Genomic DNA, 72,089 nt, shown 5'->3' with positions numbered 1-72,089 from the left:
TCCAAACACTCCCCAGCACCCCTAATGTTCACTGAGAAGATGAAGGCCCTAAAGGAGAGGGATACAATCCAGGAACAGAGTGCCCAGCTAGCGGCAGCAGTTGTAGAGGCATACAAGACAGTGCCAGAGTTTCACATACCTGAGGAGGCACCGTTCGAGGCCAAGATCCGAAAGCTAGATGCGAGCATCTGCTAGGCAAAGGCTGAGGTGGAAAGATTTCAATTTGAACTCAACATGAAAATCATGGAATTGGAGCTTAATTCAAAGCCTTCGACTCCACCTGAAGTCAAGGAACATCAAAAAGCTACCGTCAAGGAAGGAATAGCTGTTATGGATGACGCAGTCATTAACTGCACAACTTTATTTGAGCAGGCCATGGAAGTGGTGACGGCCCTGCAGGAAGATCCCACCATGCAAATATTGAATACAGAGATCCACGAGATCTAGAAGCAATATGACGAGGTTAGGGTGATGGTGCATTCCATTGCCACAGCGCAGTGCCTTGCCAAGTTGCAAGAGGCAAAGCAGCTCCTTGCACTAGTGGAAGAACCGCACGAAAAAAGAGGCAGTGCTTAAGGCACGGTTGGACCCTTGGTTAGATGAAGCCTACCAAGTCTTATCCAACATCGAGGAAAAGCTGATGAACTTGCAGCTCACATAGCATAAGATTAAGTGAGCTAGCGAAGGACCAGCTACAGAGAAACTAGTCGAACAAGTGAAGCAGGCAACCACACAGAGCACGACTAAATTAGCAGTTGTGCAAGTGGAGTTAGGGGATTTTCATAGAAATATCATCACACCAGCCAAGTGACTCGAGGGTGAGTCACGACCTTTGTGTTGGGGGTCTATTGGGATGGGGTCCCCTAGGTTAGTTTTGGGGAAAAAGCCCAAATTTTGATGCAAAAATATGTAAAGTCTCCGCAAATTTTGGATGCGGAGCACATAGTTAGTTAGGAGTCAAAAAGGGGTTTTTACCCTCATTCATGTACAATTGAGTCTGTTTTTGAGATCTACCGATGGTCCACGAACCATGGGATTATATAAATAGGTGTTTCTTAGAGAGTCTACAGGAGATCTATGGGTTTTGTCTATGGGTACGAATGAATAAGTCTAGTGTAGAGAAGTAAGTCTTGAAGAGGGAAAAGGCTTTGCAGCTAAGTGCACAGAAGCCTAGAGTAGTGTCCGAACCTAATTTCAAGGACCCTTGCAGCTAAGTGCACAGAAGCCTAGAGTAGTGTCCGAACCTAAGTTCAAGGACCCTTGCAGCTGAGTGCATAGGGAAGTATTGAGTCTGTAAACCTATAGTGGAAATCAATAAAGAAGATTGTTGCAGAAATTCTTGTGTTTTATCTCCTTACTTTTATTATGTATGATTGCGATATATGTTGTGATAGAATGATGTCTTTATAAAATAATGATGTATTGATGCATTAATTTACTTGAACCATCTTATTATCTGAATGCAATTAATGTTAAGTGATTAAATGAAGATCATAACACTTTCTGTTAAAATTATCGAACACTTAGACAGATCTGAGTAAATACTGATCTAAGGGTAATCTATGGTGCATGTAAGTAGCTAATTTTCTTGTTCAAGGTCCGATCGAGGGAAGATATAACGCTAAGCTTTAAGGGATTAGAGATCTATGTGAAGGCGTATCTAGTTCATAAAAAGACATCACACTGATATCTAGATGCCTTATCGACTAAACAGTGCTTCGCAGAGAGGCCTCCGCTGCTCCTTCATTGTCACTTGAAGGAGGTCCAATCAACGGGCTATATTCAAGACCTACCTTTTCTTGGTTTCTAAAGCTTTGTCCACTTCGTGTAGATCCAAACATCAAGGCAATGGCATAACCCGTTTTTCACACAAGAGCATCTTAATCCAGGTATTCAAAGACCTTAAATACTTACCTTGTGGTCCCTTGAAGAAGCATCGCTCTACTTCGCTATAACTAATTGAGGTGTCAACCACAAATTCTGTAACAAATCCTCCTATAACCTGATCAAGACAATGGTCGACATTGCACGCGATCTTATCTTCAGAGGCTTCCAACCTCTGCACTAGCTCCAGATTCCACACTATTGGACCGTCAAGCCTCCACCTTCCTTAGTCGTCTAGCAATTTATCTATCCACTCGTATAGTTCAATCGGGAAGGTGCAAAATAAAATTTCGTGTATTTCTGTGTACAAATATCTATCCATCCACTTTTCTTTTGTCAGATGTGGATTCCTATTTTCCTACGCTGCGAATTCGTGGAAATTTCTATCCAACCACTTCTCAATTTCCTTCTTGGTTGGATTCCAATGATACGACATCACACATCCCTTTATGTAGATCCCGATCTTGATAACGGAACCATTTGTTGGCTTAAAGGGTCATTACCCAGGTTTGAAGTTAGTGCACCAAACAAATCCCTACACTACTGACCCTTTCGGCATCAATCTGCATATCACGGTCTGAAGTCTCACCCGAAGCAGTATGGGGGGATGCTAGAACCAATTTTCCACATCTAGAGACTAGTGTGAAGTATTTTTTTGTCTTAGATCTCCCTTCACACATATCTCTAAGCCCTTAAAGCTTAGCATTGTATCTTCCCTCAATCAACCTCTAGACCTCCATGAAGGTCTATGACTGGCTTTTGCGAACCCTAAACAGGAAAATTAGCTACTTATGCACACCATAGATTACCCTTATATCAGTGTTTACTCAGATCTTCCTAAGTTTTTGATAACTTAACATAAAGTGTTATGATCTTCATGTAATCACTTAACATTAATTTCATTCAAATAATAAGATGGATCAAGTAAATTCACGCATCAATACATCATTATTTTATAAAGACATCATTCTATCACAGCATATATTGCAATCATACATAACAGAAGTAAAGAGATAAAACACATGAATTTCTGCAACAATCTTCTTTATTGATCTTCAGTATAGGTTTACAGACTCAATACTTACCTATACACTTAGTTGTACGGGTCCACACACTCAGCTATGAACACTACTCTAGGCCTCTACGCACTTAGCTGTAGAGCCTTTTTCCTCTCCAAGACTTACTTCTTTGCGCTAGACTTCTTCATTCGTACCCATAGAAAAAACCCATAGATATCCCTTACTATCTAAGATGCCTATTTATATAATCCCATGGTCCGCGGACCATGGGTAGATATCAAAGCCGACTCAAATTTCCATGAATGAGGGTAAAAACCCTTTTGGACTCCTAACTAACTACGCGCTCCGCATCCACAATTTGCAGAGACTTTACATCTTTTTACATCAAAATTTGGGCTTTTGCCCCAAAACTGACCCAAGGGACCCCATCCCAATAGATTGGATGAACAACAACAACCAAACGAGGAAGATTTTCATGTAAAGGGTTTTTAATAATACACATGCCTAATGGCCAATAAAATTATTCTTAAAATAATTTGTTATAATCTCATACCCTACAACTCCCTCACCGACTCTCACTAACAAATGTCACTGGAATTAATATTCTTCTTTCATACCACAAAACCCACCAGTGTATCACTTTTTTCTACCCACCTAGCATATTTTTTCACAATTGTTTCATCTTCGTAAGGCATATAGGAATTGGGCCATCTATACCATGTTTGTCTTTATAAGAAGCATAAACATTTCTAACTGCCTCAAAAATGTGCTCGTGCTCCCTTGGGATATATGCCAATGACTTTCTAACATCCCTTAAAGTCATAGATATTGAAGGACCATCCAGATTCAAGCTAATAAAGCTATGTAATCTAGGACCTCCCCATAATTTGATCATCTCATAAAGGATTTTTTGGATGTACTATACCTTCTTCATATTTTTTTATGCATCAAGTTATGAAAGATATCTTTGACAAATTCCCAAACCGCATATTTCTCTTGTAATTTACCTTGCTTATGGGCCTCACACACATCCTTGCCAAACCTAAATACATCCTTCCTTTCTTCCGATTCAAACAAATTTTCCTTTAAGGATATCATTCTAATAGAGAGTGAAACAACCTTTGTCCTCTTCCACCAAATATCTATGGTTAGAATTTGTAACCCTTGCATCATTCTTAAGTTCGTTTTGAGTCAAATAGTCTCGTCTTCTACCTTTTCCTGTATCTTGTTTACTCTTTTTTAGGTGCACCTTGATTCATGATATAATTTCATCTTGAAATCATCACATTCTAGAACCAACTTACAAAATTTGCATGTTAATGAATAAAATTAGATCCCTATTTTAGAATTCCTCTGGCAATGAATATGCCTATATGTACCATCAATACAAAATTCAATACCTTCATAACATAGCATGATATTAGTATGCTTCTCTATGGCGCATAATTTTCCACCCCTTTGATCATCCATTAGGACTTTTGTTTCCAATATCTCCCCATTTCTATCGGTATAAGGATACCAGTACCCCCAACATTGTAGTAACAAGGGAGATAATTGAGGTATAATAATATAATTGTTAGAAAATTATATATTATAGAGAAATGGAACACATAAAATATTGCAGAAATATAAACACAAAAAACGCATAAAACAAGAGAGACACAGAAATATGTGGTTCACCCAGTTTGGGCTACATCCATGGAGAAGCAGCCAGTCGTTCCTTTTATATTATCCAGCAAAATGAAGAGATACAACCTACAGTAGATCTGTTGTAATTCCCTCTGCTCTCAATCTCCTCTCTCTTCCTCACTTAGAATACAAATCTACATAAACATAATACAATTCCTTCATATATAGCGAGGGGGTGCCTTCTAGGGAAAAAAACCCTAAACTAAACATGATATCTACTGTCAGATATATGCCTAATGAATGTCCCAAATTGACTACGAAATTACAACATTTTACAAGGCAATTTTACATCTATTTTTAGCTTCGGGGGCACTGCCCACCCCCCACCCCCCAAACCCCCCCTAGACACCCCTTGTAGTGTATATTTTATGGGTGGCGTTGCTGCCCCATTACAAACTGGGGTCCAATGTGATGATACATTTGAATACATAAGATAATCAGGATCCACACCGAACAATCTCCCACTTGGAGACTAATTATAGAAATTCCACTACTGCTTCATTTGCTGGACAATGACTCCACCTTGGACCTAGTTATTTCTCATGTTCTTCATAATACTTGAAGACCAATTGAAATTGAGTAGACTCTTAGTTTCTCTATGGTTACAACTTTTGTTAACATATCTGCAGGACTCTGGCTAGTGTGTATCTTTTCCATCTTCAACTGTCCATCTTCCAATGCTGACTGTATGAAATGGTACTTGAGTTGTATATGTTTAGTCTTGGAATGAAATGCAGATTTCTTTGCAAGATGTATGGCACTCTAAATGTCACTGTATAACCTGCCCAACTCCTGCTTCTTACCCAATTCATCCAAAAACCTTTGTAACCAAATCATTTCTTTACTAGCTTCTGTAGCAATAACATACTCTGCTTCTGTTGTTGAGACTGCAACAACACTTGGCAGTTTTGAGACCCAACTGATAGTTGTTCCACCTACAGTAAACACATGCCCTATGGTGCTCCTCCTATTATCTCTATCACCCAATATATCTCCATCAACATATCCCTATAAAGCAATGTTTGAACCACCAAACCCTAATGCTTGAATTGTGGTACCTCTCAAATACCTGAGAATCCACTTTATTGCCATCCAATGTTAGTTTCCTAGATTTTTCATGTACCTACTTACAACTCCCACTGCATGTGCAAATTAGGCCTTGTGCAGACCATTGCATACATTAAGCTTCCAACCACTGATGCATATGGAACTTTAGACATATCAGCCATTTCTTCTTGAGTCTTGTGACACATTTCCTTACATAGCTTGAAATGGCTAGCCAAAGGTATACTAATTGGTTTTGCATTCTGCATATTAAACCTTTTCAACACATTTTGAATGTACTCACTCTGAGACAATGTTAATTTGTGATTCTTCTTGTCTCTAGTTATTCTCATACCAAGGATTTGTTTTGTAGTACCCAAATCCTTCATTGCAAACGAGTTTGCCAATTTTCTTTTGAGCACATTTATTTCCTACATGTTAAAACCTGCAATAGGCATGTCATCTACATATAATAACAATACAATATAACTGCCATCATTTTGTCTTTTGAGATAAACACAATGATCAGAGTGACATCTAGTATAACCTTATTCAAGCATAAACCTGTCAAATTTTATATACCACTGCTTTGGAGCCTGTTTTAAGCCATACAAGCTCTTCTTCAACCTACACACTAGTTTCTCCTTCCCTTTTACCTCATATCCTTGTGGCTGCTGCATATATATCTGTTATCAAGAAATCTAGTGTCTATGCAAAGCTGCTAGTCCCACTAAGGCTAGTAGCTACCTTAGAAACAAACAAACTAAAACCACTTTCATTTTCCTTTATGAGAAGTAGATAAAAGGGGAATAAAGGAGACCAACCTCTGTCTTGTGCTTGGTTCCTTGCTTGATTCCTCTCCCTTCTGATAGATCTTTGCCACTCGCTTCCTTGTCTACCTAGCTTCAAAGAGCACATGTAGAATCAAAGCAGCATAACACTATCCAAGAATAGAGATCTACTATTATAAACAATATAGGACCAGATATATATTGACCACACAAATGCATATATCATCAATCATACAAGAATGTGGAGGAAAACTTGAATAGCTTTATTAATAATCAAGAATAGCAAAGAGGATTACAACCAATTGTTCTGACCCAGTGTCATCCTATCAGCAAGAAAGCCCTTCTTCACCTCATGAAAAGATTAGATCACTCAACACTATGATGTTACACCAAGAAACCAACAGCACTTCCTTACAAGATACAAAATTCCAGCCTCTGGATCTCTGGGATGAGGGATCCATATATAGATGTTTGCAAGGGGGTGAGTCAGCTTTTGAGATTTGATTAGTGTCCTCTCTCTGATAGTTCTTGATTCCACTTGGAGATTGATAATCTCTTACTCATCCTTGGGCGAATGCAGAGAGGCAAGTGTCACAGGAGAAGTTTCTGGAAGATTCCATGATCCTCCACCTTGCAGATTGACCCTTCCATTTGTCCACTCTCGCCCATCACACCCCATAGAAGGGCTTTTCAGTATGCATCACACTTCTCGTGTGCATTTAGGTGGGATGCAGCGCACTTTGACCATGGAGCAGGAGAGATGGTCCAATTTTGACCAGTTCTGAGTAGTTTTCCATGGAGAACTTCTGGGAGATGATGTAATCAGCTGACCTTGTTCTTTTAGGGGTTGGAACAACACTTTTAGGGACTTAAGAGCTCTTGGTTTATGGACATTTATGATTGGGGTTGTAGTGCCCAAAAATGTCTATAACAATATCTCTTCCTCCAAATCCCCATGGAGAAAAGTTGTATTTACATCTAACTGCTCAAATTGCAAATCTTCAGCTACTACTAGACTTAAAATAGTTTCGATTGAAGTCATTTTAACAACAAGAGAAAATATCTCATCAAAGTCTATACCCTTTTTCTGTGCAAACCCCTTCACCACAAGTTTAGATTTATACTTTTGTCTACCTCCATCTTCTTCCTTCAACCTGTAAACCCATTTATTTTGCAATGTTGTTTTACTTGCAGGAAACCTGACTAAGTCCCAAGTGTCATTATTTTCTAAGGAGTCCATCTCTTCTTTCATGGCTTGCTCCCACTTCTTCCTGGTTTCTACCTGTACTGCTTCTTCATAACACTCTGTTTCACCAGAATCAGTCAACAATACATAATATAATGAAGGAGAGTATCATTCACAGGGTCCACTTATCCTGGTAGATATTCTAACACCACTTTCAGGTGTTTGAGGTGCTTGTTGCTGTTGTGGTTGTTGTTCTAGCTATTGATCATTATGATTTTTAGGCACCATCACCTTTTCTGTGATCTCTTCAAGCACTCTGTATTCTCTATTTTATTTTTCATGTCTCTTTTCCTACAGTTAATCCCTATACAAAACCTTTTCATTGAATATGACATCTCTACTCCTAATGATTTTTTGTTTTTCATAATCATAAAAGAGATAACCAAAATCATTAACACCATATCCAGTAAAGGTACATTTCTTTGATTTTTCCTCAAGCTTTGTTATATTTTCTTTATTAATGTGGACAAAGCCTTCACAACCAAAAGTTTTTAAAAAGGAGTAATTTACCTTTTTACCTACCCATGCCTCCGCTAGAATACCACCATCCAAGGAACTTGAAGGCCCTCTGTTTATTAGATAAACAACAATATTTACAGCATCTGCCCAAAACTGTAAAGGAAAACCTGCATGCAATATCATGCACCTTGTACACTCCATGATTGTCCTATTCATCCTTTCTGACACACCATTTTCTTGTGGTGTTCCTAGAACTGTCTTCTCTCTATGAATTCCATTCTCTGAACAGTACATATCAAACGTTTTACTGCAATATTCACATCCATTGTCTGATCTGATACACTTCAACCTTTTTCCTGTCTCATTTTCAACCAAAGCTTTCCATTTCTTGAAAGTATCAAATATATCAGATTTATTTCGAATACAATAAATCCAGGTCTTTCTGGTTCCATCATCAATAAAAGTAACATAATAACAAGAGCCACCAAGAGATGATACCTGAGCAAGTACCCATACATGTGTATGCACAAGCTCTAATCTTTTGCTCTTGTTTTCTTTCCCAAATTTGAGGAATATGACTCTCTTTTGTTTTCCATAAACACATTTCTCACAGAATTTTAAATCAACATGCTTCAAAGATGGAAACAAATTTCTTGAGTGAAGGATCTACATCCCCTTCTCACTCATGTGCCCAAGCCTATGATGCCACAATGTCATATCTTCTCCTATAGAGTTTAAAGCATTAACAGAATTAGAAATAGCATTGCATAAATACAATGTACCAACCTTTTATCCTTTCGCTATTAACAAGGCTCCTTTAGTGACCGTCCAGGTTTTATCTGTGAAAGTAGTTACACAACCTTCACCTCCCAACAACCCTATTGAAATCAGATTTTTCTTCAGATCTAGAACATGCCTTACCTCCTTCAATAACCGTTTATTTCCATTTTGATGTTTTATGAAAACTGTACCCATTCCAATTATTTTACAGGGTTTATCATCACCCAATTGAACCTGTCCAAAATATCCTTGAACATAATCATGAAAATGTTTCCTATCAGGTGTAGCATGGAATGAGGCCCCTGAATCTAGCACACAGACATCAATAATATTTTCTAATAAAAGAATCAAAGCATCTTGCAACACATCACGTGTCACATTCGCTTCATGACTGTTTTCTTATTGCGTGTATGCTTATTTTCCCTTTCGATACTTGCAGTCTTTCTTCAAGTGTCCTCTCTTATCGCATTTCTAGCACACTATCCCTGATCCAGACTTGGATCTGCCTTTTCTTGACTTACTGCGATATCCAGGGCTCTTTCCTCTTTCAATTTTTCTTCCCCTAGTCTCTGCAGTCAAAGCATTACTTGATGTCTCACCGGAACTTTTTCGTCGCATTTCCTCACTAAGGATTGCACCGACAACATCATCAAACTTTAAAGTACTAGATACAGAGATAGAGTTACTAATGGCCATAACTAAAGCATTCCAACTTTCTAGCAATGAGCATAGAAATAACAGAGCCCAAACTTCATCATCAAAATTTACCCCTACAAAACTTAACTGATTGGTGACTGTATTAAATTTATTTAAATGATTAGCAATAGATCGACCTTCTGACTTATTCATATTAAATAAATGTTTCATAAGAAATACATTATTTGAGGCCAAAGGTTTTTCATATAGTTTGGCCAATGTCGACATTAAACCCTCTATTGTCGTTTCCTTTGAAATATTAAATGCTACCGACGCCGCTAGGAACAACAATATTTTTCCAAGTGTTTTTCTTTCGAGAATATCCCATTCTTTGTCTTTCATACTCATCAGCTTCTTTGCCTTTCTGCTCAATGGTTGGTACAGATCTCTCTAGTACAAATAATATTCCATCTGCATCTTCCATAGCTGGTAGTTTTGGCCATTAAATTTTTCGACCCTAAACCTACCATCTTCTGCCATTGCTCCCACTCGAACCAAGAACCCTTCTCTCCTGCGAGTTTATCAGCCAAATAGACCTTCGGCTCTGATACCAGTTGTTAGAAAATTATATATTACAGAGCAATGGAACACATAAAATATTGCAGAAATATAAACACAGAAAACGCATAAAACAAGAGAGACACATATATACATGGTTCACCCAGTTTGGGCTATGTCCATAGAGAAATAGCCAGTCCTTCCTTTTATATTATCCAATAAACTGAAGAGATACAACCTACAACAGATCCACTGTAATTCCCTCTTCGCTCTCAATCTCCTCTCTCTTCCTCACTCAGAATACAAATCTACATAGACGCAATAAAATTCCCTCATATATAGCGAGGGGGTGCCTTCTAGGGAAAAAAACCCTAAATTAAACATAACATCTACCGTCAGATCTCCGCCTAATGAACGACCCAGATTGACTAAAAAATTACAACATTTTAGAAGGAAATTTTACATCTATTTTTAGCTTCGGGGCACTACCCCCGATCCCCCCGCCATGGGGTGGCTCCCAAAGGTCACAGCCGCCCCCCCTGGGCCCCCCCCCCCCCCCCTACAGTGTATATCTTATGGGTGCTGTTGCCGCCCCATTACGTGTTGGGTGTGGAGCCTGATTATCTTCTGTATTCAAAGGTTTCAGTCAGATGTATACCCCAGGAAGACTGTACACCCCTCCACGTGGGGGGGTGCGGGGGGCACTTGTCCCCCCCATGGGGATCCGAGTTAGTAAATCCCCCCTGGCTGGGGGGTCCGTGGACCAGTGGTCCCTCGAAGCCAAAAATAGATGTAAAATTGCCTTGTAAAAGTCTAGTAATTTCTACTCAATCTTGGCCATTCATTAGGCAGATGATCTGATGGTAGAAGTTATGTTTAATTTAGGGTTTTTCTGCCCTAGAAGGCAACCCTTCACTATATATTATGGAATTGTATTGCATCTATGTAGATCTGTATTCTGAGTGAGGAAGAGAGAGGAGATTGAGAGTGAAGATGGTGTTACAGTGGATCTGTTGTAGGTTGTATCTCTTCAGTTTGCTAGATAATATAAAAGAAAGGACTGGCTATTTCTCCATGGATGTAGCCCAAACTGGGTGAACCATGTATATCTGTGTCTCTCTTGTTTTATGCGTTTTCTGTGTTTATATTTCTGCAATATTTTATGTGTTCCATTGCTCCGTAATATATAATTTTTTAACAACTGGTATCAAAGCTGAAGGTCTATTTGGCTGATGAACTCGCAGGAGAGAAGCGTTCCTAGTTCGAGTGGGAGCAATGGCGGAAGATGGTAGGTTTAGGGTCGAGAAATTTAACGGCCAAAACTTCTCGCTGTGGAAGATGCATATGGAAGATTATCTATATCAGAAAGATCTGTACCTACCATTGGGTGGAAAAACAAAGACGTCGACGGGTATGACAAATGAAGGATGGAACCTTCTCGATAGAAAGGCACTTGGAAAAATACGGTTGTACCTAGCGGCGTCGGTAGCATTTAATATTTCAAAGGAAACAACAACAGGGTTTAATGTCAGCATTGGCCAAACTATATGAAAAACCCTCGGCCTCAAATAAGGTGTTTCTTATGAAGCGTTTATTAAATATGAAGATATCAAAAGGTGGATCTATTGCAGACCATTTAAATGATTTTAATACAGTTACAAGTCAGTTAAGTTCTGTAGGGGTAAATTTTGATGATGAAGTTAGGGCTCTGTTATTTCTGTGCTCATTTCCAGAAAGTTGGAATGGCTTAGTTATGGCCATTAGTAACTATGTCTCTGAATCTAGTAATTTAAAGTTTGATGATGTTGTCGGTGCACTCCTTAGCAAGAAAATGCAACGGAAAAGCTCCGATGAGACATCAGGTAATGCTTTGACTGCAGTGACTAGGGGAAGAAAAATGGAAAGAGGAAAGAGCCTAGGATATCGCAGTAAGTCAAGAAAAGGCAGATCCAAGTCCAGATTGGGGATAGTGTGCTGGAAATGCGGGAAGAAAGGACACCTGAAGAAAGACTGCAAGTCTCGGAAGGGAAAAGAAGGAGATGCGCAACAAGAAAACAATCATGAAGCGAATGTAGCAGGTGATGCATTGCAAGATGCTTTGATTCTTTCATTAGAAAATATTATTGATGCATGGGTGGTAGATTCAAGGGCCTCATTCCATGCCACACCTGATAGGAAACATTTTCATGATTATGTTCAAGGAGATTTTGGACAGGTTCGGTTGGGTGATGATAAACCTTGTAAAATCGTTGGAATGGGTACAGTTTTCATAAAACAGCAAAACGGAAATCAATGGCTATTGAAGGAAGTAAGGCATGTTCCAGATCTAAAGAAAAATCTGATTTCAACGGGGCAGTTCAGAGGTGAAGGTTGCGTAACTACTTTCACAGATAAAACCTGGAAGGTCACTAAAGGATCCCAAGTAATAGCGAAATGAGAAAAGATTGGTACATTGTACTTATGCAATGGTATTTCTAATTCTGTTAATGATTTAACGTCTACTGGAGAAGATACGGCATCGTGGCATCATAGGCTTGGGCACATGAGTGAGAAGGGGATGCAGATTCTTCACTCAAGAAATTTGTTGCTAGGTTCGAAGCATGTTGATTTAAAATTCTGTGAGAATTGTGTTTATGGAAAACAGAAGAGAATCAGTTTCCTTAGAGTTGGGAAAGAAAAGAAGATCAAAAAAATAGAGCTTGTGCATACTGATGTATGGGGACCTACTCAGGTATCATCTCTTGGTGGCTCTCGTTATTATGTTACTTTTATTGATGATGCAACTAGAAAAACCTGGATTTATTGTATTCGAAATAAATCTGATGTATTTGATACTTTCAAGAAATGGAAAGCTTTGGTTGAAAATGAGACAGGGAAAAGGTTGAAGTGTCTCAGATCAGATATTGGAGGTGAATACTGCAGTAAAGTGTTTGATAGGTACTATTCAGAGAATAGAATCCGCAGATAGAAGACAGTTCCAGGAACACCACAAGAAAATGGTGTGTTAGAAAGGATGAACAATCATGGAGCGTGCAAGGTGCATGAGATTGCATGTAGGATTGCCTTTACAATTTTGGGCAGATGCTATAGACACTGCCGTTGATCAAATAAACAGAGGGCCTTCAAGTTCCTTGGATGGTGGTATTCTAGAGGAGGCATGGACAGGTAAAAAGGTAAACTACTCATTTTTAAAGACTTTTGGTTGTGATGCCTTTGTCCACATTAATAAAGAAAATAGAACAAAGGTTGAGGCAAAATCAAAGAAATGTACCTTTATTAGATATGGTGTTAATGATTTTGGTTATTGCTTATATGATTATGAAAATCACAAAATAATTAGGAGCAGAGATGTAATATTCAATGAAAAGGTCTTGTATAAGAATTAGTTGCAGGAAAAGAAACAAGAAAAAGAAAATAGAAAATACACAATGCTTGACGATATCACAGGAAAAGTGATGGCGCCTGAAAAACATAATGATCAATAACCAGAACAACAACCACAACAGCAACAAGCACTTCAAACACCTGAAAGTGGTGTTAGAATATCTACAAGGATAAGTAGACCCCATGAACAATACTCTCCTTCATTATATTATGTATTTTTGATTGATTTTGGTGAACCAGAATGTTATGAAGAAGCAATGCAGGTAGAAACCAAGAAGAAGTAGGAGCAAGCCATGAAAGAAGAGATGGACTCCTTAGCACATAACCAGACTTGGGACTTAGTTAGGTTGCTTGCAGGTAAAACATCATTGCAAAATAAATGGGTTTACAGGCTGAAGGAAGAAGATGGAGGAAAACATAGGTACAGAGCTAGACTTGTGGTGAAGGGGTTTGCACAGAAGAAAGGTATTCATTTTGATGAAATATTTTCTCCTGTTGTGAAAATGACTTCAATTAGAACTATTCTAAGTCTAGTAGTAGCTGAAGATTTACATCTTGAGCAGTTAGATGTAAAGATAGCCTTTCTCCATGGGGATTTGGAGGATGAGATATATATGCAGCAGCCACAAGGACATGAGGTAAAAGGGAAGGAGAAACTAGTGTGCAGGTTGAAGAAGAGCTTGTATGGCTTAAAACAGGCTCCAAGATAGTGGTATCTAAAATTTGACAGGTTTATGTCTGAACAAGGTTATACTAGATGTCACTCTGATCATTGTGTTTATCTCAAAAGGCAAAATGATGGCAGCTATATTATATTGTTATTGTATGTAGATGACATACTTGTTGCAGGTTCTAACATGTATGAAATAAATGTGCTCAAAAGGAAATTGGCAAACTCATTTACAATGAAGGATTTGGGTGTTGCAAAACAAATCCTTTGTATGAGAATAACTAGAGACAGGAAGAATCACAAATTAACATTGTCTCAAAGTGAGTACATAGAAAGGGTGTTGAAAAGGTTTAATATGCAGAATGCAAAACCAATTAGTATACCTTTGGCTAGCCATTTCAAATTAAGTAAGGAGGTGTGTCCAAAGACTCAGGAAGAAATGGCTCATATGTCTAAAGTTCCATATGCATCAGCAGTTGGAAGCTTAATTTATGCAATAGTCTGCAAAAGGCCTGATATTGCACATGCAGTGGGAGTTGTAAGTAGGTACATGAACAATCCAGAAAAAGAACATTGGATGGTAGTGAAGTGGATTCTCAAGTATTTGAGAGGTACCACAAATCAAGCATTATGCTTTGGTGGTTCAAACATTGCTCTACAGGGATATGTTGATGCAGATATGGCAAGTGACAGAGATAACAGGAGGAGCACTACAGGATATGTATTTACTGTAGGTGGAACAGCTGTCAGTTGGGTTTCAAAAATCCAAAGTGTTGTTGCACTTTCAACAACAGAAGTAGAGTATGTTACTGCTACAGAGGCTAGTAAAGAAATGATTTGGTTACAAAGTTTTCTGGATGAATTGGGCAAGAAGCAGGAGTTGGGCAGGTTATACAGTGACAGTGAGAGTGCCATACATCTTGCAAAGAACTCTGCATTTCATTCCAAGACTAAACATATACAGCTCAAGTACCATTTCATACGATCAGCATTGGAAGATGGACAGTTGAAGCTAGAAAAGATACACACTAGCCAGAATCCTGCAGATATGCTAACAAAAGTTGTAACCAGGGAGAAACTGAGAATATGCTCAGTTTCAATTGGTCTTCAAGTATGATGAAGAAGATGAGAAATAGCCAGGTCCAAAGTGGAGTCATTGTCTATCAAATGAAGCAGCGGTGGAGTTGCTATAATCAGTATCCAAGTGGGAGATTGTTGGGTGTGGAGCCTGATTATCTTCTATATTCAAAGGTTTTAGCCAGATGTATACCCAAAGAAGACTGTACACCCCTCCATGCGGGGGGGTGTAGCAGGATTAAATCCCCCCTGGCTGCGGGGGTCCAGGGGACTAAATCCCCCCTAGCTGGGGGGTCCAAGGGCCAGCAGTCCCCCGACAGAGGTTCAAGGGCAACGCCCTCGAAGCCAAAAATAGATGTAAAATTGCCTTGTAAAAGTCTAGTAATTTCTAGTCAATTTGGGCCATTCATTAGGAGGATGATCTGACGGTAGAAGTTATTTTTAATTTAGGGTTTTTTTCCCTTTGAAGCCAACCCCTCACTATATATGAGGGAATTGTATTGCATCTATGTAGATGTGTATTCTGAGTGAGTAAGAGAGAGCAGATTGAGAGCAAAGAGGGTGTTACAGCGGATCTGTTGTAGGTTGTATCTCTTCAGTTTTCTAGATAATATAAAAGAAAGGACTGGTTGTTTCTCCGTGGACGTAGCCGAAACTAGGTCAACCAAGTATATTTGTGTCTCTCTTGTTTTATGTGTTTTCTGTGTTTATATTTCTGCAATATTTTATGTGTTCCATTGCTCCGTAATATATAATTTTCTAACATTACGAACTGGGGTCCAATGCGACAATACCTTTGAATACAGAAAATAATCAGGCTCCACACCCAACAATGACAACATAATAAAAAAATTGAAGTAAGATAAATATAATAATATAAAAATTCATATTCAAGTTTAGTCTAAATTTTTAATTAACACACTTGAAGTAGAAGGATTTTTACTTTTAGAACCCCTATGTAATACTCATGGTGATGATGGGACCAAGAACCTAGTCAAACTTCATTGGGAAGTAACATTGGTAGGATTCTTGGGTCTCTCGACTGTGCCACTCCTCAACTCAATCTCCTAATGTGAAGCGTCATTTGCAGTAGTAATAGTGTGATTCTTTGATTTCATGTGTTCATTTAGAGAACTGACAATATTATCACTCATTGGCACTACAAAAAAACATTTATTGCATCATGTACATTACACTCTCATGTTTTTCATGTCCTTATAGTCTACAAGTGAACTTGAACAAATTAGGCTCTTATATCTTATTTAAATCATCTAGAAGTTTTATTGCTTGATCAATATTAAATCGATAGCCAACCACCATTGTCTATTGTACTTTGTTACATGAAGGAATTTCACTACCACTTGGCATTGAAAGGCTTTGTTGATGGGCCCTATTTTCATATGATTTCTTTGATGTTGTGCATTATTTACACATATAGGGATAAATCACTTATTCCATAATAAATGCCACAAATTTCACAATGGATATTTATTTTAGATTCTCCATTTACTTAATATAATTTGAAAGTGAGTTTCTCATTGACAAACTCTTCCACTAAAATTTTCACTTTTTTTCCCAAGATGCAAATGCGCTAGGATCAACAATATGTCTTGTTCACTGAAAAAGACATATTTTCAACTCTTTGTTGTTTATGCATTGGTCCCTCTACATTCTCTTCAATGTTTTCAAAGATTGGGATTCTTTCCACTACATTTGAACCCTCTATTTCCACCTCAAATGTGCCTTGTTTCCTCTTGATGCCTAAAAGTGTTGTATAAACTTTCCATTTTTTCTCTTGCTTTGTATTTAAAGTTAATCCATTCTAGATAAAATCAAAAGGGTATCCCATGATCTCATCATCCACAACTTTAGCACAAATTTCAGCAAATGTACAACCTTCTCAACACCTGACCATGCCAATGACAAATTTATATTCATCGGTAGCAATTTTATAAACCAACTCCATCTGTTTTTGCACATAAATAAATGAAAAGGTAAGTAAAATTACACAAGAATAATGGTTTATTATAAAACAAAGAGCAGGGAAGCAAGATATTCACTTCCAATACAAAGCTCAAAAATAGATGAAGAAATCTTACTTTTGGGATGAAACACGTTGATTCAAAATGTACTATTGGTGGATTCCTCAAATAGAACTAAAACCTCTAATAAAACATGGTACAAAAATAGATTTGAGAGTTGATTTATTGAGTCAAACATTGACAAACTTAGAGGCAAGTTGAGGCCCTAGATCTGCCTCAATTTTGGCTTTGTTGACATCACTTTTTTGTGTCCTAAATAGGTCAAAACAAAACCCTTGTAGATTTTATTGTTCGCTGATATGAAATTCATTTAATTCATTTTATTTTTCACTAGTATCTAGGAATTGTGAGATATAAAGGAATTTTTTTATGTTTTTGGATCTACCAATGGATAAGGATGGTGCTACATCTCTTAGATAAATAAGAGAAGCAGTGCTCATTTATAAAGCATTGATACTTGTGGAGAAACATTACTACTTGTCTACTTAGCTGTGGACAAATAACCAATGTACCTTATTAAGGAGATGATCTTGTGCATAACTTTGCAACTTTTATGGATTTTCATGGCTAGGGTTTGTGGATGAAAATGAATTTTTGAGTAATTGTTCTCTCCGAGACTTGGATTTAGTTTATGAATGATTATTAAGTGTAATTGTACTTCTCTAGTGGAGGTGGTGCATTCTCTTCATGTTATTATTGGACAAATCCTTCCTTTAAAACCTTAGGAATATTTTTAGTGGAGAGTCTTCCCCTGAATTTTCTTGAAGTTTGTAAGGTACTAGGTGGATCTTCTAGGGTTTGTGATGGACAACCCTAGTCATCACCCTAGATATACTTACATCTCTTCCAGGGAATCCTTAGTTGACCCCATATACCCAAAAAATATAGTAGGCACTATTCTTCTCCTAGTATTTAATCATAAAACCTAAATTCTAACTTTTAATTTATGTTTAGGATTAGATTAGAGTTTAAAACAACTTTACATGCATTCTTAGCCATAAATAGGCTAGACATCTTAGGTACTTGTGCATTTACATGGATCAAAAATTGAGCCACTTGTCATCATATTTTACTTGTTGGTTTAAGTTACATCCCCTTTGGCACAAAACATCTTGTTTTATTTTATTGTTATATGCAATTTAAAATTAAAATTTATTTAACTAGTTAAACCTTATTTTAACTCATTGTTTCAGCCTTAGTTTTGGTTGATAATTACATGTTCAAGGAGTTCTTCACCCATAATAAGGAGTGCTTGGGATGAAATGATGAAACATGATAGCAAGGGATCATTCAACCATTAAAATTATGACGAAGTCATCCCAGGATAGGAATGCTCCACCATAGGAGGCTTCTAAGGGACTTTTTAAGGTAAAATAAAGAGGAAAAATCCAATCTAAATATCTCTAAATTATATTTGATTGGAAATTTGTTCGAGAAGAAAAGATAGAAAAGGAGGAGCACTTCTCATATAAAAGTGTGATTTCAGGTTGGAGAAAATGATTTAGCCACTGTTTGGTTATTAGAGGTCATGGGGTAGAGTTGCAGCTTCATCAACAAGTTTCTAAGGGATGAAATATTTCTGCGAGGCTTCCATTTCATGCTTTTATTCATTTCTTTAAAAAACGATAGGGGTTTGTACTTTGTTGTCTTAGGGTTGACTATTTTATAGCATAAGAGGGTTGTTAGGAAATATCTTTTTTTCCTCCTATATTTGTCATGATATTAGATTCATTATATATTATGTTCTCATGGTTGTTGTTTAATACAAGTAAAAAGGAAATGATGGAACAAAAATACACTCAAGAATTGTATAGGTTGTTCATATATCAACAAAGTGATGGGGTTGATTGTATTGTTGCTAGATATATCAATGGAATTTGATGGTTGCTAATATGAACTCACTTAGATATCATTTTAGAAACAAAAGGAATAGAAACAATTAATTTTATTAGGGTTTGATGATTTGGTGTCATTCATCTTTATTACTAATAGTTTTTTTCTTAACTTTCTTTTCTAAAAACTTATTTTTCATGTGATGGCCCTAAGGGGCTACTGGAAAACTTAGTTTTCATGTGATGGTTGTAAGGGGATTCTCCCACTTGTTATCAGACTTAAGAGTGCCTTAAAATCCATGAACGTGAGCTAAAAAATGATTTCACTGACTCAACATTTTATCAGGTTATTCATAAAGGTAGCCACTGCAACCTAGTTAGGTGGGAAGCTCTATGAAAAATTGTTTTGAAGGTTTTTTATAAGTTAACAAAATCCTTTCTAAAGAAGCTCCTATGGAGTTTTTTTATATTTCTATTCTAGTGGTTATGATTAACAAACAAGGAAATCAAACATTGAGAAATTAGTCAACTAAATTCCAGTCAATTCCATTATTAAGTTTTCGGTTAGGGTGGTCAGGGAGAGATATAAATAAATACCCATAACTTGAAAAAAATGTTTTTCTTTATTTCATTTGAAGAACAAAATGACTATTTAGGCATTATCTTTTGAGGCCCTTGGAATTATCTAACACCTTACTAATTATGTTTATGTGCACAAAAAACTCTTGAATTGAGAATGATGTGGAGTTTCTACAACAACCAATCATTTTGTCTTCTTTTATAGTGTTTTTGTATCCTCTTATGCTAAGCCTTGACTTGTTGCTTGTTGTAAATTTCCTTCAATCTTCATCTATTCAAATCTAGAAATTACATCAATAGTCACCTTAAAATCACCTTGATTATTATCTTTCATTAGTGTTGAAGTAGCTATATAGGTTTCCTTACACTTGATTGTCTCTTGCCTTAGGAACCATAGAGGCTACAAGGGAAACCTCCCTTTTTGGATCCATTCTTCACTAAAACGAGGGGAGTAGTCACCAAGGTGACATAGTTGACTCTTGGGGAAGAGTTCACTTTGGGTTAGTGTGTAATGATTTATAATTAGAAACTAGAGATTGTATCCCTTGAGTAAAAGGAGAATATGATTCTCTCTGAAATTCCTCCATAGAAAGTGGAGGAAGACCTTGTAGTCATCAAGAATGATGATGAGCTCCAATGGAAGCCATGGTCAATGATATAGATTTTTACAAAAAAGTTATTAAGTGATGTTCTTATATCATCTCAGTAACCAAAGCAACACACTCCTAAGAAAGAAAAAGCTCTATGATATCAGCAAATAATCAAACTTTGTCTGATATTGACAAATAGCTAGAGATGAAACCCAATATCGAAGGAATATAAGAGAAAGTTGGCCAAAATGATACAATTACAATTACTCCTCATATTCGCCTGAACCTCGGTAAGAAGGGGCCAATTAGTCTCGTGAAGACGAGCACCCTCCCAAAAAAAAAATACAGAGTAGGTACGTCTATCTAGGTACTAGGACATACCACCCTAGTCATCTTATGTAAGTCCCTAGTTATATGGCCACTATGTTCACCTCAAATCATAGACACCATCGGGGGGGGGGGGGGGGGGGAACGGTCGTAGATTGTATGTTGTGTGGGAAGGATACCCATCGAAATGAAATCAAAGGAGGGCTACCTTCTTTCATAGTCTGATGTTGTCTTATGTTTAACTCATGTGTTATAGGAGTGGTCCTAGATGATGTGAGTGCAACGGGATTTTCTCTCTTTAATGACATTAATTTTTATTTATAGCCTTGTGGAGTTGAATTCCATAGCCTAACCCATCAACCTAACCTAAGCTAATATGTGCTTTTATAAATCAAAGAGTTCTTGATTGCTTTTATTAAGTTTCTTTTAAAGGAATTTTATTAGTGTCTTCGAAAGGGTGTTGACGTATGAAGTTTGTGAGACTTGACTCAAACAATGCAGAAATACTACTCTTCAATTAAATTTCAATGAAAAGAGTTTCTACAGGGAGAGTGTGCTAACGTCTTTTCCAAAACAAAATACCCTAATGTAGCTTCTAACATATCTCAGCACATGCAAACACTCACAACTCAAAATAACAGGTCATCATTAAATTGATCGAAACAAACAAAAATAACATAAATAAAATTTTGTTCATTTCTTTTCAAGTAATGAAATTAAGGTACTCTTTTAAAATAAAATCACATGTAAATGGATAAAAAGATCAGATTTCAGAAAAATGGACCTCAACCAATAAACAAGAAAAATCCAAAACAATGAAATCCACAATATGGGTGGAAAATAGGGTTTTCAAGGCACTAATGTGGGTTTCTATATTGTATAGTGCATTAACATCTAGGTTAATTCTCTATAAAAAAAAGGAACCTGTGTTAACACACACTTGAAGGCACTAGTAGGGTGTGTTACTCTGGTTTTTCTCATAGAATGAAATATCAAGGCCACAACGGAGAGTCAAACTAGTAATTATAGCATATAGACATATAGATGACAAGAATTCAAAGGTGACAAGACCAAATGGAGGCAAAGGTTAAGGATCTAGGAGGTAGAATCAAAACTAGGAATTAGAATAATCCCCAATGGAGTAACCACTTCTACTATACATATTTCTTCTTAGTTAAACAAATAAGAAAACCCTCTCAGGTTTCTCATGACCTAAGGTAGACAGATCAAGGGATCCACTGCCCTAGGTTCTCGAAAACTTGAGAGGGTTTTCTTTTTTTTTTTTAACTAAGAAAAAATCTCTATAGCAAGGGTTTCTCCCAGTTGTTCTTAGACTTGAGAGTGCCTTAAAATGGATGAACATGGGGTGGAATTTTTTTTACTAGCTCAACATTTTCTCAAGTTATTCACAAAGGTAGCCATTTCAACCTAGTTTGGTGGGAAGCTATACCAAAATTTATTTTGAAGGTTTTTCAGAAGGTAATAAAATCCTTTCTGAAGAAACTCCTAAGAAAAAATATTTATATTTATATTCCAGTGCTTATGATAAATAGACAAGGCATTCAAACCTTGAGAAATTTGTTAACTAAATCCAAGTCAAGTCCATTATTAAGGATTAGGTTAGGTAGGTTAGAGATATAAACAAATACCCATAACTTGAAGAAAAAAAAGGTTCTTATTTATTTCATTTAAAGAATAAATTGACAATGTTGACATTATCTCTTGAGGCTCTTGGATTTATATAAAAATTTAGTAGTTATGTCTATGTGCACTATAGACACTTTATTTGAGCTTGATGTGTAATACCGGTGTCCATCTTGGTGGAGTTTCTAGGCCTACAAATTTTGTTCTAGATGCTTGAGGGCCAAATTTCAATATAGTACATGTAATTTTATATCCATGAGACAACTTTCATTTTTAACACCAGACCCGCAAAGAAGGGGTTATCTCAAGTTTGACTCTAACAAAATGCTTGAAAGAAATTATTTGTATCTACATTAACATTACAGTGTGAAAAGTAACTTGTGAGGTATACTAACCTTTGAAACAACTACTTTGATTCCAAAGTCCCAGAAATGGCTAATTTTGATTCACATCCCACTTAACAAAACCTTTGTCCTCAGCCTCAATCTTGGCATGATCTACACCTCCGTTTTTGAATTCTTAGATGGATTTATATGTTGAGGATTTTTTGAAGTTCCTGAAGGTCCATATGCTTATAGACTACGTATACACTACTTTTGGTATGTCTAATGGATGAAGGTATGGAATATTTAATAAAATAATAGAGAATCTCAACAAGATGATTATGAAGATGAAGGCTAAGTACCTATATTTGGACTATTTGTGATTCCAAATACCCATGCTACCCAAAAAAGTTCCAAATACCCTTGCTGCCACAGAAAGAAATTAGCCCTTGTGATGCAATATTTGATAAAATAATAAAGAATCTCTAGAAGATGATTACTAAGATGAAGAATAAGTGCCTTCCTATGGACCATTTATGATAACGAATACCCTTACTACCCAAACATATGCCAAATACCCTTGTTGCCACAAAAATTAGCCCTTGTGATGCAGTGGTTGATAAAATAATAGAGAATCTTGATAGTATGATTACTGAGATGAAGGGTAAGTACTTGCCTGTGGAATATTTGTGATGCCAAATACCCTTACTACCCAAATAGATGCCAAATACCCTTGATTCCCAAACAAATGCTAAATACCCTTCCTGCCACAAGAATTAGCCCTTGCGATACAAAGCAAGAGTGAAAAGGCACTGCATGAAACAATGATAGAAGCAAAAAGAGGGTATAAAATAATGTGTTGGTACAATATAAATACTAGAAATTGTAAGGCTCTGAAAGTCTTAGTAACTTTCTTATTTTTCATATTTTTCAACTTTTGATACAATAATATGATAGTAGGTACAACTCTTGAGCAGATGAATTCTGACTTTAAAAAAATGAATTTATATAAATTTTTCATTTTAGTACTTGCCTATCATAATGACAATTATTTGAATTTCTAATGTTTTAACATAAGAAAAAAATGTCCAAAATTCCACCCCATCGAGGTCAAGCTTCAACTTGATGGAAGAATAAATAACATATGATTTTAACAAGTCAAGCATATCACAGGTAAGACTCGACATTTTCAAGATGGTTCCAACCTCATAGGACTTCACATGGAGAAATAAGAATGTCATATCTCATTCAAAATTTAGAAGAATTAGTAATTTTCATGATTTTAGAGTTCGTAGGATTACAACATTTCCACTAGATTCAATCATGAATGACGATATGGGATTGGCATTAGTCAAGACCACCAAGCTATGGGATTTTTCTTCATGTAATCACCTACAATAGTTAACATAAACATGGGTTTCCTTCTAAAATGTCATTTATGTGTATCACACATATTTTCGTATGAGATAATGTGTTATTTAATGTGTGTGTCTCATTTTTATTTTCTTGCAAGATAATGTGACATACACACATAATGTTTCCCCAACATAACCATTTATTATGAGATAATGTGCTAGTTAATGTGTGTGTGTCTCATTCTTATTTTCTTGCAAGATAATGTGATATACACACACACACATAGTATGTCTCCCCCACATGCCCATTTCATTTTCAGGGGGAGGACGTGTCATGTTCCACATTTCTGTGTGTCCCCATTTCTAAAACGTGTACATGTTTTCCATGTTTCGTGCAACTTATATTGAAACTGTAAGTCCCTGAAAGTCTCTATGTTGAGAATTAGAGTGAGAGAGAGAGGATGTCAATGTTTGCTAGAGCTTGCAACCAATGATGGCCGATTGTGATGAGAAGAAAGCCCACCATTAGAGTCCTCAAGCACTATGTGAGGACCAATGCATTGGCAGACGATGTCATTTAGGAGTGACTTGTACTCTCTAGGATGGTGGTCACAAAAACGAGAGAACCCATTGCTCCTAACATCAGATACTGAAGGGAAAAATTTCCTGGTAAAAACCATGCTTACTCCAATAGACCTACTAGGTGGTATTTGGGTGGGGGGAGCCCAACTCTTGAATAACCTGGCACTGGTCTTTCTACTGGTATGTTTCTTCTATATTTTACCATTTACAAAAAACATTCTTCTATATTTTAACCTTTTCAATTTTGGTATTTGGTATAAGCATTTGATTTCCAAGCAGATCACAAAGAAATTGTATTATGAAAGAAATATTAAGAGCACAATAAAATTCCAATGGATGCAACTAGGCAGAATGGGAAGCAAAAAAGTGCCAAAGAGGCAAAACAATACATGACATTGAGAAAGATTGGAAGCAAAATGGAGTTAATTGTTTGACAAAAGGCATAAAGTAGGGAAGCATCTTGAGCAGAAGAAAATGAGTGAGAATAACAACATAAAGATGTAATAGGTAACAACGGAGAGGAAAATTTAGCATAAGATCAAGCAACATTACCCCTACAAAATATTAGGGAGAAATATAATTTTCTCATTGTGAAATTTTAGATGCAAGAATATGATAGTAGGAGACTCTATTTATGTATAATTTCTGACCTTTAAAAAAATGAATTTATGCAAAAAATTTCATCTTGTAGTTTCCTATCATTATGACAAGGAGTTTCCAATATTTTAACATAAGAAAATAAATCCAAAATTCCACACTATCAAACTCAAATTCCAATATTATCAAAAAATGCATAACATAAAAATTCAACAAGACAAGCAGATAGTAGGAGCGACTATTTACATATGATTTTTGACCTTAAAAAATTTTGAATCTATGCAAATTTTTGCATTTTCATATCTTTGTACATTATAACAAGGAATTTATATTCTTTTAACATAAGAAAATAAGTCCAAAATTCCACCCTATCAAACTCAAATTCCAAAATTACGGAAAAATATATAACATAAAATGTCCACAAGACAAGTAGATAATATGCAAGGCTTGACAAAGTCATTAGCAATATAATCAGCTACTCATGACTTCATTCCACTATATTCTAAGGTTGGTTAGAGCTACTTATGTAATTTTTTAATTTAATACATAAAAGCATGTTAGGGCCTCTATTCTTATTACTAACATATATCCATATAAAGTCTAGGTCTATCAATCACCAAGAGAGTTCAAATCTCGAGGTGTAAATTTTTTGATCAATTAAAATGGATATGAGTTTAAGATGAAGAGAAGGGTAAGAATACTTAAATATATATATCATATTTACAATTATTTTGTATAATCTGGATCTCTCCTTTTCTTTCTCTATATAGCAGTTTTTATATTAAGTGTGCATACTAATCTAGCTTATATGGAAGACATATTTATATTATTTATTCCCACTATTTGTCACTAATTTTTTTAAGCTGACATATAAACAGTATCCAAGTACATGACAATATATCTAACATATTTTAATGTAAAGCAATCTGAATATTACCTAGATACATGATTTGTAAAGCACTTTTCTACTCTTAGTGCAATAAACTCTTTTACTTATTTATCCAATTCCAGTTTATAATCCTTACACAATATGAAAAGTTTGTTCAAAAGAAAACATTCCCAAACTTGAGTTTCATTTCTTTCTAAATCATTTTTGTTGTTGAAGATCATGATTTGAAAAAGGTGCATGTGCTTTAGCTCTTTATTATATATCTTAATATTGCATATGATTCAATTTCCATTGCATATCAATGTTTTTACTATCCCTTTCTACAATATTCCAAGTCTTCTGTATAATTTCCTGCACATTTGACCAGGATTCAAACCTCTAAGTTCATGAAAAATCCCAAACATAAGTTAAAATTTCATTAAAACTTAAAACTACTACCATGTTGTTTCTCTCTTATAAGGCATTAACCACACCAAAATATTTGGTGATCCAAGAGATGGTTCTAGAGTGTAAAGCCCCTATATTCCCTTTCCCCCTATACCTTCTAGGTCTAAAACAAATAAATTCCACCTTGTTACATCAATTGGAAGGAATGTCAAGGCCATATAATAGAATCCTCTCCCTCCATCACAAAAATCCCTAGTCATATTAGTGGTGTTCCTTGTAAACCCTCTTTGTCTTGTGGTTGTTATCTATGTGATGTATTGCAATCTACTACTAAATTGACATATCCCCGTGGTAATATTTTATTCCACATTAATACTAGCTCTATTCTTACCATATGTGTGTTTGAATAATCCCACATGGATAACTAGTGTAAGACAAAGGAGGCTTATGATGCATCACCCACAACAAAAGCCTTGCTAATGTAGAAGTTGGCTTTGGGGTGCAAGTCCCCAGGTTGATGTCATAGCATCCTCCCTCACTCTAGTACTGACAACGCTATTGATAATGGTGCCATGCCTTATGGATCCCTTTTGGCTTATTGCTCTTCTATATGTGATCTATTACAAAATTACAAGCTATCACTAAAGTGGCATTCCCTTTGGTGGGATTTTGTTCCACATTATTATTACTCTACCCCTTCCATATGCATGGAGGTGGGGTTTGTGTGTTGTGTATAAACCCCTACATGAATAACCTTGGTGAGACAAAAGATGGTTTGGGAGCCTTGTGCACAAAAAAAAATTCAATCTAGAAGCTAGATTTAAGGCACGAGTCTCTAGGTTTAATGTGATTGAAAGCATATTTTCTCAATCTGGGATTCACATCACTGATATCATGCCTTCAAGGCCCTCTCGGGATTGTGGTTATTAGCTATGTGATGACTAAATTGACATGGTCTGTATGTCTTTTCTCCTTTGTATAAATACATATCTCAAATATTCAAATGCTATTAAACACCATAATATTAAAAAATCCATTTGAAATCCTATAGATATGGATCTATTTCATGAGAAAAGTTGGTGATTTTCTCCAATATACTAACACTATTTATACATCTTTAGTTTTCATTAACAACTTCTTTGAGACATTTTTTTTAATGTCCAAATTGAAAATATTAAACCCTAAGATTAACAATTCCTTGAGTCAAATATTAGGCCCTAAGATATGATTTAATAAGTCAAACATTGACAAACTTATAGGAAAGCTTAGTTAAACGTGTTATAGGTTCCTTTGTCATAAGGAATTCTATTCTATGAGGAGGAGCAGATCTCAAGGAGAGGCACTTGAATTGATTCTAGGTCTTACTAATTTCACCATGTATTGTAGAACTTGATTTCACCTTTTGCTACAAAACCTAATTTCATTGTTTGTTGCAGAACCTGATTTCACTTTTTTCTATAGAACCTAATTTCACCATTTTGTTGCAAAATTCAATTTCACTATTTGTTGCAGAACCATATTTCACCAATTACTATAGAACTAGATTTCACCATTACTGCAAAATCAGGTGAAGCCCACTTCATTGATTGTTATAGATCTAGTTTCATCATTTGTTGTACATCATTATTGCTATGGATCCTATTTGATATGGCTAATCAGTTCATTTTTTTAGTAGCTACAGATCCTCTATTTCTTTCAAACTCCATTTGTTGTGTATTTTATCCTTGCAATGGAGTCTTATTTTCTATGGATCCTTGTATGTTGTATATCATATATTTACCTACTATGGATGTATAGAGGAATTATTTTCCATTCACATCAACCATCCACCACCACTCTTTCCATGTTGTTACTATATCTGGCCATCATCACAAATCTAGGTAAGGTATAATGGTATGTGCCACTGCACTTGTACTTTCTATTTCATTAATTTTCCATTACCCCCACTTGATTTTTCAATTGGCTAAGGATGGCCTATATTTTAATTAGAATATAAATAATTCTAATCATTATGAATTTCTAATGTCATTAATCCTTGTCATTTTTTTCTTGATTCAGTAATCTGTTGGCATATTTTTTATCTTGAATTTCCATTTTTTCCCTTATATTTCTAATTTGGAAAGCCAATTGGTATCATCCTTACCAATTGAACATTGTGTACATGGTTGATGTTATTATTTTGAGACATTGTTCACTTGCTACTTCCCCGGAACAATGCTTGTTATTACTCACTATTACTCTAGGATAGTGATTTCTATTACTCTTATTTTTTTGCTACTAAACATTACTACTCTTCATGATGGGAGGCATTGTAGTGAGGTATCAACCCATAATCCTAGCCCAATTGCAAAAACAATTTGGAGGTATACCAATTTTTTCTCAATGCAAGCTAGATAACATATTTTAAGTAGTTGCAAGGGTTTGACTCTATTACTCTTGAGTTTGCACAAAGTTTCCATTTGTTCATAGTCATTATGCACAAGATTCATGTGAAAGAGATTGAAGAACCCATTTCTAGAGTAATTGGTTTACCATAAACATGGAAAGGCAGTTCCATAGAAAGGTTATGTTGTACAATGATTGGATTAACTTCTTGGTGGGTTATGAAATAGTTGAGAATGTGAAAAATGGTGTGAAGCATATTTCCCTATGCCACCCATGGCCAATTGTAGCATATTTTGTGAAAAAATATTTAACCTATGAAGGATGACATAGCTTGTTGTTAGCTATCAGTTTAAAGTGCTCTCACACCTACATCACCAACAACTAATCAATATTCCCTACTTTTTGTTGAAGAGTCCATAGTTGATAGCACAAAACATTAGAGATATGAGAAATATTGACGTAAGTGTCACTCTTCATGAGACAATTAAACAAATTATTTTGGATGCCTCAACTAGGACAAATAAGTCATGTGAAGCTTTCTTATAAAGAGCTCCTCAAATTCAAAGAGAAGATATGGTTGAAGTAAAGGAACAAAAATAAGAATCATCAGATGAACAATATGAAGAATAGGCACAAGAACAAACGGAGGAAGAAGGTGTTGAGCAACATCAACATATTGTTGATCAACCTAAATAAGAAATACAACCATCAAGTTGCATTTATATTAATAATGATGTTAAAACCACTAGTGAATGCCCTCTAAGATAAGAAATTCAGTCATGCACCCCTATTGCTAAAGAAGTCCCTATTGATATAGGAGTGATATTGTTGGGCTTCAAAATTGTCCTTATTCTCACTCCATTATTCACCAATACCTTCACATTTTACCTTCATGTCACCTCCATTCCACCTCCACATCATTACATTTACCTCATTATTGGGTTATAACTATGCTTTTCCAAAGTTTATTAATTCTTAACATTTTAAAGTGGATTTATGGTTAAACTTTAGAAAATAATATGCTTATACTTATACCTAACAATTAGAATGAGTTTGTTGACATGTGTAGGTACAAAGGAAGCTTCCAGGGCATCTTTATGTGGCCTTGAATGATCAAATTCGAATTTGATAAGATAAGCCTCATGGAAAAGATCATGATCTCATGGAGAAGATCAAGGACAAAAGGGGGTTATGTGTCTAGATGATTGAGAAATGTATGGAACTAAAGAGAGATTAGTGGATCATCATTATGAGTTTGTTATCTCATCCCATTGTATAAATAGGAGTACCTCCTCCATTCCAAAGGGGAGGACTCTTGGAGCATGTATCCAACTTATGATGGAATAGAATAAAGCTTCATTTTACATAAATTTCCATTATATAGTTTTAGATATAAGTTGTCTTAATGTAGTAATTTGAATAATTTGTCACTTTGTTCTTAAGAGAATTGAGCTCACTCTAAAAGGATGAAAGAAACATTTTATTTCATAATAGATCTTATTTCATTTAATTGCTTAGATGTTTGAGGATTTGTTTGTGATTGATGAATGAGTTTTAAATTAAAATCTTATCAGCATATGAGCGGATAACCAAGGGTCTAAGTTGGGCTCTCTCTCCATTTGATTTTCATGATAATTGAAATTCATTCTTTTCCTTTTATGTTTCAAGTATTTCATTTCTTATGCTTATGAATGAATCTTAGTTTAGTTTGGCTTAGTATATGAGAGGAAAATCAAGGTACTAAGTTAGTCTTTCTCTCTATTTGAATCTGAACAACAATTAAAGTTCATTCTCTTGTCTTTATTTCAAGTTTCTGGTTTTATGTAATCAATGATTTATTTACAACCTATGATATTTTAGGGAAGGACAACCAGGACCTCCTTAATTAGGAGCCTCTTCCCTTGCATATTATATTGAATCGTAAATAATTTAGTTAGACATAGAGTTAGTTGCCTACTCCTGCATATATTTTGCTGGCATCATCACAAGCTTACGAGCTTCCCTGGTTGATAATTTAATGAAATCAATTTAAGCAATTAAATTGCCCAACAGATATCATCCATAATAAAATGAGAAAGATCCAAAAAAGCTACGATTTTAGTCAGAATTCCAAAGAAAAAGAGGACAAGATTCAATGTTGTAGCAAAAATGGCAGGTCCTTAGGACAATATTGGTGTTGCTACACAAAAACTAGCACTAGTAAGTTGTATTGCTACTACACAAGAATCAGTCACAAGGGTTTCTACTATTCAATCCACCAATATGGTCTACAAGGGAGAAGAAATGAATGTTGTTACACAAGAACCAACATAAGAAAATATTACTAGTGTTAAACAAAAAACAATAGTAGGGGAAATTGTTAAAGAAACTCCTCATGAGACAAAGAATACTACCCCACAAGGGCTTGCCAAAAAACAAGTTGATATGAAAGTAGTAGTCTCACTTATTGAAGAATAAGTTGTTGTAGAAGTAGTTTCACCTATTGAAGAAAAAGTTGCTAAAAATGCATCCAAATTAGGTGGAGACTGACTACTAACTGTCCTTTACAAAAAATTTACAAAAGAGAATTATTGGCAGTAGGTCCACTTCTAGTTTTAGTGACAGTGCAAGGTTTAAATCGATAGACAAGGCAACGGGTGGCAGTAAATTTTCTGGGTGGATATTCCCTTGTTGTTGTTCCTTCCATTACATTATAGATGCAAATGATGACATGAAAAATTAATGGAGGGCACTCATATTTCACTCATTCTAAAATTATTGGAGGTGGGATTTGTGACTTACTAGTGACATTCCTAGTGCATTCATAATATTTATGGTTAAGTTACAGATCTACCAGAGGATTTATATGTGAAACTTCTATGTTTTCCTTCTCATTACTAGGAAAGAGGCATTGCGAAAATAGAGGAGAGTTGAGCAAGGAGAAAATGTCATTAGAAGGAATTTTGCAAGCAAACACTAAAGCAGAAAACAAATTTCATCAATGCACCTACTGAAGTTGAGGGCTATTTCGGTCTCTAAAATGTGACACGATCTGTAGATTATCTGTAGAGATAAAAGGTTGCATATAATATGAATGAAATCCATTGATTCAAGCTATGTGTACAAGTACTATATGGGTTGTGATTAACTACCTGTTTTACCCTTATAGTGCAATAGAAGCAATATGGTTAAACTCCATAATAGGTTGGTCTATAGGTTAGTGATGTCTCATGCTTAAGTGTTTATGATGACCAATCCTATTCCCATAATAAATCACTCTTAATGTGTTGTATGTTATCCATGATATTGGAAACTAATCATAGTATGAGGATGAGCTAATCCCATGGAGCTTCATATTCAACAAGGTATGATTTGTATGGAACAGGGCTTTAATCTAACTCAATATGATTACATAAGTAAAATGTATCTACATAATGAACACAAGATTTGTACTACACATAGAGAGCTTAATCATACTAGTCATAGTGATGTAAGGAATACCATAAAGAATAGAAAGGGTTAATATGAGCTCATATAAGCATAATATATGCTAGTAATATCGGTATTCATCATATTAGTACAATGAAAGTGATAAGCTAACACAATGCTTGAATAACGGTACTCATTAACATGTTGAGAAGTGAATTATTGTTTTGGAGAAAGAACTTGAGGACTTTACCTTCATTTTCCCAATAGAAACACCTCCGCAGAACTGTGATCTCACAACTTCTCCATCCAGTTTCCCAGCAGGACCCTTCCTAAAACTACACTCTCATGACTTTAGCCTCTGTTTTCCCAAAAAACGCTTCGCAAACCCTTTGTTTACTTTACCCTCTATTTGTAGAACCTCAGTTTTCCTTACCCCCTGTCACACGAAATGAGTCGATCTTGCGGACAAGATAGACCTTCCTAGAATCTAAAGAGACCTAGTGACAAGCAAGCCAATCACAAACTATCTTTCTCTAAATATGCATTTATAAACAAAGGCAAACAAGTGTTTTAGGCCTACCTTGGGTCCAATGCAAGTTTGTGGAAGCCTCGCTCCTTTGATCCAAGTGAGCTCCCTCGTCACGAATCTGCAAACACAAACATGCAAACAAATTAAATAGCACCTGAAAAGCCAATATCATAAAACATATTCAACATGAAAGTCAAGGAATTCATGAAACAAATGACATAAGACAATTTGTTGAGAAAAATGAATCTGATTGTATTAATTCAAATCAAAGAAGAACTTTACAACCTGTGCCTTGACACTGTACAAGCTCCTCCCAGGGTCCAACAAGAAATCTCCTCTACTTTGACAAGTTTCACTCTCTTCCCAATGAAGCCAAAAAGGTATGTGATCTCTCCTCTCAAGCTTAACTAGGAAGTCTCAATTCCACCAGCATTTACCCTAAAAAATGTTCAACTTCTAACCTCCCTAGCAACCAGCCCAATGCCTTAATTTATAGTGCAATGGAGGGAAGTTACTAGGTCCTCCTTCAAAGGGATAAAGCCCTCCTTCAAAGGGATAGCTCCTCTCATCAAGGGATTAGCTCCTTCTCTTTTGGGATGCATGAACCACCTAAGAGCGGCCAATCCACGTCAAAATTCCTTCTAGAATAATCTAGAATTAACCCAAAGTGAGTTTTTTAGAATAAACTTGCGCCTTTTTGACTTTCATAGGGGTCCACACCCACACCTTTAGGGACAGAGTGGGCAGGTCCGCAGCTTTTGTAAACAGGAGGTGCGGGACTGCAGGCAACAGTGAGAGAAAGTGTGGAACCAGAGCTTTGTTGATTTTCAATGTCTTTCTCTCATTTTCAAAGCTTGACTTGAAGAGCTGAGGTCTGAGACTTGCTTAGGAGGACAGTACAAGTGATGATAGACCCATACTGACTGCAAATAATCATAGTGACGATATTTTTGTGTAATAGATTGCCCCCTAAAGTGTGAAGTCTGTAGTAGATGAGGATTTCATTTATCATTTAGGAAGAGTGAAGTACTTTATCATTTCGAGGATCATCTTGTGGAGAGCCCGGTTGGAACCTGTAAAAACATTCAATGCAAGATATATATATGAGATCATATCATCGCTGAGGTAGGCATTCCCATACTCAGATAAAAACTGGCTTAGAAAACTAACTACTGCTCTGATACAGGAATGATCTTGTAATACATCACAAGTATAGACTCATGTGGACACAGTATGGATGCAACCATCTGTTTATGAATAGTCCATTATATAATGAATACAAAATTCCTCGCAGCCTGGATTATGGAAACTAGATCCAAGGTCTTCATTTCTACTTCCCGAAACAGTACGATTCTATCCATGTGAATGAATGTGTTGATGTCGAACATGGTAGAAACCACTTGATTACCAGTCAATGATGTAAACTATTAACAAGTGTGAGAGAAACCACCAGTGATGTCAATGGATCTCAAAGTACCCAGTAAAATCCATGAGATGTGAATAAATGTGTTGATGTCGAACATATCACAGAATCCTTTGATCGAAGGTCAATGATGCAACCTGTCGTCAAAGGCGAGAAACTTGCCATTGAGGCATGCAAATCCCAAGGTAATGACGATTTCTAGATCATCTTTCTAGATAATGAGCTGAAGTCGATAGAAAGCGATCCGTCGCAGGCAAGCCCACAACACGAAATCATAGATCAAGTTGAAGAAATTTAGTTGCAAGGACTGACTCAGGGATGGTCAAGATGGATGACAGATATTTTGCAGATGAATGGATTATTGGCAGTGATCTCTTGAACACATAACGACACAACAGATGGCTTGGTGACAATTGACCCAAAGTTAATACCCAGAAACCGGCTGAAGACTTTCAATGTGGTTTGATCAACTGTTAGGCAAAGGATTTCCCAACTGAATAAAAGTGTCGTGTTCAGGAGTGGTTACAAAGTATGACAAACAGGCTCATTTTTCTCTTTTTTACCCCACCATTTCTGGGAAGTACCTCTTTATTTTTGACAAGCTTGAGGAGGATAACATTTGCTTGATTATAAGCTCATCCTTCGGATGAGTCCAACTTAGTTTAAATTCGAACCCTAAGAAGGAGTGGTTCGTTCCTGTTTGTAATTGAACAGGTCCTTTACTGTGAAATTTTAACGAGTCCAGTATAGGAGAAACTCGACGTTTTTCAATTTTAGAGAGTCTGAAAAACTTAAGATGACTCCAGGGTTGACCTTTTTCGTAAATTTGTGTCTCCCAAGCCCGAAAAAGTATAAAATAATACTTGAGAGAACCACTTGATCTTTACGACCAAGGAGTACTTTTCGTAATTAGTGCCCCTAATCCGAAAAAGTAAAAAAATGATCAACGACACGTCGTTTTATAACCAATATCGAATTTGAAACGACAAAAATCTGGCAATATTTTCATGTTTTTATGGTCAGAAAAGAGCTATAAGTGGACCGTCTTTTTAGTTCCGTTTTAACGAGTTTAAAAAGAAAAACTCAGCGATATTTTCATGTTTTAGGAGTCAGAAAAGAGCTTAAAGGTGACTCTGAATATTTTTTCGTCGAAAATGATAGATTTCGCCTGAATAATCCGTTATCCTGAACAAAAATGCAAACATTACTCATACCTGTTTGAAATGGATAAAAACGCTGCAAAAATTACCTTTCCAAAGTGAAACATAAACAAATTTGCAATTTATTTACTCAAAAAACTTATAAAAAGGGCTTTCGTCAATTCATTTTTACCGTTTGAGATTTGGGTGAGAAAATAGTGCTTTTGTTCAGAAAACTTCCCGTGAAGATTATGGAAAATCCAACCGTCAGAATCGAACGCCGTCTTCTCCAGGTAATCCACATCATCCTACTCTTCATTTTTAACCATTTCATTTTTTGTTTTAGGCTTTTATTTCATTTTTTGGGAGGATTTTTAGGCTAAAAACCCGCGCGCGGGGGCCCGCAGGCGTAACACTGGCAGCCCGCGGACCCCGACTTTTTCTCAATGGGGAAAAAGTCAGGGGTCCACACCTTCCATGTAGGCAAGGTGCGGACCCACACACTGTCTCTAACCCAGAGGGTGCGATCCCTGCAGCAAGGGTTTTTAACCCAAAAATTCTCAAATTTGGCCCAAATAAATTAATTTCTAGCATTCTAATTTGTCTTTTTATTGGATGCAGAGAGTACATCATGCTAGATTGGCATGAACAAGAGCATGAGGACGTGGATCTTGCTGCATTGAATCACCAACCTTCGATCAATGCATTGAAGGCATGCGGCTTGTACAAATTCTGGGCCATACTTGGCATGAGGGCCCAGGTGGATTTCTTACAGTGGCTGGTTGACAGATGGAGCATACAGGACCAGTGCTTCTTCATTGGTGGCCACCAGCTTGAAATCAAGCCGGAAGACATATATTTCTTGACCGGTTTACCTAAGAGAGGCGAAGACTTGACTCTATTCGGGACTAGGCTAGGTGGCCAGTCTGTCGATAGCCTCCGGCTAGAGTTCTGCAACAGCCAAGCTAGAGACAAAGGGAGAGACATTAAAACCATATCCCTTCCTAAACTCATGGTGATCACGTTTACTGTCACCAGACTTTGCGGGAGTGCTGCATTACATATTGCCACCGGATCCCAGATGCGAATGGCAGTTGACTGCTTTCGAGGCACCATCTTCAACTAGTGCGATGCTGTGTTGGCCAATGTAAAAGGCCAACTGACCAGAGCCAAAAACGGACAACTGAAGACCTTTGGTTATGGGGCTTTGGTTGTGAGCTTTGGTCTGGAGAGGGTTCCCATGTTGATCCCGCAGCACCTTACTATTGGAGCTGGGCTTCCTCGAGAGCCCAAACTGATGCTATGGGTCGCAGTTATGGCCTGTCATTCGGACGAGGGGACAGAGGTTGTTCGATTCAAACTTGAGTATTTCCAATGGTTGGAAAACTAGGTTTTTTCTATTCAGGACTTCCCTTACGCTGGGGTAGATTTTCATGGTGACCCAGACATGGATCTTCCACCAGGAGAGCAATGGGATGACTCAGGTAAACATCATTTTCAACATTTTCCTATTTTAAATTTTTTATTTTTCTATCGTCCCAAAACTGATAGTAAAAGTTTCAAATGCAGATGTGGGTCCACAGTGACCAGCCGCTCTCCGGTCTTACGAGAGGAAACAACCAGTTGCAGCCATGCCAGCCCCATAGGACGAATCAGCAGAGTTTTTGGCTGAGCTGGAGAGTCATCTAGAGCGCTTGACAGGAGATATTCCGAAGACTAGCATAGATGACATTCCTCGTCGACTTCAGCGCTATGTGATTGGGGTCCCAGGATCTTTTAGGAGGTTCCTTTGCAAGGTGGCGTGTGCAGTGGTTTCTTATCGAGATCATCACCAGTGATAGGATGATCGCCTATTGTGGGCACATATGACATTTTTTCTTTCTGTACTTATCATTTTTGCCGATCATAAGGTGCTTTTCAACCTATGATCGAGGACGATGTATTTTTTGACACACTCCTATATATATATCACTATTACTGGTTTATCTTGTAAATCATGTTATGGAATGGTTTTAAATTTACATGTATGATTATTGCAAATGTCTACTTAATATTCGAGAAGCAATTGCATCTGCTAATGTATTTAAAGATCTTGGAATATGCTGATATTCAATATAATCAAATTCACGTTCCAAGAGACGCACTCTCAAAAATAATCTCAATAACACTGGATTTCTAATGGCATACACTCTATTAAGCTGTAATACAACGAGTTTGGAATCTAACCTCACTATCAAACTTCGAATCCCAAATGAAATAGATTCAGATAATAACTCAATCACTGCACTATACTCGACAATGTTGTTCATTGTTTGATCGAGGTTTACCCCATGCATAGATACCAACTCGTCAGAGGGCGAATATATAACCCAAGATGCGGAAGAAATGTTCCTTGTATTACGACAAGCACCATCAGCGAAACCAATGTATGTTTGGAGAGGCATCAACATCTGCAATACCAAGAGTAAAACCAAGATAAGCAGGAATGATGACGGAAAACACTCTCTAAGCTAAGCACACTTTTTAAACTAAAACACACCAGCTAGAAAGAAAAACTATCCTAACTAAAAATATCCATAACCATTCTTTAAGCATAATACCTCTTCAGGTAAAGACCATTTCTGGGTTTACCTAAAGAGTCCCCGTCAAAGTCTACCAATTCATAGGCCCCTTTTGCTAGCTTTCGCTTAACAACATAGGGACCATGCCATATAGGAATGAATTTTCCAGCGCCCAATTTATCATTAGCTTGATCGTAAACTAAGACTAGATCTCCTTCCGAAAAATTTCAAGGGGTCACATTTTGATCATACTGAGCTTTCATACGTTTTGCATGAGTCTCGATCGCCAATGTAGCATCACGTCAATTCTCATCTAATTGAGCCAAGTATAACAAACTTTTTTCCTCTTCGGAAGTGGCTGGAAGTAACTCGATGGCCATTTGCAATGACAGGATTTTGCATTCAATGGGTTACACAGCTTCCAAACCATAAAATAGTTGGAAAGGAGTGAACCCTGTTGATGTTTTTACTGAGGTACGATACACCCAAAGTGCTGAAAATAGCATGTTATGCCAATTCGACCGATGAATCCCAATGATTTGTCAGATCATGATGACTAAAACTTTGTTGATGGATTCAACCAGACCATTAGCTTGTGGATAATAAGGAGTTGAACTATCGTGACACAAACCAAGCTGGCCTGTAAGTTCGGTCATCATAACGTTTCGAAAATGATGCCCATGATCAATGATAATTGCTTGTGGGACACCAAACCTAGCAATTATATGATTGAACACGAAAATTGCAGATGTCTTGCCATCTGCCTCAAATATAGGCATCGCCTCGGCCCACTTGGTAAAATAATCTACCGCAAGGATGATATACGCATGCCCCCCGGCCGAGTGAGGGTTACATGTAATAAAATCGATACCCCATTTGGCAAAAGGACCAACGACAATTATAGGGTGGAGAGGAGCAGGTGGAGCACGCATCTTTCGATCAAAAATGTGGCAGTTGTGGCATTTTCGGACCGCATTAATACAATCTTTAAACAAAGACGGCCAGAAGTAACCAACGCACAATATCTTTTGGGTTGTGGCATACCCAAACATATGACCGCCACACGCTCTAGAGTGACAGTCATTTAGAACCCTTTCAGCTTCCTCTTGCGTTAAACAACGTCGAAAAACAGACTCCGCCCCACGACGATAAAGAGTATCTCCAATAATCTTGAATTGTTGGGACTGGAATCGTATTTTCCGACGTTCTGACCTTGAAATTTCTGGCCGAAAGGATTGGGTCTGGAGATAAACGATGATATCCCCATTACCATGGATCTAAAGTGCTGATTAGAAACAAGGATTCGTCCGCAATGGGCTCTTCCGCCACAGTTTCCGTGTCATCACGCAGGAAGTCACACATTAACTCCGTAAAAACTAAAGATTTCTTAGACTTAGATTTTTCAAATTCCAAGTCGAACTCCTGCAGGATAACAATCCATTTAGATTACTTGACCCCTAGCAATTGCTTGGTCAAAATGTAGATTATAGGGTTGCAATCAGAAATTATTGTAGTTTTACGTAGTAAAATGTAGTGACAAAAACGTTGGACAGCTTGAATAGCTGCCAATGCCAATATCTCCACATGTGAGTATTTTAGCTCAGTTGGATTTAAAGTTTGACTAAGGTAATATATCACATGTTCAGTACCGAATTCATCTTCCTGAACTAAGACCATTCCAATGGTGGCGGCGAGATACAAGAAGTAATCCTGGTTGTAGTTGGGAGGATGCAATAACGGTGCATGGGTCCACGCGTGTTTTAGTGCATCAAAATATTTCTGAGCTATCTCATCCCAATAGAATGGAGTATTCTGTTTCAACAACTGGGTAAAACCCTTTGTAACCTCAGCGTAGTTAGGAATGAATCGTCGTAAAAAGTTTTCTTTCCCTTGCAAACTCTGGAGTTGGCGAAGACTCGAAGGAGGAGGAAATTTGACAATAGCTTCGACCTTTGAGGGATCGACACGAATGCCGGCTTTTGAAACAACAAATCCCAGCAATCGACCCATTTCTATACAGAAAACACATTTATGTGGATTCAACTGAATCCGATAATGCCTGCACCTCATAAAGATTGCTCGTAAATGGATGAGATGATCAACTCGATGTAATGAATGAGCAGGCAAATCATCGAGATAGGGTTGCACAATGTGCTTGATGTCATGAAACGCATAAGACATGGCCCTTTGAAAAGTTGCGTCGGCATTCTTGAGCCCAAAAGATAATTTGCAATAAGCAAATGTTCCCCATGGACAAATGAAAGCCATTTTTGGTTGATCGGCAGGTAGAATATTGATTTGATTGTATCCAGAAAAACCATCCATGAAGGAGAATATTTCGTTGCCGGCACAGTCATAAATGATTTGATCGATATAGGGAGTTGGGTAATTGTCCTTTGGACAGGCTCGATAATGTCCCTATGATCGATACATATTCTTATTGTCCCTTGCTTTTTGTTAACTGGAACAATATTTGATACCCAATTCGTTAACAAGATTAGATAAATGAAACCTGCTTTGAGTAATTTTTCAACTTCTGCTTTAATAGCAGCAGCTTTTCTGGGGTGAATCTGACACAAACGTTGCCAGACGGGTTTAGCGTCCGGGTAAGTCTTGATTTCATGAAAAATAATTGCGGGATCAATTCCTGGCATTTCTTCATAGGACCAGGCAAACATGTCGCGGAATTCTTGAAATAGGGCCTTATATATTTGAATTTCATCTTCTGTACACAAGGCACCTATATGAATGTTCTCAACAATTCCAGGCTTAACCGAAATGTCAATAGGAATAGTTTGAGAGATGTTTCCCAAATTTAACTCTGAATCAGGATTTTTCATGGGATTCTGAGGTTCCTTGACATATTCAGTCGTAAAAATTGATGAAAAATCATTTTCAAAATGATCATTCTCGGGTAAGAATGAAGATCTGTGATGGAGATCTTCCCATGGTAAATCATCTACACATAGGATTTCATGAATTTTCTCATCGGAGTGAATAAGTTCAGAAAACGTGATTAAATCCAAGCTTGATGTGAAAAGTGATTCCTCACGGACCACATTCATTAAGTCAATTTTGGTTGAAGATGGGTTGGTCAACGACTGCATGGCCTCATACGCAATTTCATATGGACTCAAAGTCATAACATCACCAAATGAGTCTATCTCAGATTCAGAAGGAATGATCCAAAGATCATCATAAACAATGGTGTCTGATGAAATCATATGAATGGTTGCAAATGAAGACGATGCGTTGATCGGAGGAAAAGGAAAAGTTCCCAGTAAACCGGCATCTTTAACTAGTCCTACTCCAACATCCTTATACGAGATAGTCGTTTTACCGACATGCTGAACACTTTCAGAAGAGGCTGGGTCAGATGAAAAGTAAGCCAGCTGGTCTATTGTTACGATCTTTCCATTATGAGGAAACTTTATAACCTGAAAGACCGATGAAATGACAGCTGTCATAGCGTAAGACCAACTACGACCCAAGAGAAGGTTGTAATCTAGAGGGGCATCAACCACCTCCACTTCTAGATTAACGATTTTTCCCTCAACCCCTATAGGTAAATCCTGTAGAATGCCAAAAGGATGAAACCCACGGCCATCAAAGGCCTTTAGAATCGTCGGGGATTGATTTAGTGAAGGAGAACCAAGCGATATCCAACACTGTATCGACATAATACACGTTGAGGCTCCCTCATCAATCACAGTCCGATGAATAGGCCTATTTTTTACTATCACTAGAATTTGGAAAGCCATTTGATGAGGTAAGCATGGTGTACTATTTTCTAGATCGAAAATTATTAGGTTCGAGTCCTGAACATCAATAGCTCCTATAGCCGATAAAAGTAATTTACGTTGTGCTGGACATGATTGCAACACTTCCAAAGCTGACATTGCTGAGGGTGAAACAGCTAAATCCTCAACAATGTTATAGTTCTGAGACGCTCTCGCATGTGGATTGAAAGCTGACTTTCGAAGTATACACTTGGCGGGCGGTTTGATTACCAAGTCTGGATTAGGTTTCTCGATCTGTAGTGGATCGGAACCGGGAGCTGAGGTTGATGGATTAGAATGAGAAGATTCTACTTCTTTACCATCAACAGGACTTTTACTACCATAATCATGCGATCGAGTCGCAATCCTAACATGGAACATCATCAGAATGGGTTCTGCATTAGCACTCGAGGAAGAACCTATCATCTTACTGTCTTGACTTGCAAAAGTATCCTTCAAAATAGCAGGCGTTTGGGAACCTTTGACAATATTCGCAACCTCTGCACGATGAGGGCAGTCTCTTGTAAAATGTTCTTCGTCACAAATGAGACAAGGATAATGAGGTTTGCGTTTTTCATCATTGGATTCCGATTTTTTAGGTTTCCCTTTTGAGTTTTTTTCCGTTTTATTCTTCTTATTTCCTTTCTTCTTGCCACCGGATTTTGATTTGGCTGTAGATGACTCTACAACGTGAATATCGGCAGAAATCTCTGCAGAAGAATCTCCTCTTGGGGAATCAGGCAAGGTTATGATAGGAGAAGAATTCTTGGAAGACTTCTTCTTACTTTTAGTGTTAACCGTACCAATCATACCATCAGCAGCATGAGACCCTGAAGGAGCTGCAGCGATTTGATTTTGCTTGAGAAGATCGGGTATTTTCTCGTGTAACGTACCTGACTGAGTATAGACCAAGTCAAGGTACTGTGCTTGAGCAATTACTTGCTCCTCAGAAATAACTCCAGCCTTAGCTACATCTTCAGTGATCTTTGGCAACAAATATTTTACAAGCCATTTAGCCAAGATCTGATCTGGAATAGAAACCTTCACTAAACGCCGTCAACGTCTCCGTTCATGAATGTGATTTGAAATGTAAGTGGACGTTGATTGCTTTAACGAAGTTAGTAATTCCGTGCCATTGTCATATCTGACTGGCAACTGAAAATGAGTTAAAAACGAGGTAGCTAACTGACTAAATTATAAAAAGTGCCTCGCGGTAACTCAATGTACCACTTGGCCGCGAGACCAATTAGAGTGCACTGAAAAAGCCTTAGACAGATTGAATCATCTGAAATGGAGTTAGACGCACACCAGAGGTGATAAGTCATCACATGGTTCGACAGGTCCTCTCCTAATTTGCCTTCAAACTTAGGAATATCACTAGGCAACTTATTTGGCATTTGCGGCCAAAACGGAAGATAATTAATGGGATTGTTCATTAGGCACGACAAGTCAGGCAAGTCCAAAGTTGCGATAAATGGTAACTGATGATTAGGGTCCCTAAAACTCTGGATCATGAGACCAGCCCCAGGAGGAGGATATCCAGGATAACTAGGGATAGGAATTGCATTTGGGATATTATATCCTCCCGGAAAACCAGGATTAACCGGACCGTACTGGGGTTGTTGAGGTTGTTGATATGTGTACCCAGGGTACGGTTGATACTGATAGACTGGCTGCTGTATAGCAGGACCAAATTGGTACTGTCCCTGGTACGGTTGATAAGTAAATTGTGGTTGACTTGTGACAACCGTACTTGAACCAGGTTGTCCTACAGGCATCTGAACTGAAGTTTGAATCGTGGATCCAGATGGAGGTAAAGATGTCTAAGGAGTAGATACAAGAACAGTAGAAACTGGAGTTGTCGATACTCCAGAAGTAGGTGGGGTAGATTGAACAGATGTTGCGGTAGTTACAACAGTCGTTTGAGGCGGAGTACGAGGCGTACTAGGCCCAAGCTGAGAAACTACCAAAGGTACAGAAGTTTGAATAGAAGACTGGACAGGTTGCCAGGGTGTACCAGAAACTAAGGGTTGTCTAGTTTGAGATGACAACTGTACATTCGGTTGCAAGACCTGTTGAGTTTGCGATGGATCCCACTCTAAATTCATTCCAGGGTACAGACCCATAACAGGTTGAGAATATTGAGGACCATAACCGGGTTGAGGATAGGATTGATAATTCAAAGGTACACTTCCCGTTCCTTGAACATATGATTGACCGAAGGGTGGTTGGAAACCTTGGTTCGAGTACTGACCTTGGGGTTGATACCCTTGAGGCACGTACTGATACTGGGGTTGACCTTGAGGTACATATTGATATTGGGGTTGACCTTGGGGTACATATTGAGTCTGGGGTTGACCTTGAGGAATGTATTGTACCGTAGGTATGTACTGTCCTTGAGGTTGCCCCCCAGGCGCAAATTGGGTACCTTGAGGTTGCCCCCCAGGCGATAATTGAGGATTTTGAGGCTGCTCCCCAGGTGGTAACTGGCCACCTTGAGGTTGAGGATTAGGAATAGTACCTAACATCATGAGAATATCTTCTACGCTCAACGGCTTAGTACCATTGCTTCCAGTTAATAACCCTTGTTCAATGGGTTGAGGAGATGCTCCTGAAAAAGTACCAGAAAGTGACTGATACCCAGAGGGAACAGAAGGACCACCGTACAAAAAGGATTCTGGTGATCGAGTAAACATGGACGACTGTCTTGACATATCTAACGGAGGATAGTAACCTCTAGGTGTTGGGTGATAAGGAACACGAGGTGGTGAAAAACTTAACCCTGGGTTTTCTAAGAAATTAGTCAAAGAAAGATACCAAGCACTACTCCTAAGTGGACTGTAAAAAATTGATTCACGCTCCCTTAGTTCAATAGCAGGTTGGTTTTCAGGGATAGGGATGCCTACTTCTTCTTCTGGAGTAGCAATTTCTTCGATAGCTATAAGTCCAGAAGGAAAATTTTGGGTAATTATTCTTTCTACCCTAGGTGAACCAGGACCACTAGAAGCTGGAGAAGAAAACCCCGATGTTGGAGTAGCAGCAAATTCACTTTTAGGTTCAGATATTTTAGGTTCCTCACCTATATCACTAGTAGATGAAAAGCTACCAGTAACATCGGAAACAGACACTGATTGTGGATTATAATCTGCTACTAAATCTTGAAAATCAGGATGTACCACTAAATAAGACTCTCCTTCTTCAGGTGACCCAACTCTATTGTCTCTAGGAGTTACGAGGACTCTCAATCCTTCAGGCCGGCTCGGTGAAAACTCAGGAGGTTGGCCCCGAAGTCTACGGGACTTCCTCGGTAATTCAGCCACGATTAAAACTTTTAACTACTTCACACGCAAACAAAGTAAAATCTCATTGAAAACCACCTAAAGCCTCTAAAGAACCAAACAAATTTGAATCACATGCCTAAAGAATCTAGGAGATCAAACACACACAAACAGTAACTTTCCGTACTGAAAACACTAGTTGGTGAAATCCAATGTCGCAGAGTTCAATACAGAAATGGCGGTTGGAACAGTTACCCTGGCAACCTGCTTAATGAATAGACTAGCACAAGTTCCTCCACTTAACCGTCTCGAGTGAAGAGAACCCCCCAGAAAATCCAAGTGAGTCTAGCCGACGTTTGCTCCAGGTACAGTGGGATCTTCCCACCACTATCACCTTAGGAAGAATCCTAAAGAATATGGTCACTAAGGTTACCAATCGAAACAAATATACCTGGGGGAATAGTCTACGATCCGATACGCACGCAAGCGTAGAGTAGCAAGCTCAATCCCCTTGAAGGCTCCTTGACATAATCCAAGGTTTACCAACAAGTGACCCCAGGCTCCTCGACAATGGTTAATCCGAGGTTTACTGTTTTTAATACGTGAATATCTGGCGTCATTCCCAATGAGGAAGGATTGATTCCCACACTGGTTCGGACATGATCTCGTGCTTCTCCTTTAAGTGTAGCTTTCCCAAAGCATAAATGCAACAATTGGATTTCTTCCCTACCACAAGATACAACTACTTGTTTGTTTTTATTGTCTTGGAGAGTTAATTACTCTCCTACTCCAAGACACTATCCTAAGCTATGTTGGTGTATCAGAGCCCCAGAAATAAAATATTACTAGATGAATTTTACTTTAAGCGTTATTTTAATTGGTTTTTTTTTAAGTCAAGAGGTGCGGAGATGATACTCGTGGTATGAAGACTCGACTCAAAATCACTAAAAATGCACTTAAGATGATTAAACAATCTTTTCCCTTCAATGAACTTCTAGCTAGGAAAGAGCTTGAGAATGCAAATACTTGTAAACACAAATCTTTCTTAACAAACAAATTAAAAGAACAACTTTTGCCCTTTCCAATGCACTCAAAACGAGACAACTAGTTATTTTCACAAAAATTTCCCTTTTCTTTTTCAAAACACTCAACCACTACAAAAACAAACTTTTTCCAAAAGAGATTTTTTTTATTTTTTATAAAACACTCAAAACTATGCAAACGACTAACTTTGAGATCTATAAACTATAAAAGCCTATTTGAAGTCAAAGCTTACAAGATATCTTTTTTAAGGATGTTTTACTTAGCTAGATGTAAACTAAGGACCAATTTATGCAGAATCACAATTCAGTCAAAAACAACCAATTTTGTTTTCTTCTTTAAAAATGAAATCCAAACTTTTAAACACAAGCTTTTCGAAGTTTTGTAAAGAGAAAACTCAAGGTAGATTCCTCAAAAAAGGTATATTTCGCAAATGGTCAGACTCATAAGAAGGCTGGTAGAAACCAAGGTGATCTGAGGTTCCTACAGCTTCTAAGCTCAGAGCTACTACAAGACCAAAATGAAAAACAAACCCAACAAGCAAAACTTCTAGGAATTTCACCTAAAACCCTAACGCCAATGAAATCAACCTAAGGAAAGCTTCTGACAGGTTATATGCAGGTCTGGGCAGGAGATAATAACTTCTAAACAAAAACTAAGCTGACTAACAGAGAAAATCTTAGGTTTTCCAAAATTTTGACAGGGTCCGCAGGCCCACAGTTAACACAGGTGTGGTACCGCTCTGTGCTAAAAGCAAAAGTGCAGATAAGTACGCACTGTGTCAAAAGCCTAGGGTGCGGTCCTCTCCCAAAGTTATGAAAAACAAAAAATAACCCTGGATCTACTAATTCTACCCAATTCCACACACAACAAGCCAAAAATAGAAACAAAAACACAGTTTCTCAGGTCAAAGTAAAAACAAGGAAAAAATCAAGTTCCCCAGTATGGTCGCCATTTTGTCACACGGAATGAGTCGATCTTGCGGACAAGATAGACCTTCCTAGAATCTAAAGAGACCTAGTGACAAGCAAGCCAATCACAAACTATCTTTCTCTAAATATGCATTTATAAACAAAGGCAAACAAGTGTTTTAGGCCTACCTTGGGTCCAATGCAAGTTTGTGGAAGCCTCGCTCCTTTGATCCAAGTGAGCTCCCTCGTCGCGAATCTGCAAACACAAACAAGCAAAAAAATTAAATAGCACCTAAAAAGCCAATATCATAAAACATATTTAACATGAAAGTCAAGGAATTCATGAAACAAATGACATAAGACAATTTGTTGAGAAAAATGAATCTGATTGTATTAATTCAAATCAAAGAAGAACTTTACAACCTGTGCCTTGACACTGTACAAGCTCCTCCCAGGATCCAACAAGAAATCTCCTCTACTTTGACAAGTTTCACTCTCTTCCCAATGAAGCCAAAAAGCTATGTGATCTCTCCTCTCAAGCTTAACTAGGAAGTCTCAATTCCACCAGCATTTACCCTCAAAAATGTTCAGCTTCTGACCTCCCTAGCAACCAACCCAATGCCTTAATTTATAGGGCAATGGAGGGAAGTTACTAGGTCCTCCTTCAAAGGGATAAAGCCCTCCTTCAAAGGGATAGCTCCTCTCATCAAGGGATTAGCTCCTTCTCCCAGCCCAATTCCTTAATTTATAGGGCAATGGAGGGAAGTTACTAGGTCCTCCTTCAAAGGGATAAAACCCTCCTTCAAAGGGATAGCTCCTCTCATCAAGGGATTAGCTCCTTCTCTTTTCGGATGCATGAACCACCTAAGAGCGGCGAATCCACGTCAATATTCCTTCTAGAATCATCTATAATTAACCCAAACTGAGTTTTTTAGAATAAACTTGTGCCTTTTTGACTTTCACAGAGGTCCGCACCCACACCTTTAGGGATAGAGCGGGTAGGTCCGCAGCTTTTGTAAACAGGAGGTGCGGGACCGTAGGCAACAGTGAGAGAAAGTGCGGAACTAGAGCTTTGTTGATTTTCAATGTCTTTCTCTCATTTTTAAAGCTTGACTTGAACAGCTGAGGTCTAAGACTTGCTTAGGAGGACAGTACAAGTGATGATAGACCCATACTGACTGCAAATAATCATGGTGACGATATTTTTGTGTAACACCCCCAATGGGTCAACGAAGAAATCCTTCCGACTCAAGTGGTTAGGAACTTGTTACGTAGTCATTTGCCGACAGCCTACTCAACCAAGGTAAGCCGACTATTCAGTCTAGGAAGGTTACATATGACTTGATTCCTCTTACGAGGTCTAGGTTGGGTTTTGTAAACCCTGAAAAGGTGCTCCTAACTATGCAACACAATGAATGTGTGATAAATTGACCCATCTTTGAGCTCGTTAGAGGTAGGTTTCTTGCTCACCCATCTGCTACACTTCCACTATCACCTTCAGTCAAAAAATATATAACCTCATCCATGAAGTGGGCAGGAGATGAAGTGAGCTTGCCCCCAGAGGTACGGGAGAATGCACGAATGGAATCACTTGTTTTTGTGTTGTAGAGTAGGGTGGGGAATGAATTTTTAGTATCTCTTCCTTTTGATATTTCCAAAGGGGAATCCACTACTAGGTTCACATACCCTCTATTCACAGACATTTTTGCAGATGCTCCATTTTCCTAACAAAATCGTTGAATCGATGCTTTTTATAAGGGAATCCTTTACTATGCTTACATACCTATTTACAGACCCAAAAAAATGCACCCCCAGTCCCTCTCATGTTCACAGACCCTCGTAGACCTGTTTGCAGACCCTCACAGACCTGTTTGCAAACCCTCACAGACCTGTTCATAGACCTTCAAAGACCCAACAAAATTGCACCCTCACCCTCTCGATAGTTTGGCCCCTTTTTTTGCCTTAGCCCACCCCTTTTTTTGATCTGTCTAGCAAAACTATTGAATAAATAATACCCTATAATACCTATATTCATATATAACATAAAAAAAACCATTCTCCCATATTATATAGTCAATATATTGTTTTAGGTTTTCTTAATTTTTAATACCCCAATATGAATGCACATGATATAGTATTTCTTTGTTAGTGAAGCCCATACATCAAGAACTTGCATGGCCGAGTGAATTTTCCTACTCATTTTGATTCTATGGAAGCTCAAATATAGCTGCTCCAACGCATTGTTGAACAACTATCTCAAGCCTAGAATGAGGACAACACTGAGTTGGTTGGTTTCTTGTCGTCATCCACCAAAACTAGAGACACATCCTGGACCATCAAGATGCTCTGCAAAGGAACCAAAGGCATCTTCAATCTTGCATGGACAATTTTGGGACTCACATGGCTCATGTGGAATCTCAGATTTGTTAGGGTGCTAGGATCTAGGGATCAAAGTGTCTTTGCCTCTTTCTATTCATTTTGGGGGTTTGTATGTCATTTTAGCCTTTGAATCACTGATGTCATAGTCTAAGGCATCATTGTCTAGAGTCCACAAGAGGGTCATAAGGTCATATTTCCAAATTTGTACTCATGTAGAGAAAAGAAGTCATTGAGGGTTCAATGGGTCTTTTCATGGGGGTCTTATTTATCACAAGTCAAAACCATGACATTCGGTTAAAAGTTATATGGGTTTGTTAGTGGTGTCTATTATATCCCCAATTCATCATTCCCATGTCACCATCCCCATGTCACCATTCACAATTCATAATTCACCTTTATGTACTCCTTCCATGCACCATGTATCGTCATTTCACCCCTCAATGCACATCTCATCATCATGCCATTACACCCCATAAATTCATAATCCATCATCATAACTCATAATACATCATTCATGTTACTATAACCCCCTTTTACTCTAAGTTCACGTTGATGACAAAACAAGACATAGGGAGGTGCAAATTTTCAAATTATTTTTGAGGCTGCCCTCGTGCTCTTCATTTCTAAGCCCTCGCTCTCATAGGATTCGATAGGTTGCAGAGCAAAAGGTCGAAAACATAGTAGAGGATCGTAGGAAAGTTGTGGGGAAGTGTTTTTCAGGTGGAAGAAGGTCACTGCACACCTATTGCGCAAACTCCAAGCCACACAGTCGCTATGTGACTGGTTCAAACTCTATGCAAAGGTCGATGACAACCTTCCACTTGTTTCACTCAAGCTTTTATGTTGTATAAGGTAGGAAATCTGCTCTCCGGCCATAGATTTTCTTAGAAATTTGATTAGAAATCATTTAGCAAATGACTGTTTGTGTAATTATTGCACAAAATCCTATGTACTATTTGTCTATGTTTGAGATATTTTGAAAGTTGAGGGTTTGTATGTAATGTGTTGATATATGTCTAGCTTAGTCAATCAGTCAAAATTTCTGTTAGTTTGACCTAATTTCCTTTGTATACACCCACTTTGTAATTTGGCATGTAAAAGGGTTGTCAAAGCAATATCTATTTCCCAAAACCCAAAGTTCTTTTAGACTTTCTAAAAACACTATCAACTAGCTCATTTCATCTTGTTATCACCCTTATCATAATTTCATCACTTCAATTGCATTGTCATTTAACCCCTTTTCCACAAACCTTGTGTGTGCAGAAGATCAAATTTGAAAGGGTGTGCTATAGCTTATATAATCAAATGGAAATCCCAGGGAGCAAAAGGAAAACCAAGGGAGGAGAGGTGGTTTGTTTTGAGCCCAGAAGTTTAGAGATGGTAAATGTTGACCCTGCAATCTGACTAGCATTTAAATAGACAAGATGCATAGCCTTTTGTGAGAAAATTCAAACACATGTCCACCACTTTTAGCTTGCTAGTTTGTTTTCCCTCAGTTTTAAAGGTGACAAGATCGACATTGGATATTTAGAATTTACAGTTTCTGAAGAAACTATTTCCCAGGTCTAAGAGATCCCTTCACAGGGTGAAAGATGGTTCAAAGGCATGGATCTGGATGCTTCACACTATAAAAACTTTGTAAAACCTCAATACAAAGGAAAATATGGTCCTACATTCCTAAGAAACTACCTGTTGAACCACTACAACCAGCTATTGAAAGTAATACAGAGGTATTTTACCTGTGAAGGCTGCTTCAGCAAAGTGTACCAATATCACATTAGGCTTCTCATGCACTTCACTAGAAAAAGGAGCCTAAAATTACCTTATTACCTGTTCAAAATATTGGGCAAGATGGAAGAAAGAGTTCAGTCCAAGGGAGAGAAACACTTGCCCAGCTTGTTCCACTTTGCACTAATCAAACTGTTAGTTTTGAATGAGTTAGAGAAGAAGAAAAGGCCTTGGGATGGTTTCTTGTCAACCTCAAGTTTGTTGGCTCATGCAGACACTTCTCCTATGGAAGCAGATGAAGAGGTACCTGAAGCTGAAGAGGCAGTCAACATGCCTAAAGCTGAAGAGACAGTTAAGAAATCAATGAGGGATAAGAGAGCAGAAAGTAAAGGGAAAGGTAAGACACAAGTAGCCTATGAAGAAACACAATTTCTCCACAGACCGAGAACCAGATTTTCTACCAAAAAGTTGATTAAGGAGCCAAATTCTCAAAATACCATTGATCTACCAAAGGATATGCCAGAACAGGGTGCAGGGGGTGAGAAAGATGTTCAATTGGAAGACAAAGACCTTAAAATTGCACAGTTACAGGACAACCTTGATAAATCTCATCTTATGGTTTCCTATTTATAGAAGGAGAACCAAGAGCTCAGGCACACAGCAGAAGAAGCAGCCCAACATAAGGAAAGTGAGTTGTCCAGGAGGCCTCCTAGACCTACAATCCAAGATAAAGGAAAACATGTGATTGATGTAGAGGAGGTAAGAGAACCCAGTGTGCAACTAAGGAAGCCTATGACAAGGTCAGCAACCAAAGGGAAAGAGAAGATGAAAGAGACCCTTCCATCAAAAGAGAATCCAGCATTTTAATGAATGGAAGGAGTATCAGAGGTTATTTTAGGAGATTGAGGATTGCAAATGACAAGTTGATTAGATAGCATAAAATAATGAAATTTACAAGAGGGCCATCAATGATACCATCTCGAAAGCTGATGTTCAGGTTGCAGAAGCTCTTGACACAGTTGATAAAGCCAAAGTAGTCTTAAAATGGACTCTTCCCCTACATAGAAAAATAAAGAGCTATTACACAAGAAATCTAATTATGAGAAGAAGATTAAGGCTGATGAAACAAAAGCTGGCTAGGACTAGAAGACAACTCAAGAAAATCAAATAGTCATAGTCACCTAGCAATCTGGCCACAGTAGCACAACCATCTAAAGAAGCCAAACCATCATCTAGCAAGAAGAGGAGGAGGTAGCCTTGACATTTTGACTAAGGTGGGTTTATTGATTTTTGAAATTACATGCTCTATTCCATCCTACTGAAAGTTAAAAATCTGTGTAGCCAAAGGCCTATTTTGCAATTACATAAGGTCATTTTTTTTTATGAAACTATGACGTAGAAATTTTGACGTGTATTGGCTGATATAAAGTGAATTTGATGGATGCCTAGGTACAACAATGTTTTTGTTGGAGAGGGAAATTTCAAAGAAATTCAGAATTTGAATTCTATTGTGCAAGTGTTGTGCAAATGACAAACAGTCATTTGGGAGGTCGGCAAAAGCTAAAGAGGATATCTCAAGGGTTCTACACCAGCACAACACCATTTCAAGAATACCCATTACCTCGGTTTTTTCCAAGATGATCTGCATCATGTCAATCTTGGAGGAATATTTCACCCTACTGCGCAACTATATCAGTTAGGATTATTTTTGCATTTTGGTATTTCGGGACCTTCTAGAAGTATGTTAGTGATTGGATAGGTGTGGATAAGCATAGATAAGTTAATTTAATTGATAATTCTAGACATGTTGTTTCTAAATTTTTGTAAGATTTAAAACAATGATGTTTCTGAAATTATGATAGATTCTATATGGTAGGTTTCTGCTTTTCTACAAATACATTGTATCAAGCCTATTTTACTCCTGTTCAGTGAATTTGACCACCTTAAGTGGTAATTTCGAATTCCTCTTTGTATTTAATGATGGAAGAAGATGAAAAAGGGGTTGGTCAGAGTGTGAGAGAAAATACTTGTGTTCTGTACATTTTATAAAAAATTCAATGAATGAAAGAAGGACGAAGTGACTTGTTGCAAATTCAAGTGTCAGTCCTCTATGGTGATGTGATTTCTTATTTTGTTCATTACCTTATGTTATTTCCATTCATGAATGTCTTACTTCATGTTTAGTAAAGCAAAATTTGATTTCAGAATTCACAATTAAGGTTCTCTGTCATGGCTTGCTAAGAATTTTAATGTTTATTCCTTAGTAAACATCTGTAATTAACCCCTGGTGAGGTGCTTTAAGTGTTGTTACGTTCATTGTCCCTCTTCTCACCCTCCTACAACGAATTTTTCTTTAAACACTATAAGACTGCCTATCTTTCTCCTGTTGCAAGAGATCTTCATTATCCCATTTATTCACTGAAAACATTAGCTAAGAGTGACTCCATGCCCAATGGATTTCGTCTCACACCTACCATCAAACCTTTAAAACAAATTCATTTCTCTTTGTCCTTAAGAACTAGCCTAAAATCTGAAACACTTAGTTATCTAATTGACTGAAAAATCCTATAGAGAGAGCCCTCTCTGGAGTTGGAAGGGCTAGGTTCCAATTCCGCAAGTGGTTTGTGGTTACCCCTATGATCCTTTTTTCAGCCTAGAGGTAATTACAGGGTGCTAACAACATCCACAAATCCTTTCATCATCTAGCAAATGTTTCCCAAGTAGTAGAGGTCAACCCCTCTCCTCCTCCTTAGTTGCTCAAATGATTACTCATTGCTTATACTTTTTGGGTAAATTTCTAGGTAAATTTTTCTCATGAAGGGATATGAATGTTATGAGGCCCTATTTTGTAAAATTTCTCTCTGTTTTGTTTTTTTTTTGTATCTAAAGGCCAATAAATCTAGTTGGATTGAGGCAAATTTTGCACTTTTTCATAACTCCCCATGAAGTAATATTCTTAAGATATAACGAAAAAAGATTGAATTACAAAAACAAAATTGCAACAATAAAATAAGTTTGTTTACTTTTAGATTGTGAATCTTTGTATTTACTAATGCAGTTGATCAGAATTAGATCACTATATAGTATTCTAACAATATTAATGCATTTATAGTGGAAAAATTGAAGGAATTAACTTAAGGGAAAATATTTATCAACGGGATCGAATTTGGGAAATTGGGGTCTAAAACCTTTTGAAGCTATTTTGAGGCATCGAATGACATTTTTTGGGGGTAAAAATTTAATTTACACTAAAAAACCTTTCTAACAATGAAAAAATATTTCAAATGGAGTTCATATCCAAAATCTATGACTCTGAAAAGCCAATCTATCATGATTGACAACATTACTTTCAAATAATGCCACATTTGCATGTATCACTCATTGAAAAGGGTCTAGCCAAATGAAAAATATGAAGAAGAATATATAAGTGTCAAAGTTGTAACTCTAGTGGTTTTTTCATTACATCTTGGGTTAAGCTCTGTTCGGCTCAGTTGCTCAATAATGTTTAATTTGTCCAGCAATGGGGGAAAGTATGGCTACAATCGGTCCACATTGAATATTAGGTGCAGGCCAAGGAATGGTAGAATTATCAGCACGAATGAATTGTATCCTACAACTTTAGTGATGGTGTAAGTCCCATATTGGAGCGAGTGAAGATTGAGGTGGGCCCTGGTGAGGTGCTTCTTCTGTAAATGTAACCAAACTTTGTCGCCCACATGGAACTTGTGTGGCACCCGATGTTGATCATGACATTGTTTGTAGTTAGAATTTTCTTTGTCCAATATGCCATGGAACTATTGGAGGATGTGATGAATGTGTTCAATGAAGATGGTAGCTTTATAAACTTCAGAATAGACATGAGATGAATCTGTCTGAGTAGCTACAAGTGGTATAACAACATCAATCAAACATAGTGGCTAGAATCCCAACCCTACCTGAAAGGGGATATGGGAAGTTGAGATTTGGAGAGCTCTGTTGTAGCTATTCTAGACATAGGGGAGGCTTTCATCCCATGTGTGGGAATGCTTCAATTTGTACATGTGCAGGATGTGCATGATCATCATGTTGATGACCTATGTTTGGCCATTAGTTTGGGGATGGAAGGTCATGGACTTAGTGAACTTGGTATCCAATGACGACCAGAGGCTTGACTATAATGTAGTTAGGAACTTTCTATCTTGATCTTAGATAATGGACTATGGGATCCCAAAGTGTATCCATACTCATTCAAAGAAGAGTTTGGTAGTGTCTTCTACTGTGAACGACCACGAAAACACAATCATTTCCATTCTTGGTCAAAGGAAGGCCTGGCATGTAATCCATGGAGATGAATTCCCAGGACCGATTAGGAGTTGGAAGAGGAGTATACAGGCCTTTCTTCTTGACTGTAGGTTTGGAAATGGCATAGATAGTGCAGGATTTGATGTACTTTCCAACATCCTGTCGAAGCTCCATCCAATAAAAATATGTTTACAACACTACCATTGTTTTTTTTACACCAAAATATCCAACAACCCGACTATAGTGCACCTTCCAAATAATTTTGGCACACTTTCTTAAAGGAACACAGTGGTGTCCCAAGTGGAATAATAGTGCATCCTAGAGGTGAAATTCTAGAACTTGATTGTCTTATAGAAGCATCTAGTATGTGGTGTCGAATTCTATATCACTCTTATAAAGATGTGGACATTACAAAGTATCATGTCCAAAAGAGTCGAGCACAGTGGTCAGTGCCATAACCCGTGGTTGGCTAAGGAAGTTTGCAACATTATTGGTGTTTCCCTTCTTGTACTTAATTTTCAATTGGAAATATTGTAGATATGTGGACCATTTCTGATGGCAATTATTCTACAAATTTCCTTGTGTCTATATGAACTGCAGGGGTTAGTGGTTTTTGTGGATGCTCATTTCCTTCCCCATAATGTAATGCTTCCATTGTCAACAGGTCTGCACAATGGAATACATCTGTTCATCATAAGTGGGATACTTTTGGCCTATATATGAAAGTGTCTCACTGTGATATGCCACCAAATGCCCCCATTGGGTAAGGATTGCACCAATAGCATGGTCAGAGGAATCCGTCTCAATTTCAAATGATTGTTGCGGGTCTGGTAAACTGAGCACTGGTTAAGAGCAAAGGCAATGCTTCAACTTGGAAAATTCCTTCCATTGGGATTCATAATAAAAGAACTTTTCTTTCACTCTTCCCTTGGTGACTTAACTGAAAGTCCAAGTGATATGAGAGAATCCCAACATGAACCTACAATAGAAATTGGCAAGACCGAGAAAGTTACAAAGCTCTATTAGAGTGGTTGGGGCTGGAAAATCTCGAATAACTTGTATCTTGGCTGGGTCCACATGCACACGCTGCTCATCAATGATGTACCCTAGATATTAAACCTTGGTCATACCAAAAGTGGATTTCTCTAAATTTTCACGCAATTTTTTTTCTCACAAGGTTTGAAGGACCTGTTGAATATGGTGTAGGTGCTCTTCCCAACTCTGGTTGAAGACTAGGATGTCATCCAAATACACTACCATGAATGGGTTGGTGAAGGGTTGCAAGATGTCATCCATCATCCTTGTTGTCACCTACTTTACCTTGTTCAAATTTTTCCAAATGATTTCAAATGAGTGCAAAAAGGTCAAAACGAGAACAAATCTCAGAGGCCGAAAGTTTTAAGAGGAGGTTACATGAAAAACATCCTAAGTTTCAGAGCCAAGGAGGAAGCTAAGTTTTATATAGGAGTGCTGACGTTCAGGATCTGATCATATCAGAACCCGATATCAGAGGGACGGGAAGAGAAACATATCAAGTTAAGGCATATGAGAGGGAAGTTCTTTGGAGGGTTGAAAAATTCATAACTTCAATTTAAATGCTTTTCCAAAAGTTTCAATGAAGAGGAGATTTGAAATTATGCTAGCCCTTGGTAACAAGGATTTCACATGATCAAGGGCGCACAACAAGGGGTTGAGAATTGAGAGCTTGGAGCCCATCAAAAGCAGAACATATCCTAACTCCCTCTTAATTCCACTTTGGTAAAGTTCCAATGCGAGGGGACTTCCGATATAGGCCAGCTCTTGGTCACAATTTTTTCAAAGAAATAAGGGGTGTGAAACAAGGTGGGACCTCGGAGCATTGGCCATCGTAACATATAGTTTTGTAACTCCTAAAAAATGCCTCTATTGAAAGCATCGTTATCTCATAGGAAAGACAAATGCCAAGGAAACCTTCGAAAATCCAAATACCCAATGGAAGTTTCTTTCTCCTCTATGGAAGGCACCTGGCAGTAGTTAGATTGATCTCGATGAGCTCCCAAGGCAGATTATGTCAGCATGACGTGGTGGGACAAGGACACTGTTACACTAAAAAATGTCACCATGGTTATTTACAGTTAGTATGGCTCTATCAATAGTCATGCTATCCTCCTGGGCAAGTCTTAAGCCTCTACTCTCCATGTCAAACTCCAAAAAAGAGAGAAAGTCTTTATAAATGTATTTATCTCTGGGTACGCAGGTTCTCTCAACCTTGCCTGCGGGTACGCACCCAATGTTCACAATAACTGCGTACTTGTATGCTCTGTATGTAAAGGGGCAGGTGCGTACCCTTGTAAAGGTCAAAATGCGCAAGTTTCATCTTTAAAAAGTTACTTGTGGTCATTTCTAGAGCATTCTAGAAGGTTGTTCGACGTGTATTGAGCGCCTCCAGATGGTTCATGTACCCCTACGAAAGAGGAACTTATCCCATCAATAAGGGAGCTATCCCATCCAAAGAGGGGATTATCCCATTGATGGTGGACCTGATTAACTTCCTCTTGAGCACTATAAATACAGGCATTGGGCCAGAAGGAGGGGAGGTTGAAAGCTAAACATTTCTAAGGGTAGATGCTGCTGGAATTAGGACTCCCATTTAGAAGCTTGTGAGGAGAGATTACCATCTTTGTTTGTTCTATTTGGAAGTGGGTGAGCTTTGTCAAAGTAAAGGAGAACTCTTGATGGACCCTGGGAGGGACTTGCACAACACCAAGGCTCAGGTTGTAATTGTTCCTTTTGTTTCCTATTAATGCAAATGAGTCCATTCTTCTCAATAACTTGTTATTTATGAGTTGTTTCATGTACTCCTTGGTCTATGTGTTAAATATGTTTTATTTTATGAGATTATCAAGTGCTATTTAATCGTTTGATTGTTAGTGAATGCAGGTTTCGAAGTGAAGGAGGAGCTCATCCGGATCAGCGAGGCTGGACTGCTACAACAGCGTTGGACTACAGGTAGGATCTAAACACTTGATTTCTTATATAGTAAATGCATGTTTAGAGAAGGATTGCTCTTATTTGTCTTGTTTGTCACTAGAGAGTCTTAGGCTCCTAGGGAGGTTGGTTGTGTTCGCACTATCGACTCTTTCCGCCTGACAAAATGGCGACTCCACTGGGGAATCCATTGATGTGAAAGTCTTTTCCTTTGTATGCAACTTTGATCTGAGAAAAGTAATTTATTTTCTGGTTTTTGGCTCTGTGACTTTGTATTTGGGTGGGTTAGCTTAGGGTTAGATTGAATTTAGTTTTTCTTGGCTTTTTCAGTGGTACGCACTCTCTGAGTATTGCACAGTGCGTACTTGTACGCACTGTTGCTGTGTGCACAGAGCGGGCCCGCACCTGGCTTAACAGGTTGCCTGCGTACCCTGCTAAAAATCAAGAAATTTCCATTTTTTACATTTTTCCTCTTAGATTTTGCTTTTTCTTAGTTTTTACTGCCCAGATCCATTAGTCTCCTGTCAAAGATTTTCACCTGAACTTGTTTCGATAGCATTGAGTGTTTTAGTGGATTTCATAGAAGTTTAAGCCTTAGGGTTTGATTTTTGAGTAGGTCCTGTAGTGATTTTGGCAGTAGAAGTTGTCAAGCCTTAGATCTCTTTGGTTTTGTCAGCCTTCTTAGAAGTCGGACCTGTCATAAAGTCTACCTGTGAGAGCAACTTACCTTTGAGTGGTCTCTTTGGCAAATTTCGAAGTGCTTGTTGATTGAGTATTGAATTCCATTTTACAAAAAGAACAAAAAGATTTGAGTTTTGTTTTGACTGGTCTTTTGATTCTGCATTAGCTGGTCCTTGGCTTGATTTTGGTCAAGTAAAACAACCTAGAATCATATTTGTAGGCTTTTGCCTCGTTAGGTTTGCTTTAGAGTAAATTTCTTTTTGATTTGCTTGTGAGTCAATTTTTTTATAGATTTTATAGATTTTGAGATTGATTTTCGTTACAATAGATTTATATGCTTTATTAAATAAGGAAAATACAAAAACATCTCCTTTGAAAAGTTTTGTTTCAAGTAGCTTTTGGAGTATTTTGAAAGAGAAAGAATTTTTCGTGCACGTAATGAGTGGTCATGTTTGTATGCTTGGAAAGATAAAGAGTTTTATTTCTCTGATTTTCGTTGCCAAGAGAGTTGTTTTTATATAAATTTGCATTCTCTAAACTTTCTTACCTAAGAATTTCATTGAAAAGGAAAAGTAGTGTAAATCATCCTAAGTGCATCTTTGTAGTGGTTAGAGTCGAGTCTACACACCATTGGTTTCATTTCCGCTACCTTTTGTCTTTAAAGAAAACCATAAAAATTAACGCTTAAAGTAAAATCAACATAGTAAATTTTATTTACTAGGGCTCTGAAACACCAATTTAGATCAGGCTAGTGTCTTGGAGTAGGAGAGTAATTAACTCTCCAAGACAACAAAACCAAACAAGTAGCTTATCTTGTGATAGAATAAATCCAATTGTCTCATTTATACTCTCGGAAAGCTCCTCTTAAAGGAGAAGCACGAGCTCGTGTCCGAACCAGTGAGGGGATCAATCCTCCCTCGTTGGGAACGACGCCAGACACGCACGTATTACAAACGGTAAACCTCGGATTAACCATTGTTGAGGAGCCAGGGGTCACTTGTCGGTAAACCTTGGATTATTGTCAAGGAACCGGCAAGGGGATTGAGCTTGATACTCTGCCCTTGCGTGCTGTCGGAGTGTAGACTGTTCCCCCAAGTGCATTTGTTGCGGTTGGTAACCTTAGTGACCATTATCTTTAGGATTCTACCGAGGTGACGGTGGAGGGAAGATCCCACTATACCTGGAGCAGACGTCGGCTAGACTCACTTGGATTTTCCGGGGGGTTCACTTCACTCGAGACGGTTAAAGTGGAGGAACTTGTGCCGGTCTATTCATTAAGCAGGTTGCCGGGGTAACTGTTCCACCCGCCACTTCTGTACTAAATCCGGCGATGTTGGGTTTCATCTCCAACTAGCATTTTCGGTCTGGAAGGCTACTGTTTGTGCTTGGTTTGACGCCCTAGATTCTTTAGGCGTGTGATTCAAATTTGTTTGGTTCTTTAGTGACTTTAGGTGGTTTGATTTGAGATTTTACTTTGTTTTCGTGTGTAGTAGTTAAAAGTTTTTAGCTGTGGCGGAATTACCGAGACAGTCCCGTAGACTTCGGGGCAAGTCACCTGAGATTGTTACTGGAACTTATTTGTTGAGGAAACTCCGTAGATCACGGGGTGGATCTCCTGAAGACGTCCCGGGTCAGTACGAAGGATTGAAGGTCCTTGTAACTCCTCCTAGTGGCAGTAGAGTAGGTTCACCTGAAGAAGGAGAATCTTCCTTGGTAGTCCATCCAGATTACCAAAGTCTAGAGACAGGTTATAATCCCGAAGCTGTTACAGTTTCTGAGCTTGCTGGTAGTTTTTCGTCTACTAGTGATATAGGCGAAGAACCCGAAATATCTGAACCTGTTACTCCGACTTCTAGTGTTCTAGATTCACCAAGAGTAGAACGAGTTATCATCGAAAATCTTCCTACTGGTTTGATTGCTATTAAAGAACTTGCTCCAGAGGAAGAAATAGGCATCTCTAACCTTGAAGATCAACTTACTATTGAGCTCAGGGAGCGTGAATCTATCTTTTACAGTCCTCCTAGAAGTACTACTTGGTACCTTTCGCTAACCAATTATTTAGACAACTCAGGGATAGGTTTTTCTACACCTCGTACTCCTTTTCCACCTGGAGGTATTTATACTCCTGTAAATATGTCTGGTCAGTCGTCCGTGTTTACTCAAACTCCTGAATCTTTCTTACACGGCGGTCCTTCTATTCCCACTGGGTATCAGTCGCTTTCTGGTACCTTTGCGGGGGCATCTCCTCAACCCGTCGATCATGGGTTATTAGCTGGAAACAATGGTAATAAACCGTTGGGTATAGGGGACATTTACATGATGTCAGGTTCAGTTCCCGTTTCTCAACCTCAAGGTGGCCAATTACCGCCTGGGGGGCAGCCTCAGTTAACGCCTGGGGGGCAACCTCAAGGTACACAAATTGTGTCTGGGGGGCAGCCTCAAGGTCAGTATGTACCTATGGTGCAATACATGCCTCAGGGTCAACCCCAGCCTCAATATGTACCCCAAGGTCAACCTCAATATCAATATTTACCTCAAGGGTATCAACCCCAAGGGTATCAACCTCAAGGGTATCAACCTCAAGGTCAAGGTCAACCCCAGTATCAGTATTTACCCCAAGGTTATCAACCTCAAGGTCAATACGCGAGTCAAGGTTATCAACCACCTCAAGGTCAGTCATATGTTCAAGGTATGGGAACTGTACCTTTCAGTTATCAATCCTATCCTCAATCCGGTTATGGACCTCAGTATTCTCAACCTGTTACGGGTCAATACCCCGGAATGTTAGTGTGGGATCCATCACAGGGTCTGTTAGTGTCAGCCTTTCCAGCCTTCCTCCAGTGATCAAATGTGCTCTTACAAAGTGATTTTGAAGTGTCAAGGTCAAATTTTGTCATTTCAGTGAGTCTTCAAGCAAAATTTGGTCACTAGGCATTAGGTCTAGGCTTTGCCCAAAAGTCAGTCCATGTCATCATTCAGCTGAGCCTATCATCATTCAGAGGGTTTTCATTATCATGTTAGTGTCTAATGATTCATTTCACACCTTGTTCATGCTTCAGTTGCCACCCAGGCAAGCTCATTTCCCTCTCCTAGGGTTTTGAAGGCAATTTCTCTTGGGCGGCTAAATAACCGGCAAAACTTGTTTCCAGATGTTCATACACCTTCCCCTATCCTTAAAGTACCTTATCAAACACTTCCCATCCCTTAGATCCGCCAAATTGCTCATTTTTCCACAAACCCTAGTTTCTAGCTACAACCTGGCAATTTTCTAGGTTTGACCTGTGTTTTGTCCTTTTCGACCCCTTCCCCTCACTCAATCTCTGAGATTCCACTTTCCCCTGCTTCCTAACATCCCTCCCCACTCCCAAAAATTTCCCCAAGAATTTAGAAGCCCTCTATCCCCTTCATTTCGCTCCATTTCGACAAAATCCCTTGTTTCACACATCGGGACAAGTTTCACTCAAAAGCTGTTTCTGATCAATCAAAGATGAATTTTGTAAAACTGAGACAGGTTTTTGTCCACAACATGCCAAGGAATAAAAATCTCTTTCACTTTTTACACAGGTGTCATGGTTTGAGAGCAATGTCAAAAATACCGGCGAGAACGAAGGTGCTCCAAGGACGGTTGGCTAAAGCACAAAAACGAAGGAAAACGCCCGATCCACTCCAAAATTTGGCCAAAGCCTCTTTGACTGAGCATGGTACTTGATTGGGGACTCCCAGCCCAAATTTCAAGAAATTTGGAGAAAATTTTGTCATTTGTGAATTTTTTGTGCAATTTACAGGGTTTGCCCATGGTTTGGTCTCACCCCAGGTGAGACCATTTTGGAGGACTGCTCGGAATTTTGAAAACTTGGCATTTTTGGAAAGGGCATGCAAAAATAAAAATTACCAATGCTTGGGAGAAGCCTGGTTTTGAGTTTTGAGCCTCCAAAAGCTCAAAATACATCAAAAAAATGACTTTCTGCCCACTTTTTGAGTTGCAGAAAGTGACCTTGGGAGAAATGGTGTTTGAGGGGTCAAATCAACACCAAATTCAGAAATTCCACTTGGGATGGAAAGTAGACAGGCCAAGCTTTCCAATGAGCCATCTTGCACCTGATTTGGATCAGTGGAACCCACTCAAAAACAGCTGTGAAGGGGCGCGACCAGAACTTCCAGGGGCGCGACCAGAACTTCCAGATTTGCCAGAATTCACATTTTTGGTCAAAAAACACTGTTTTGACTATGGTTGACTATTTTTACTTGTAGATGATGGATAAATGTAATATGTTCATGGAACTTTGGTAGATTTTATCTTTCTTTACCCTTCTAGAAGCTTCCATGATGTAAAAAGTGAAAAATTAATGCATGGATGAGTTAGCTAAGTAATAGAGGCAAGTTGTTTGGCTGCCTATTTTCTAGTTCTTAGTTTAGAATTTGTTCAAACTGCTCCTAGAAAGCTGAGCTCGACCCCTAGAGGTGGGGAAAGGAGTTAGATGGTCTAGATGGTCTATATTATGCTCTCTCCTTCTCATTTTGATGGTTGGACTCTTGTGGGAGAAAGCATTATTGTGTATTGTACATCTACTTCTGCAATTTAAGGAAAGGAAGGCCAGGGTTTTGCAGACTTCATTGTGGATTCTTGTGGATCATTGTGTTGATGGTGTGTCTTCTAATTGTTACTGTAAGTTTGTTTATGTGTTACATCTCTCTTTCTTTGCTGCTAATTGAACAAGATGAAGTGATAAAGTTTGAATTCATGCATGCCATGCTCAACTTTTAATTCTGTTCAATATCTATGTTTTCCACTATTTAAAGAGGATTCAAAGTCCTTGTTTGCCCTCTTTAACCTCCTCTCTTTCTTCCCTGATCACTCATCCAAGCCAAAGGCATCAGCACAAGTTCCTACCTTTCCCCAAAGATCCCCCTGCAAAAACTGTGCTCAATCCCCGCACCCTGAATTGCACTCCCTCCAATTGCCACCAAAAAACCAAAAATATTTAAATCAACCCCCGTTTATCAATTTACTAGCCTAATATCTTTGATCCTAATTGGTCAGCCTAATTATATTATAAGATCTATCAAATCTGACCCGAGAGAGCCTTCTCATACCTCGTAGGGCTAGCTACGAGGTGAAATGGTTTGATGTAGCCTTGAGAGTTTGTCTATCTCAGCCTAGGTGAATTCCAAGCGCTAACAGGGTCAATAGGTGTTGCAGCCAAGTTTACAGTTGTTACCTCAAACTGGACAACCCGTAGTTTCTGGTCCACCCTAGGAACCGCAACCTGTCCAGTCAAATGTTCAAACTTCTATAACTTCGGTAGTTACTCAGCCGCCAATTGCACCTAGTACTCCATCTCAAACGGCTGCTGCAACTACCGCTACATCTGCCGCACTTACTTCTGGAGTATCGACAGCTCCGGTTTCTACTGTCTCTGTAACTACTCCTCAGACATCTTTACCCTTATCTGGATCTACGATTCAAACTACGGTTTAGATGCCTGTAGGTCAGCCTGGTATAAGTACGGTTGTCACTACTCAACCACAATTTGTTCATCAACCGTACCAGGGACAGTACCAATATGGGCAAGCTGTCCAGCAGCCAGTTTACCAGTATCAACCGTATCCTGGGTACACTTATCAACAACCTCAACAACCCCAGTACGGTCCGATTAATCCTGGTTTTCCAGGAGGATACAATATCCCGAATGCAATGCCTATTCCAAGTTATCCTGGATATCCTCCTCCTGGGGCTGGTGTCATGACTCAGAGTTTTAGGGATCCGAACCGGCAATTGCCGTTTATCACAACTTTGGATTTACCAGACTTGACGCGCCTAACGAATGATCCAATTCAATATCTTCAGTTCTGGCCGCCCATGCCAAATAAGTTGCCCAGTGATATACCCAAGTTCGAAGGTAAGCCTGGAGAGGATCCGTCCAATCATGTGATGACTTACCACCTCTGGTGTGCTTCAAATTCTATCTCGGATGATTTGATCCACTTACGTCTTTTCCAGCGTACACTCATTGGTCTCGCGGCCAAGTGGTACATTGAGTTACCACGGGCCTCTTTTTACAATTTTATCCAGTTAGCTACCTCGTTCTTAACTCACTTTCAGTTGCCGGTCAGATACGATAACGGCACGGAGTTATTAACTTCACTAAAACAATTTACGTCCACGTATATTTCTGATCACATTCATGAGTGGAGACGTCGAAGAAGGTTAGTGAAAGTTTTTATTCCGGACCAAATCTTAGCTGAATGGTTTGTTAAATCATTATTATCGAAGATTACGGAAGATGTAGCTAAGGCCGGAGTAGTTACTGAGGAGCAAGTCATTGCTCAGGCGCAGTACCTTGACTTAGTTTATACTCAGTTAGGTACGTTACACGAGAAGATCCCAGATCTTCCAAAATCGAATCAAATCGCTGCTGCTCCTTCGGGATCTCATGCCATTGATGGTATGATCGGCACGGTGAACACAAAGAGCAAGAAGAAGTCTTCCAAGAATTCTATTACTCCTATAATCACCTTGCCTGATTCCCTGATAGGAGAGTCTTCTCCTGAACTTTCCGCCGATATTCACGCTGTAGAGTCATCTACGGCCAAATAAAAAAACGGTGGAAAGAAGAAAGGAAAGAAGAAAGCTAAAGCAGACAAGGCTCCGAAGGAGAAAACGGAAAAGTCAGAAACCAATGACGAAAAGCGCAAACCTCAATATCCTTGTCTTATTTGTGAAGAGGATCATTTTACAAGAGATTGCCCTCATCGGGCCGAGGTTGTGAAAATAGTCAAAGGTTCTCCCACTCCTGCTGTGTTGAAAGATCCATTTCCAAAGCAGGAGAGTAAGATGATAGGTTCTTCCTCGACTGCCAGTGAAGAACCCATTTTGATGATGTCTCATGTGAGGATTGCGACTCGGTCGCAAGATTATGGTAGTAAGAATCCTGTTGATGGTAAGGAAGCAGAATCTTCTCATTCTAATCCATCAACCTCAGCTCCTGGTTCCGATCCACTACAGATCGAAAAACCTAACCCGGACTTAGTAATCAAACCGCCTGCTAAGGGTGTACTTCGAAGGTCTGCTTTCAATCCACATGCGAGAGCAGCCCAGAATTACAACATTGTTGAGGACTTAGTTGTTTCACCCTCAGCAATGTCGGCTTTAGAAGTGCTGCAATCATGCCCAGCACAACGGAAATTACTTTTGTCGGCTATCGGAGTTGTTGATGTTCAGGACCCGAATCCGATAATCTTCGATCTAGAAAATAGTACACCGCGTCTACCCCATCAAATGGCTTTCCGAATTCCAGTGATAGTAAAAAACAGGCCTATTCATCGGACTGTAATTGATGAGTGAGCTTCTACATTTATTATGTCGATTCAGTGTTGGAGATCGCTTGGTTCTCCTTCGCTGAACCAATCCCCGACCATCCTTAAGGCCTTTGATGGCCGTGGGTTCCGTCCGTTTGGTATTCTACAGGAATTGGCTATAGGGGTAGAAGGGAAAACCGTTAGTCTGGATGTGGAGGTGGTTGATGCCCCTCTAGACTACAACCTTCTTTTGGGTCGAAGTTGGTCATATGCTATGATAATGGTCGTTTCATCGGTCTTCAGAGTAATAAAGTTTCCACATAACGGTAAGATCATGACAATTGATCAGCTGACATACTTTTCATCCGACCCAGCCTCTTCAGAGAGTATCCAGCATGTCGGTAAGACGACAATCCCTTATAGGGACGTTGGCGTAGGTTTAGTTAAAGATTCCGGTTTACTGGGAACTTTTCCTTTCCCTCCAATCAACGCAGACCCTTCATTTGCATCAATTCATATGATTACATCAGACACCATTATTTACGATGATCCTTGGATTGTCCCATCTAAATCTGAGATAGACTCATTCGGTGATGCTATGCCTTTGAGTCCATATGAAATTGCTTATGAAGCCGTCATGTCTTTTACCGACTCGCGTTCAACCCAAATCGACCAAATGAATGTGGTCAGTGAAGAGTCACTTTTCACATCAACCTTAGAACGGATAGCGTTTCCCAAAGTCGTGTCATCTGACGAGCAACTTCGCGAAATCCTAAGTGTAGACGATCTACCATGGGAAGATCTTCATCATAGATCTTCGTTTTTACCTGAGGATGATGCTTTTGAAAATGATTTTTCATCTATCTTTACCGCCGAATATGTCAAAAACGCTCAGAATCCAACGAAACATTCTGATTCAGAGTTGAATTTAGGGAATATTTCTCGCACTATTCCCATTGACATTTCAGTGAAGCCCGGAATTGAGGAAAACATTCATATAGGTGCCTCATGTACAGAAGATGAAATTCGAACTTACAAGGCCCTATTCCAAGAATTCCGCGATGTGTTTGCCTGGTCTTACGAGGAAATGCCAGGAATCGACCCTGCCATTGTTGTTCATGAAATAAATACCTACCTGGACGCTAAACCCGTCCGGCAACGGTTGCGTCAGATTCACCCTCGGAAAGCGGCTGCGATTAAAGCAGAAGTCGAGAAGCTGTTGAAAGCAGGTTTCATTTATCCAATCCCGTTAACGGATTGGGTATCGAATATTGTTCCGATTAACAAGAAACAAGGAACAATAAGAATCTGTATCGATTATCGGGATATAAATCGAGCTTGTCCAAAAGACAACTATCCAACGCCTTATATCGATCAAATAATTGATGATTGTGCCGGAAGTGAAATGTTTTCCTTTATGGATGGTTTTTCGGGCTATAATCAAATCAATATTCTACCTGCCGATCAACCAAAAACGGCATTCATTTGTCCATGGGGGACATTTGCTTACTGCAAATTACCTTTTGGGCTTAAGAATGCCGGAGCCACTTTTCAACGGGCGATGTCTTACGCATTTCATGACATCAAGCACATTGTGCAACCGTACCTCGATGATTTGCCTGCTCATTCTTTACATCGAGCTGATCACCTTTTCCACTTACGAGCAATCTTTATGAGGTGTAGGCATTATCGAATTTGGTTGAATCCCCACAAGTGTGTATTCTGTATAGAGACGGGTCGATTGCTGGGATTTGTTGTTTCAAAAGCTGGCATTCGCGTCGATCCCTCGAAGGTCGAAGCTATCATCAAATTGCCTCCTCCTTCGAGTTTGCGCCAACTCCAAAGTTTGCAAGGGAAAGCAAACTTTTTACGCCGATTCATTCCAAACTACGCCGAGTTCACTAAAGGTTTTACACGGTTGTTGAAACAGAACGCTCAATTCTTTTGGGATGAGATTGCCCAACAATCTTTTGATGCACTTAAACACGCGTTGACCCATGCACTGTTGTTGCATCCTCCCAACTACAACCAAGACTACTTCTTATACCTCGCAGCTTCGCATTCCACCATTGGAATGGTGTTAGTTCAAGAAGATGAATTTGGAGCGGAACATGTGATATATTATCTTAGTAGGACATTAAACCCCACTGAGCTAAAATATTCGCATGTGGAGAAATTGGCCCTGGCAGCCGTTTAAGCTGCCCAGCGTTTTCGTCACTACATTCTTCTCCGTAAAACTACAGTTATTTCGGATTGCAACCCTATGATTTATATTTTGACAAAACAACTGCTAGGGGGCAAGTACTCTAAATGGATCATTATCCTGCAAGAGTTCGACTTGGAGTTTGAGAAGTCCAAGTCTAAGAAATCCTTAGTTTTTGCGGAATTAATGTGTGATTTCCCGCGTGCTGACACAGAAACTGTGGCAGAGGAGTCCATTGTGGACAAATCTTTGTTTCTTATCAGTACTTTAGATCCGTGGTACGGGGATATAATCATCTATCTCCAAACCCAAACCTTTCGGCCTGAAGCTTCAAAGTCGGAACGTCGAAAAATTCGGTTTCAATCCCAGCAATACAAGATTATTGGAGATACACTTTATCGCCGGGGGGCAGACTTAGTTTTTCGACGTTGTTTAACTCACGAAGAGGCTGAGAGGGTTTTAAATGATTGTCACTCTGGAGCATGTGGCGGTCATATGTCTGGGTATGCCACAGCTCAAAAGGTGTTGCGCACGGGCTATTTCTGGCCGTCCATGTTTAAAGATTGTATCATTGCGGTCCGGAAGTGCCACAACTGTCAAGTGTTTGATCGCAAGATGCGCGCACCACCTGCTCCTCTCCATCCTATAATTGTCGTTGGTCCTTTCGCCAAATGGGGTATCGATTTTATTACTTGTAACCCTCACTCGGCCGGGGGGCATGTGTATATCATCCTCGCGGTTGATTATTTTACTAAATGGGCCGAGGCGATGCCTACATTCGACACAAGCGGAAAAACAGTTGCAGTTTTCGTATTCAATCATATTATAACTAGGTTTGGTGTCCCACAAGCAATCATCACTGACCATGGGAGCCATTTTCGAAACATCATGATGACTGAGCTTACAAGCCAGCTTGGTTTGTGCCACGATAGCTCTACTCCTTATTATCCGCAAGCCAACGGTTTGGTTGAGTCTATCAACAAAGTTCTGGTTATCATGATCCAACGAACCATTGGTATTCATCGGTCGAATTGGCACAACATGTTATTTTCAGCGCTATGGGCATACCGAACTTCAGTGAAAACTTCAACAGGGTTCACTCCTTTCCAGCTAGTTTATGGCTTGGAAGCTGTGTTACCCATTGAATGCGAAATCCCATCACTTCAAATGGCTGTCGAATTACTCCCAGCCACTTCCGAAGAGAAGAAACGTTTATTATACTTAGCTCAGTTAGATGAGACTCGACGTAACGCTGCATTGGCAATCGAGACTCACGCAAAGCGAATGAAAGCTCAGTATGATAGAAATGTGACCCCTCGGAGTTTTTCGGAGGGAGACCTAGTACTATTATATGATCAAGCTAACGATAAACTAGGTGCTGGGAAATTCGTTCCTATGTGGCATGGACCCTACATTGTAAAGCGAAAGCTAGCAAAAGGGGCCTATGAGTTGGTAGATTTTGATGGGGACTCTTTGGGTAAACCCATAAATGGACTTTACCTTAAGAGGTATTATGCTTAAATTATGGGTATGGAGAATGTTAGTTAGGTTAGGTTTTCTTTCTAGCTAGTATGTTTGTTAGTTTAGATAGTGTGGTTAGCTTAGAAAGTGTGTTTTTCGTCGTTATTCTGGCTTATCTTGGTTTTACTCTTGATATTCCAGATGTCGACGCCTCTCCAAACATACATTGGATTTGCTGATGGTGCTTGTCGTAGTACACGGAATATCTCTTCCGCAGCTTGGGTTATCTATTCGCCCTCTGACGAGTTAGTTTCTATGCATGGGGTGAGCCTCGGTCAAACGACGAACAACATTGCAGAATACAGTGCAGTGGTTGAATTATTGTCTGAATCTATTTCATTTAGAATTCGACGTTTGATAGTGAGGTTAGATTCTGAACTCGTTGTATTACAGCTTAATAGAGTATATACCATTAGAAATCCTGTGTTATTAAGGTTGTTTTTGAGAGTGCGTCTCTTGGAACGTGAATTTGATTACATTGAATATCAGCATATTCCAAGGTCTTTAAATACATTAGCAGATGCAATTGCTTCTCGAATGTTGGACAGACATTTACGATAATCATGCAAGTAAATTTAAAAACATTTCATCACATATGTTAAACAAAATGAGCCGGTAATAATGATATATATATTGATAGGAGTGTGTCAAAAATATACATCGTCTTCGATCATAGGTTGAAAAACACCTTATGATCGGCAAAAATGATAAGTACAAAAAACCAAAAATGTCATATGTGTCTACAAAAGTGACTAGCCGATCACTGGTGGTGCTCTCTATACGAGACCACTACCCGCGCTACCCTACACAAGAACCTCCTAAAAGGTCCTGGGACTGCGACAACATAGCGCTGAAGTCGAATGGGAATGTCATCTATGGTGGTCTCTGGTATATCCGCCGTCAGACGCTCTAGATCCTGTTCCAACTCGGCTAAGGTCTCTGCGGCCGCATCCTGTGGGGCTGGTGCTGGTACAGCTGGTACTCTCCTCTCAAAAGCCCGGAGGTTGGTTGGACACCGTGGACCTACATCTGCATTTTGAAAATTTGTGCTGTCAGTTTTGAGGCGATATATAAAAACAAAAAAATACATAATTTGAAAACTCGTGGAAAATGAAATACCTCTGTCATCCCACTCTTCTCCCTATGGAAGAACCATGTCCGGATCATTCCGAAAATCCATTCCGGCATAAGGAAAGTCCTGAATAGCAAAGACCTGGCTCTCTAGCCAGTGAAAGTAACCATCAGGAAATCGAACAACTGCTGCGCCCTCATCAGGATGTCGGGCCATTACCGCAACCCATCTCGTCAACTTAGGCTCCCGAGGCGCCCCAACTGGAACTGTAAGATGCTGGGGGACCAGCATTGGAACTCTCTCTAAGGCAAAGCTCACGACTATAGGCCCATGTCCAAAGGTCTTCAGTTGTCCTCTCTTTTCCCTGGTTAGTTGGCCCTTCAAATTAGCCAACACAGCATCGCACCAGTTGAAAATGGTGCCGTGGAAGCAGTCTATAGCCATCCGCATTTGGGACCCGGTGGCTTGGTGCAAAGCGGCCGCGCCGCAAAGTCTAGTAACAGTAAAGGCTATCACCATAAGTTCAGGTCGGGATATGTACTTGATTTCTATCCCCTTCTCATGGTTTTGGTTGTTGCACCACTCTAGCCGGAGACTAGCAAGGGATTGGCCACCCGGCCTAGTCCCGAATAGAGAAAGTTGCTCGCCCCTGTTAGGCAAGCCAGTGAGGAAATATATGTCGGAGGGCTCTATCTCGAGCTGGTGCTCTCCGATGTAGAAACATTGCTCCTGAATGTTCCACCTTTCAACCAGCCACTGAAGAAAAGGCACTTGGCCCCTCATGCCAGGTATGGCCCAGTATTTATACAGACCGCATGCTTTTAACGCATCAATAGAAGGTTGATGATTTATTGCGGCCAAATCAATGTCCTCGTGTTCTCTTTCTCTCCAATCAAGCATGATGTGCTCCCTACACATCATAAAACATCAGTTAGGATCCATAAAATTTAAAAATCTTGGTCTATTTTGGAGGTATGAGGGTTTCAATTTGCATTTTGCGGGGTACGCACCCCGGCCTTTAGGAACAGAGCGCCTGGACGTAGCTACCCTTAAGGCCGGGTGCGTACACCCCGTAATTTTCCCATTGAGAAAATATCGGGGTACGCAGGTCAGCAGTGCA

The sequence above is a fragment of the Pinus tabuliformis genome, chromosome Q (assembly GCF_031772625.1).
Source record: "Pinus tabuliformis cultivar Carrire ecotype Pingquan chromosome Q, CPIR1, whole genome shotgun sequence".
Lineage (NCBI taxonomy): Eukaryota > Viridiplantae > Streptophyta > Pinopsida > Pinales > Pinaceae > Pinus > Pinus tabuliformis.
This window is presented reverse-complemented; position numbering follows the sequence as displayed.